At 43.1% G+C, this 50,920-nt stretch overlaps 1 protein-coding gene across 1 annotated transcript; it reads right to left on the reverse strand.

The window, feature by feature from the left end:
- Window positions 1–17,834: 17,834 nt before the first annotated feature.
- LOC308336255 (receptor activity-modifying protein 3) lies at window positions 17,835–41,765 on the reverse strand. Its single transcript, XM_080793565.1, has 3 exons — window positions 41,372–41,765; window positions 18,836–19,046; window positions 17,835–18,196 (listed from the first exon to the last, which is right to left on the reverse strand). Exons 1-3 carry the CDS (start codon window positions 41,439–41,441, stop codon window positions 17,941–17,943), a joined length of 537 nt encoding a protein of 178 aa, XP_080649691.1. The 5' UTR covers window positions 41,442–41,765; the 3' UTR covers window positions 17,835–17,940.
- Between the last annotated feature and the right edge of the window lie 9,155 nt (window positions 41,766–50,920).

Raw genomic sequence — 50,920 nt, forward strand, 5'->3', positions numbered from 1 at the left:
TGGGATCTGATTTAGATCAGGTTGTTGTATTCAGACTGAGGTCACATTCACACCAGAATTGCTGTGATTAAAACGAATCCTGCTGCGCATTTTCAGAAAGTGCACTTCGTTTGGCAGGTGTGAAGGCTCATTCGAATCCTAATGCGTATCAAAGAACCACATTTTACAAAAACGGGCGTTTCGCTTCGCTTCCAATCGCACTTTCGGTGCAGGTGTGAATGCAATCCGCAGTAAATAAAGGAAATGAAGCAAACAATGTGGCGGGTGAGGAGCTGAACACAGTTGGAGACGGAGAAGGCATATTTTACGCAGCGCAAAGATGTCCCGTTACCGTGGATACTAGACGTGGTCGAATGAGGAGACTGAAGCCCTGATCGAAATGAGGACGAGTACATTAATCAATTGCTTAAGAAAACACATAAAAACACTGCAGTGTATTATAGCCTACAGAATATTCTGTCTGTCTGTGCCGTAAACATGGAGTGCTGTCACTGTGTGGGGACTGGGGAGCAGGGACTTTCATCTCGATAAACTTGTAAACATTTTGCGCTGCTGACAGTCTGTTATATCAGTGTGCTCAGCGCTCTGCCTCCATGCCCAAAAGTGCGTGGCGTGGCTGCATGTGTATAGTGAGAGAGCGAGAGAGCTGGGGGGGGTCCAGTCCCAGACGGCACGACACATGCATGTTATGAGTATAATTTTATCACCATAGATTTCACTGTGTTGTAGGCTGTGTTGTAGGCTAGGTTTATGAATGGAACACATTGATAAATGTGTTGCGTTTCCAATTGCTACGGATGACAGTGTGAAGGCAAACCGCAGCAAATTAAATATGCAAGAATCCCAAAATCTCCGCCCATACGCATGAGTCTACCGAAGTATTAGGTGAGAATGTGACCTGAGACTGAAAAAGAATAGAAAGACATTGAACACTTAACTGCTCCCGATGTGCAGGTTGGTTGGTATACCTTGCATGGTTTCCTCCACCATCGGTTCATGAATGGGTGATTTTGATTTGATTTGATTAGATTAGAGACTAGTTAAGTTATAATCTCTAATTTTGTATTTTGTCTCTAAAAATGGATTGTATCTAGAATAGCTTTATTCATCCATCCATGGCTGTGTTCTTTGTTTTATTCTTACCTTCTTTGATGGAGCTATTTTATCTATCACGTTAAGAAACTTACTTTGAAAATGTGCCCCTGCAAGGTCGGCATCTAAATGTGGGACCAGTCCGTTCTCTTGGGCAGTTCTAAGAAACTATCTTTTGTCTATCTATTTTTTGTGAAACTATTTTTGTGAAACTACTTTTGTACATCTACATGTAACGGTTTTGTGGCTGTTTATTGTAGACCTCCTGTCTTTCCTAGTACAATACTTAATGAAATAATCACTTAATCCACACACAATTACACACCATAAATTTAGCTTTTTATCAGAAACCATTATTAAATCTATTATATTTTGACTATGTGCCGTGATTCTAGTGGGTTCTGTTATTATTACTGAGTAAGACTATTTGATTGCAAAAGGTTTTTCAGTGCATTGTAATGCTGCCCCTTTTCATTTGAAATGTCGACTTATGTCACCCATTCAAATTATGTCTTTATTGAAGATATCCAGATTGTTGGCCAAAACGTTTTCCAAGGATTCCAGAAAGCGACTCTGATCCGGGGGTCTGTACAGTACAGAGCCCCTATCAAAATAGGCTTGCTTTTGGTAGGGAGAATATCTAACCAAACTGCTTCGATTTCATCAACATTTAATTCGTTTCTAACATTACATTTTAAATCCGACCTTACATAATATACAAACTATTCTATTTCTGTCCCTACGGATTATTACATAATTATCAATTTCTACTTCAGAGTCTCTAATGGATGAATCCAACCATGTTTCACATTTTAGGATGTAGACTATGCACTTTTCGGTGCAGACAGTGTAGGCCCTTACATGAGAGAACCTGTGTTGCCAGCGGTGGCCGAACGGTTTGCGGAGCGTTTTTGATCTCGGAAAGTCGCTAGTTCGTATCCCCGGACCGGCACGTTAAAAATACCACCGCTGAAGTGCCCTTGGACAAGGCATTGAACCCCTAACATGAAATGTTCTATGAGCAGGGCCTGGCTGTAAACAAGTTCTTGAGCTTAGTCCAGTTACCCTGGGTAAACATAGTACCTTTCCTTTCCTTAGTCCAGTTACCCTGGGTAAACATAGTACCTTTCCTTTCCTTTTCAGAATCCTGAGACACTGGCTGAGGGCCCCCCGGAGATCCAGGGGAGATGTAGCTGCTATGGTTAATGCAGACTCCCACCGATTTAGAGGGTTTGAAGGTATAACACCTGTGGTGAACGAAGGCTTCAAGTTCAAGGTAACTGTTATTACATTAAAATTGTTCACCCCCTTCGGTCGCGAAACATGTCGAGGCCGGCGCGCCGTGGCGGGATTTCTAACATCAATATTGCTATTTTTCTTAATAAGAACTGGACTGTCACTAGTTTACCCCTGTTACTGGGGTTGAAACTGTAGCTATGAATGTAGCACTGGAAGGAGACACTAAACTGAGAACAAAGGGGTTGTAACTATGGTGGTGGAGCATATTGCTTATAGAGGGTATGCGCGTGACATCATCATCAAACCCGGAAGTTATGCAGGAATGCCTATACTGAGTGGCAAAAAACAACTTTCTGGCCTTGACAGCCCATGTCCGGTTGCATTAAACAACGTTAAACAATGTTAAACTCACTTTGCATGTTGCTCTGCCACTCGATTTGCCACTCGATGTGCCATTCACTTTAAGCATGCGCATACCCGTCTAGGCTATAGGTAGTCAACCTGTCCTTGAACATGAAAAATGAGAGGCAAAATTGGCAGTGAATGTGAAGTACATGGTCCTGTGATGTAAAGCGCTCTGGATAAAAACTGTACATATAAATGCAGTCCATGCATCATATCGTTATCTGCAACACAAACAATAATTTTAAACTTTAACCCTGTGTTGTGTGTGATAGCATTCCTGTTGAAGGTTATGGGAAAAATAACACAGGAAACGTACAGGTTGATGAATGTAGTGTCATTGGGAGTAAAGCGCCTTGGATATAGGCGCTATATAAATGCACCATCCTATATTTCTATTGGTTTGTCCTTCGTAATCCCGTAAAATGTCTGCCCATAAATGTCCTGCGGGACATTTAATTTTTGGCATTAAAAATAGGAAGAGGAATGAAAAAATTATAATAATTTTGAAAATGACAAGCAAATCTAACCCTGGAGATTGACATGCCAAATGGTAGTATACAAAAGATACACGTGTATATATGGCTTCACATGATGTCCAGTTAAATGGAAGTCACAATGGCATGCTCTGTTTCCAAAAGTATTTTTTGGCTGGGTGACAAGGTTCAAAGTCTCTGGACCACAATGGAAACAAGCCCTTATAGGGCTTTTTGTGTCATCATTTTAGTGCCATTGCATAATCGTATACCACCACTGTACTGTTTGCGAACTCTAACCTGAGCAGATAAACAAGACTACAAGCTTCACCACACTACTAAACCCACATTGTGTCACACCATCACTAAACTGTAAACCCAGGTATATTTTACCTAGGGATATGTTCCGATCTTCGTTTCCGATCTGATCCCAATACCATCATTTCTGTGTTAGAAGACACCGATACCAGGGTTGTGATCTAGTGTTTTGTTTATAGCTATCTCTAGCTATATGTCTCGTGTTATGTTCATAGCAGACTCCTCACTCAAATGTGCACTTGCAGTTTGGGGCAACTCCAAAGCAAACTCCACATGCCCCAATATTTTATTTACCTGCCATGATGTCAAGTTTGTCAACCCCTTACCCCTGTGTCGGATCGGTGGTCGGGTACCCGATATGACACATAAGGGCCGATACTTTTCCGATACCGATACAGCATTGCGACATATATTCCATAAAATATTTTAAAGTACAGCAATACATGTGAATTTGAGGTACTCTTCTTAACAAATTCAACATGTATGAGTATGGTATTATACACTATAAACCCTGGTGAAATTTGATTGAACTCCTGCCTGTAGAAAAGAACCAGGGATATGTGTGCAAGGAAACAAACCCATACCTTCTCTATATGATGTCACTGAGCATCCTGAAGGCATGGAAGGACCCATCCACCTCAGACTTAATGAATTGCATTTTTATAGCACTTTTCCAAGTGCTCAAAGCGCTTTACAATGGTTCATTCATTCATACATTGGGAGGTGAAGCGGCGAACAGTCGACGCCAGCGTCCTCACTTCCCACCCCCAATCCAACCCTTGATGCTGAGTGTCAAGCAGGGAGGCACTGGGTCCCATTATTTAGAGTCTTTGGTATGACCAGGCCGGGGATCGAACCCCGACCTCCCAGTCTCAGGGCGGACACTCTAACCACAAGGCCACTGAGCTGGTAACTTCAGACTTCAGCAACATTATGCAAACCGCACGAGCATGTCCTTGTCCGGGTGAAAATGTGTATTCTAGGATTCTAGATTGTTAATTTGTTATACTGCTGAGTGCAATATCGTGTTTTGCCACACGAGGGCAGCATTTAACCACACATTGCAGATAGTGGTTGCCTTTTACAGTGGTCCATAAGATCCTCATCCAGGTCTGTGACAGACAGAGCCCATATTGGAGACAGGAACTGTGCAGCTGCAGCAAGCAGATAATGTATTGGCCCTTTCATCTTTGTGCGTGTGCGTGCGTGCGTGCGTGTGCGAAGTTCACTATAGGAGCCTCTAATTGCCATAAAGAAAGATAACACAAAACCAAAATGAGTTGCTGCAAAGTCTTGCTGTGTGTGTGTGTGTGTGTGTGTGTGTGTGTGTGTGTGTGTGTGTGTGTGTGTGTGTGTGTGTGTGTGTGTGTGTGTGTGTGTGTGTGTGTGTGTGTGTGTGTGTGTGTGTGTGTGTGTGTGTGTGTGTGTGTGTGTGTGTGTGTGTGTGTGTGTGTGTGTGTGTGTGTGTGTGTGTGTGTGCACGCATTATCGTACAACAACAGCTGTGGGCACGGCTTCATTTCAGGCGGGTGGTGCTAAGGTGATAACCAGGAATACTTAATTAACTGGCGGGTGTGGCCACATATACAAATATAATTGTAACACTTTCTGTACACTTTTGAAAAGAAAAGTCTTCCTAGTATTGTTTTTTTTTGGGGGGGAGGGGTGTCATGGTGCTCCATCTTTAAAGGATACGTTTTTACAGTTTGCTGTGTCATTCTAACCTGACTCCGCCATGAAGACACGTTTTTTTTCTTCCATTTTCAGCAACGCCCTGCACATAGAGACACACAGACAGACACACACATTAAAACCCGGGAGCTGACCAGTATACAACCACAGTCTTATACTGTTGGCCACTAAGCGGCTCCACTGGAGCAGTTGGGGGTTCAGTGCCTTGCTCAAGGGCACTTCAGCGGTGTTGGGTATGAGTGATGAGCAAGCACTTCCCGACCCAGATTTTTCCTGCCCGTCCGGGGAATCGAACCCGCAGCCTTTCGGCAACAAGGGCGCTCCTCTAACCCTTATAGGCCACCGCTGCCCCAAAAGGTGCCATTTAGGTGCCTTTTTTTCCTAGCTACTTGGCAGGTGATTGGAAGATCCCGCCCGTATAGCTGCCGCTGACTGACAGCTGGAGCTTGCCTCTAACTCAGGGGGCTGCCATGGGGGGCAAACGTTAGTCCGACGTACCAATAGTCCGACATACGTGGCTGGTTAAGACACCACCCGTGGCTTCCGCTTGCGGTTAGGGTTTGGGCGGGGTAGGGTGCCGGGACTATATTGCGCGTCGGACTGTACTACGTCGGACCAAAGATATGCACCCATGGCTGCCCGTACTGTGTTCATGCCCATGCCTGAGGCAGATTCAAATGTTGAGACCTGGGCAAGAGCATGCATTTCCCTGACGGTACTAATTGTGAAATCCATGGAAGCGGGGGTGGGGGATCCGTAGGGGTTCATTGTTCCGTGAGCTTGGCCAGCGATGCAGAGACAGGATGCAAGCCAGTGGTCAAGCCAAACAAGCTTTGTCTGTATGTATGTGTATAAACAGCTAAATCTCCACTGGCCCCAAATGCCCAAACACTTGATAAAAGACAAACATCCTTCCCACGAGGGCCGTGATGACATTCATGACAATGACGAGAATCTCCGCGGACTTAAATGAAGCCCGGTTATCTATCTACTGTATCTGTCTGTCTTTCCGTCCCTCTGTCCATCCGTCGATGCAGTGGCGTACATAGACATCTTGAGGGGCAGGTGCTCAAGTGAAGGGGGGGGGGGGGGGATGGCACCTTGTGCGGCACATGGAACCGCCGGGCTGTCTTAATTGTGTGTGAGAATTATAGATTTTGGGCCATAAATAATACTGTATATTAGACCGTTTTAATCCAGAATTGATCGTCAGATTTGTCACATACTGTACAAAAATACAAACGTTCAGCTGTCTGGAGGGGAAAAAGGGAAGGTGCTTTATCTGTGCACGTCTCTGCGTAATTATCTATGTGACATAAATGTTTCTCATACAGGAGGACTTGCGTCGTGTAAGTTTAGACCAATGGAAACCAGTGTTGGATACGGTCATGTAAATATTGTGGATATAGAGTGATATATTGCCATGGGACTCACTTTGTGTAAGCTGTGTGTTGGACAATGACCCAGGCTTATTGCTGCCTTACATGTTGGGATAATGAATGACCTATAAGTATCTCTCTGCCTGTTGTGGTTCGTGATTAGGACTTGCCTCGCCTGTATTTACATGAATGCCCATGTGTATTTGACTTACATTATGCCTTGATAGCCACATTAACCCTTCTGTCCCTGTTCATGGCAAATTGTATTTTAGCCGATCTACATGCACTACAAGCTCATGCATCACGACTGATGCGACACATTGTGAGATCGTTAGGCTCTTATCTCTTTCAGCAAAAACGATATAGGACTGCCCCACTGCCAACAAAATAATAGGTTGATAATAAGATGTAATACAATTCTGCACATACTGTCATATTTACAGTATAGCCAATAGTTCAACATGCTTATGATACGGGGAGATAACATTTACAAAAAGTAAGTAAGCCTACTGCAAATTGAGAATTTGTTGTTAAGGACTGGAGCCTGTATATGCTCGATATGATTAGTCTACTAGGAAAAGTGCAAAAGCTGTGCACGTGTCTATTGTGTCGTGTGTTGTGTGCCTGTATGTATTCTCCGCTCCCTCCATTAGCTCTGAGTTGCTGCCGAGTACAAAACGTCATGCTCGTGTGACGTCAGTGGCGCACTGCTCTTATCCTATCTCATCGTATCTCATAAATCATCATCACATCATCACAGTCGCAATGTGACATTCCGTTCTCAGCCAATCAGCTGAGCACATTCCGTGCTCATACAGACACACATACACACACACATTTAAAAAATCACACTTGTGTCAAGTGATGGGTGGCCGGTAGTGTTTGTTTAAGGTGCTATAAACAAACATTACAAGTCCATAGACTTGGGTGCAAGAGCTGGGCCGTAATTCATTGCGCCAAGTGGGCCGAGTGTAAGTCCGATTATGTGGGTCATAACTGGGCAGGACCAATTTGACTATAGTTTTGGTGTAGGCTGCTGCTATTTTGAGAGCTTTGATTGTGACCGGAGGTCGCATGCAGTTAACTATAATATGAAACCTTGCGTTTTTGACACCTCAACTCAAATCCCCGTCACTCACCCCAGGCAGGCCCCCAGGTCTTCGTGACATCAGCCGGCCTGGTCACCCCAGGCAGGTGCCCAGGTCATTGTGACAACACGTGACATCAGCCCCCATATATAGGTGCCCACAGGCCATTTAGATGTATTGGTCAAAGTTCATCCCATGCCAAAGCGACCTCACTCGCCCAGCAGTCTGACGTCACCCACGCCCCCACACACCCTCACTTTAGGAGACTGCAGACGAGTGGCGCCGTCGTCTGGCCAGAACTAGAGTTCAAACTAGAGTTCTCAACGGGCTCGAAAATTTCGCCTCCGGCCCTACCTGGGCCCTCATCAAACCCTGTACATTCAATACACTGCCCACGCTGCCACCCTTAGATCTCCATATATGGAGCTGACCTGTTCTGACATTCCATAATATCTTGATCGGACCTCATCACACCCTGTACACTCAAGATACGCTCCACATATGGCCAGTGCAAGAGCCTTCTCGCCCCTGTACTTCTCGCCCTCAGGCGTCTTACTGGTATGTATATATATGCCTATCGGTTCGTAAGGGAGTGGTTGCACCACTCAAAAAATAGTGATGGCAGCGGGATTCGATCCCAGGAGTTGTGGGTTAAAGGGTCTTAATGACTAGCGAGGCACGCCACCAAGCTGGCTGCTGAAATGGCGTTTTCTGGCTGTATTAGAATGTGAGACTGGCCGAATGCCCTAATACTTCCCTCCTAGTGGGCAAGGACTGTCTAAAGAGGACGAGAAGCCAAGACCGTATACGGTGGACTCCATGTTGCTCCCTGGAAGGAAAGAAACATGCGCAAACATTGAGACCAGGAAGTTGTACGTGCACAAATTTGGGCATGTATACAACTTCCTGGTCTCAACTGCGCATGTTTCTTTCCTTCCAGGGAGCAACATGGCGTCCACCGTACGTACGGTCTTCGCTTCTCGTCCTCTTTGGATAGTCCTTGCTAGTAGGAGGGGGGGGGGGGGGGGCAATCAAAGGCAGGCGGGGGCGGGTCTTTACACAAGTGTATACCATTTCCTTGATTCATGCTGCAAACTGTAATTGTTCACATGTCAGTGGGTGATGGGATAAGGGCGCGATGAGAAATGAATCCTGCCCTGGAAACGGTTAGCCTATGAGGATGGACGCTATACTTTGTTTATTCTACTGCCTGTTTATACATGTTTCCACTCTTATTTCCTGTTCTCATTATTGAGATGGGGGTCCACATTCCACGGGGGTTAAAAGTGAAACGCTATGGGGTGTGAGCGGGAGGTCCTCTTTTTATTACAACTTTGTCAATGTCCCGGAGTCTGAAGTATTTTAGCTAAATAAAACAAAGTCCAGGAAGTGTTGCTTGATCTTTAATTATTATTGACTGAATCCATTTGTCTGATTAACCACCAGGCCGAAGGCATGGGGAGAGAGTATGTTTTGCACTCAGTCCGTCCGTGTGTCCGTCCGTCCGTGTGTCCGTCCGTCCGTGTGTCCGTCTGTGAACAGCTAATCTCCGGCACCGTTAACCCGGTCGAGGCCACATTTTGCACACACTCTCCCTGGATGCCAACGATGAACCTCTGCCCCAAAATGTCCAGAACGGCCTCTCATAGCGCCACCAGGAGGCCGCTTTGTGCAAAACAAGTTTTTGGACAGCACACCTACAGATTTTGTCCAAACAGCACACAAATTGCTACACAGTCCCTCTAGAGCCATTCAACGAAACGCGTCTTTCAGATTTCTCAGACTCCATCCTGATTGGCTAAGATTGGCTTCCAAAGTTCGCAGGAGTGCTCAGTTTCAAACAAAATGCTGCAAATCATGAACACATCGTGTGATTTCCGTGAAATTGCGCACGCACATTCCCACTAGGCCGAGGAAGAAATGCCACGTGAACATTTTCAACTCAGCCTCATGGTGGCGCTATAACTGGCCTAAAAGTGTTTTTACCTCCAACTGCACTGATTTGTGGATAACTTTGTATGCCAACTCCCTAGAGGCCAAGTTGCCTGGAATGTTTCACATCTGCTCTTTATAGCGCCACCAGGAGGCTGACATTATGTAAAACACATTTTCTAACTCCTTCAGATGTTATCCAAATTTCACGCAAATCGGTACACATGCTCTCCACAGTCATGTGATCAAGACGGGTTTGTTTGATTTCTCATAGTCCACCTTCATTGCCTGCGATTGGCTTCTAAACTTAGTAGCCCGCTTTGTACCCGTTTTGTACAAATCGCCACAACTACTCAACGCAGCGTACGATTGCGGTGAAACTGTGCATGCATATTCCCACTATAGGCTGAGGAAGAAATGGCACTTGACAGTTTTCAAATCGGCCTCATGATGGCGCTACAACAGGCCAAGCCCCCCCCCCCCCACACACACACACACACACACACACACACACAAAACATGATTATATAATCCTAAACATTTTGCAAAACATCACACACACTCCTATCCAACTCGTGGAGACCTGTGCCGAGACGAGGGCACGAGGGCACTTTTTCTAGTTTTAGGCCTATACTGTCAATCAGCAGACTGTACATTTTGTTAATTACGTATTGGTTAAAATAAAGTTTTAAGCTTATTCATTAAAATAATAAAGTTTAGGGATTGTGGCTTACAAGTGGCGTTGGTATAAGCGCTGTGTGCACACATAGCCTACATGGACCTGTTGCTCTGATGTTGGGTGGGAGTGTTTTTTGGGCCATAAATAAAGCTTTGCACAAAGGGAAGTACCGTCCACACACACAGCTGGTGATGTCACACGTTATCCTGTTTAGACACAATTCAGCTGGACTAAGCAGTGCATTGTGGGACGTTTCGCACAGTTGGCAGGAGGAGTGGAAGGCGGTATAGTTCTCAAACATATTATTTAGTATTATCTATTTATTTTACCTCGGTCTCCTCAGTACCTCAGCCCTTTCCCTTCAGGTTTCTTCTGAATGTTTTTTAATTGCTATATGTATATAGGCTAACTAGCAGTGGTGTAAATTAACTAAGTATACCCAAGTACTGCACTTAAGTACAATAAGAGTTGTATTATTTTGTATAGCCTACTTTATTTGAGTCATTCCAATTTACAATACTTTTAGTCCACTACATCTCAGATCCAACTGTTACTCCACTATACATTCATTTGAAAACTTTGGTTTACTAGTTACTACTAGTTAGATTTTTATTATTGCCGGTATTATACCAATCACACATTAACAAGTTTAGCACTACATCTCCGGCCATTTGAAAATTACAAATGAGTGTATGGAACCAAATGGACCCTTAACGGGTCAATTTGGTTCCATTTGTGTACACTCTCAGAGTTACACACCCGTATGGGGCCATTTGGAACCCACTTAAAGGTAGAATAAGTGAATTTCACTCAAAAAACCTTAGGTTTCGTTTTTGGCTGTGGGACCTAAGCCTTCGTCCAATCAGGATAGAGAGTCAAAAACGAAACCTAAGGTTTTTTGACCCCCAGGGGTTAACTGGGGACAGGGAGGAACTCCTTATATGGTCAGCACACTCTATAGTAGAGAGGATTATCACAACAAAACAAAAAAATAAGTGATATTTGAATTAAGTGAAATCACTGACTCTACCTTTAACAAGTTTAGCACTACATCTCCGGCCATTTGAAAATTACAAATGAGTGTATGGAACCAAATGGACCCTTAACGGGTCAATTTGGTTCCATTTGTGTACACTCAGAGTTACACACCCGTATGGGGCCATTTGGAACCCACTTAAGGACGCTTTGAGACCCACTGGTGTATAGCAGATAAGAGTAATAACTAGAAAAAGTGCCCTTCTTGTGTGTTTGTGGCATTACAATTCTCAACACATGAAGTAGACGGTCGTCCTGTGAGAAAGGCGGCCTGGCAGAAGCCCAGGACCCTTGTGGAAATGTCACGCCACCCGCTTTTCTCATCTCTCTCTGTCTGTCTGTCTGTCTCTCCCTCCCTCATGGCCTTCTTTCAAAATGTGCTGCTCTCGCTCTGTTTGGCACAGACAGACAGTGAGTGAAGACGAAGACGGTAGAGAGGGAGTGAGTAAGGAGTTGAGGGGGAAAAGAGACATGGAAGACCGAGGGGCAGGTGGGTGGTTATGTATGATTGAAGTGAGCTCAGCTGTGCACATACGTGTGTGTGTGTGTGTGTGTGTGTGTGTGTGTGTGTGTGTGTGTGTGTGTGTGTGTGTGTGTGTGTGCGCGTCTTCCTCAGCCTAGTGGGAATGTGCCTGCACAATTTAATTTCACGGAAATCACACAATGTGTTCATGATTTGAGGCATGAAAAATCTGAAAGACCCGTTTCGTTGAATGGCTCTAGAGAGACTGTGTACCAATTTGCGTAATGTTTGGACAAAATGTGTAGGTGTGCTGTCCAAAACAATGTTTTGCACAAAGCGGCCTCCTGGTGGCGCTATAAGAGGCCAATGTGACAACCTTTGAGGCAGAGGTTCAGCTGTGGCATTCAGTGTGTGCAGAGTGTGTGTTGTATGAGGGGGTGGGGGGCAGTCGAAACACAGCCGAAAGCCGTACAACACAAATGTTGTGACTTCCATTGGAAATGCATTGGGGCAAGATGTATCACACCCTTTGTATACATCCAGCATGCATCAATGTTGTATGCTAGATCGAAAGGTGTGAGTCGGGCCTAAGGCCTCACTCACACCTTTAGATCTAGCATACAACATTGATGCATGCTAGATGTGAGCAAGATGTAAGTGTCAAAGTGGGTAAAAGTAGGCCTATATTGGAAATTGAAAATACTCAATTAAAGTAGGAAATATACCTCAAAATTGTACTCGAGTACTGTACTCGAGTGAATGTCCTTTACTGAGATGCGTGGTCTCTGCCTGATGGCCTTTTTCGTCGACGTACTGTAGCAGTTGCTGCACAGTTAATTTAGGTTTTGTTTGTTTTGTCTTATCTTTCTGTTGATTTATGGCAATAAGAGGCTCAGTGAACTCGACACACACACACACACACGCACGCGCGCAGTGTCCCCTTTTCCCACAGTGAAGGCACATGACCCAAACAGGACATCCTCCCAGGACTGCACACTCAGTCCGTCCGCCCCCCCCCACTCCTCCCACTGCCCTTCCAGATGATCTACAGTTCCAGATCTACAAGCTCACAAACAACACGTCGTCCGCTTTTGTACACCGGCTGTTTTCCTCAAGCAACCTAGTGTAAAATCAGCCATTATACGAAACCATCAAGACTCGCCAAAGTTTACATTTTGGTCGTCAAAACCAACTGTCGTTTTAGTTGACTAAAACTAAGACTATATTCTTTTTCAGATGACTAAAATTATGACTAAAACTAAATTGCATTTTAGTCAAAAGGCAATGACTGTCAAGATCAACACATTGCACGCATTATAAAAGATAACGTGTTAACGTGTTAACATACATGACACGACGATAGTGCTAAGACATTAACGAAGAAAATATGTTTTAGATATTGTTTTGGCTTTTATTGACAGGTTGAAAGTAGACTGACCAGAAATGGGAGATGGGGGGGGGATGGGGGAGACACGCATAGCAAAGACCACCGGGATCGGGAGTCGAACCCGCGGCACGCCGTCAGGCTGGCTCAGCAGCTTATAGATGCCCAGACGGTTGAGCTAACCGCCCGCGGGCCGCAACACACATTTGTAATGTGTATAGTTGGGGTTCCTGCCTCATCCTTCGTCAAGGATGCGACAATGCGACGCATTGTGAGTTTTTGATCGGCTATTTTCAAATGGCTAAAAAATGTATGAGGTGGAACTGGATTATGTATGTTTTGTAATAATAATCAAAATCGACAAAGTAGCTATAGTGACTAAAGTTTTCAAATAAATGTAGTGGCGTATAAAACTACATATTTGCCTCTGAAATGAGTAAAAGTATTGGAAATTGGAAATGCTCAAGTACAAATGACTCACCACTGGTCATTGTTATATGCATTCTCTCCTTGGGATAATGTCCTATGAGATGTTTTATTTTGTTAACGCGTTTTGTTTGTATTGTTTGCGTTTGTATTCCTTCCCCAAGGACCACCATGGAAACATGCCTTTGGGCTTTTTTTGTGCTTTTATCATTTTTAACACCATTCTGACCTGAGATCAGATTCTAAAAATGTCTATTACATCCTGGCAGTTTCATTATATTAACCCATTCTGACCTGAGATCAGATTCTAAAAATGTCTATTACATCCTGGCAGTTTCATTATATTAACCCATTCTGACCTGAGATCAGATTCTAAAAAAATTCAAAAATAGCTAAAGCATACATGGCTGCTATAACACCAAAATGGGTTCCCGTTCAGAATGGGTTAAATCATTTTCAATATTAAAGCGTTTCAAATCAATTCCATCTGGAAAAAAAGGATTAAATGAAATTGTTCCCACTGGTGGTGGAAAGTGCATTTACTTAAAGTACTGTATTTAAGTTCAATTCTGAGGCATTTGTACTTTGAGTATAGTTCCAATTACTACACACATGTTTTGTGACAGCTTTAGTTACTATAGTCACATTCTAAATTGTGATTATTACAAAACGTACAGTAACCACTTCAGCCCCATATACATTTCCGCCATTTGAAAATATTCGCGTACATTTGAACACTTGAAATGATCGAGACATTCTGCCTATTGAGTACTTTTACTTTTTGTACTCTAAGTAGGCCTACATTTTGATACCAATACCTTCGAATACATTTTGAATCCCGGACTTTCACATGTAACTTTAAACTATTTCTAGGTTTTCTACATTGCGGTATTGATACTTTTACTTAAATACATATTGTGCGTACTTTTTCCCCCCAACACTGACTGTTCCTCATTTTGCTAGGGACCCCCGGGAACCCCCTCAGGGAACCCCGGTGGTCCCCAGACACTGCTTTGGCTTAGTTCAGTCAGGCTTGTGTGACTCACTGGGAAATGCTATTTTGAGCCATGCAGGGAAACGGTAGCTTCCATTTGAAGCCACTGGAACCCCGCCTCCCCCCCTTGGTGTTTTTAGCATTAGGTTATATACTTTGTGTATATATATATATATATATATATATATATATATATATATATATATGAAAACCTGAAAAAAGAAAAGTGTGTGTGTGTGTGTGTGTGTGTGTGCGCATTTCCCTGAATTCTTCTATAAACTCTGGGAAAAGCTACGATATCCTTCCTGCCTTGCTGTGGCGGAGAGACGTCGAATGCTATGATACTGCGTTAGCCATTGTCCTCTCTTGTTTGTGTTCCCCCCCCCCCCCCCCCCCCGAAAAAAAAACCTGTTGTCTTCAAAACCATCTCAACCACTTCATGGGCCGTTTCTTATGACATGAATAATGGTTTGCTTGTTTGTTTGTTTGTGGAAGAGAAACATGAAAACATGTTCAATAGTACAGTGCATACAGATTCTGATGTCTAAAAAGTGGGGAAAAAAGTACTCACATTTGTACTTGGGTAAAAGGATCAATAACGCACTTCTGAAATACTGTTACAAGTAAATGTCCATAATTCCAAAATTACTAAAGTAAAAAAGAAAAAGTGGCATCAAAATGTTTTTTTTTCCCGCCAAAGGTTCCCCTATTTTGGCAGGATGCTTATGATGACATGTATAGGGATGTTGTTTACTGGCATGCACAATGAGGTGAAACATTTATCTTACACTTAATCATTTATTTACATTCAACATTTATTTCAAAGAGGCACACAGTCTTGAACATACATAAGTATATACTAACCAATAACTACACTGCTAACTCAAGGTGATTCGGTGGCTCTACCCTCCTGTGGTTATCAAATCTTTTAAGAATGAACAATTCCAAGGAAGACAGTTAGAAATCTAAATATATCAATTGCACTCAAGTCAGTGAAAAAAAGCCTTCCTTTGTTAGTAATCAAACAAAGGAAATACATTTTGTTATGGGAGGAAAAATGAGCTGGACTTATTTTTATTCACAAGGTGTGACCATATAAATTATAACACAATTTAAATAGTAAACACGTCCCAACTGCCACGTTCCATTTAGCGTTGTTACAGTATATTCTGCAATAGTTTGATTGAACTATACGAACACAGTAGATGGCACAGGACAAGAAGATCACACAGTCAAGACTCAATTTGGCCCAAGATTAATAGTACGGAAATTCTACTGAGAATCCTCAGTAAATACAGTTTGCTTTGCTTAACCCATTCTGACCGGCACCCATTTTGGTGTTGGCATCATGTTATGCTTTAGCTATTGAAAAATAGCAGATCTACAAGCTCATAGCGCGCCACCGAGTGGCGCGCTATGAGCTTGTAGGTCTGCTATTTTTGAAAAATCGAAGAACGAATGACATTTTTAGAATCTGATCTCAGGTCAGAATGGGTCAATCAGACCAGTGTGTGTCCAGTGGAAACCTCGTATGAATCTGATCTCAGGTCAGAATGGGTTAAGTGTCTTACAAGTTGTGCTAAAGGAGCTCCTCGACTTCAGCTTGTTGAGGAAACTATAAACTCTCAGAATATCTTGACTTCAGTCCCGGACGCCTCAGTGTAGATTTTTTGTTTTAGTTAAATATACATCCTGTCCAGTGAAATTACACAATTCACTTCTACAATGCACGTTTTCTTCTTCTTCTACAAACAATGTTCGAGTGCGATAAGAAGTGCTATAAACGCCACATTCAAGAAACAAATGGGTCGTGTGTCTCCACAAATCAAGAATCCTTCCACTTTTTCGTGACACTTGGGAGGAGGGGTCCTTAATTTGGCCCTGCATGTGCTACGTACGCCCATCAAGGTTGTTAGGATCCCAACGACGTGTGTGGCCCGGCTCCAAGACGCTTGTCGGCTGTTGAGGCATAATGCAGTTAACCCATTCTGACCTGGCACCCATTTTGGTGTTAGCATCATGTTATGCTTTAGCTATTGAAAAATAGCAGATCTACAAGCTCATAGCGCGCCACCGAGTGGCGCGCTACGAGCTTGTAGGTCTGCTATTTTTGAAAAATGGAAGAGCGACTGACATTTTTAGAATCTGATCTCAGGTCAGAATGGGTTCATCAGACCAGTGTGTGTCCAGTGGAAACCTCGTATGAATCTGATCTCAGGTCAGAATGGGTTAAAAGCCCTCCATGTCTGCTCCGTACGTGATTCACAGCCTCATCAGGGGATCATCTAACGCAGCCTGTAATGTTCTTGTCCATCACAGTCTCCCCTCCCCCATGTCAGGGAAAAACAAACGAAAGGCGCTCCGCGGTTCCATTAGAAGCAGTGTAATTGTTTTAGTACAGACGTGCCCATGAACTCCAGCTCCTCAAGCTTTCCTGGTCTTTTTCCTGAAAGGTTTTATTCGCCGATTATAGCCTTTGCTAATTGTCCTGCTTTTCTACTGAAAAGAAGTGTCCAACAGAGGAATTCAGTGAATCTGAATAGAATTCACCCCTTTTGTGGTAAATGGTGCATTTATATAGCGCCTTTATCCAAGGCTGCTTTACATAGTGCATTACATTCACCCATGATTCACACACACATTCGTACACCGATTACGGCGGAATCCATGCACGGTACCAACCAGCACATCGGGAGCAATGTGGGGTTCAGTGTCTTGCCCAAGGACACTTCGACATGTTAGACGGGAGGAGCTGGGATTCGAACCGCCGACCCATGGGTCATTGCATGACCTGCTCTACCTCCTGAGCCACAGTCGCCCGTCAAGTCCCCTTTGTCAAGTCCCCCCCGTGGTTGTGCCCCCTCTTCGCACCCATTGGTTCCTGTTTCGTGGTTGGGACAAAAACTCCTCTCTCTCCATCCACTACCATTGAAATAACATGTTTTTCAGTTGCTTCACATTGACATATCTTGACATCTCTTCTTGGTGTCAGTAAAAAAGGAACGTCACAGGTGCAGCATGGTGACTGGGCATAATTATCATGTTTGTTTTTAGTTTTTTTTCCATTCCAAAAAAATATGTTTTAGCAAATTCAACCAGGCAGAAAGAGCCTGCTGGTTAAGTCAGTTAGGGACCAATCAGAAGGCCGACACAAAGGGTGAATTGACATTATGTCCTAATTGGCAAATGTCCCCCTTTCTCACTGACAATGTTCTGTTTGTTGCCAACGAACGGCAGCACATGTGAAGTTCGCAAACGGATGTAGCGGGGAGGGGGGGGGTTGGGGGTTGAAGATCGACGGACAGGACAGGACAGGTCGAGCCCCCTCTCTCATCTCTTCTTCAGCCCATGACGTCGCCCCTCTTGCTGCACCAGACCACCAGGGCGATCATGGCCAGCGTGAGGAAGACGGGCACGAGGATGAGCGTGGCGAGCATGTCGTCGGGCGGGTCCACCCACGCGGCGCGCTCCACCGTGCAGTTGGCGAAGAAGTGCTTGTGGACGAGGATGATGTTGCTCTCCACCAGCGGGTTGGGCCAGTAGCAGTTGATGTCCCTGGACTTGTCCTCCGTGCACTTGGTGAACAGGTGGTATTCACTGGAGAGTAATGGAGAGAGAGAGAGAGACAGAGATTCAGCACTCAAATGTTTCAATTCATCAGAGTAATAGAGAGAGAGAGAGACAGAGATTCAGCACTCAAATGTTATCAATTCCTCAAAACATTTAGAGACGTACAAACGGACACTTCTATATAGTCAAAGAACGGAACAGGATTTCATCATAAAGGAGGTAAAAAGGGAAAAGAAACTTATACAGTGAGGGGAAAAAGGTGGGGGGGGGGGTGGCGGTGGCAGTGTGCCTGTAATGTTTGCACGATTAGATGGATATCTCATAGATGGCTGGCAGAGACTGTAGGAGTAGGAGGGAGACAATGTGGTCTGAATTTCAACTGTGATTTTGCAGAGATACTGTGCCAACATTCTCTCTGGAGAAGAGACACGCACGCGCGCACACGCACACGCACACACACTCACTGTTAAGTATCTATACTTGTGAGCACACTTAAAAAGCCATTGGAAACGGTAGAAAACAGCCAAACAATGGCCGGGAAAAATTTCAGATCTATAGAGTTCTAGTGCTGCGACACATTGTCGCACTGCAACACGTTGTGAGCTTGTAGATCGGCTATGGAATGTGTGTCGTCATCAACAAAATATTAAATTAAGACTTCCTTACCTAATGAAATATGTGAGGTTGCACCAGTGCCTCGAGTCTATGTGAGCCATGTTCCTCTTGAAGCCTTCCCCGCAGACCTCCATCTCCCACAGCAGCTGAGACTCGTTGCACTTGAGCGCCGTTCTGGGGACCCCTGCAGGCCGGACCCCCGGCGGGCTACTGGCGGGGACCCCCGGCTCACCGCTGGGCTCCAGACCCAGCGAGTACGTGGCTATAAAGGAGACGGAGACAGAATGTGACTCAACGGAAAAATAGTATACGCGGGTGCGTTGGGAAATACGAAAACAATGGCGGAGGAAGTCAGTAAAAGCTTGTTTGGTACTCAATCTATTTACAATTTTACTATGCACTATCAGACTCCCAGACAGAGTGAACAAAATGGTCCCATGTGTGATATCTCATTCTCAACGGTGGATGTATAGAAGAATCAGTCCAGTAGTTCAAGGTCACTGTAGTTGTATTACTTCTTAGAGGGACCACATCCCGTTTGGTACTGCTTCCATGCCTTTCAACAGGCCTATAGTTCGCTTTTGAAAACCTCTTCATGTTCACTGAGCACTTAATTCCTGTAGTGTCCGTTTTTAGTTACATCCCACTTCAACCTCAGGATGTTCAGCCAATCCTCTCTCTAGCAAAGTGGGCCCTCCTTTTACCACCACCAGTGTCTACAATGTCTTCACCTGCCCCGCATAATTGACAGTCAACCTCTGCCTCCCCCCAATTACCTTGATGGGCTCTCCATTGTAACCCTTCAGCTTGAGTGTGGATGGTTTCATTTGGGGAAGTTTAATTCTCCTCCCACAGCTCCTCAAATAGTTTTTATTTTTTTATTTGACGGGGACAAATGGGCCAGAGTTAGCCAAAGCTAAATTTCATCTGTATAGTCCCTGGGCAGGCTCTTAAAAAATGAATGATGAAAGGAAAACGGAGTGTGTAGTGTGCCAGCACACAACACCATGCGTTGATGACATGTGTGCATATGTGCAAGCACCCAATTTCTCATTCATTGCACTGACTCTGCAGCCTGTATCAATCTCAAAAGTCAGTTTCGGTTTTATTCACTTCCACCTTGTGTATATACGGCTCTCCATCCTGGGTGGTTTTCATGCAGTATAGTATAGTATACACTTCCTCTGTATCTGAATCCTCTTCCACGTCATCTCTCTCCTGCACGCGCCCCCCTCTTGGCCTCTTCTACAAAAATAAGAGTTGCTGTCACGCGTGCCAAGCTGTCATTCTCTTATCGTACTTGTATTATTTCCCACCACGGAGTAACCTCGCGTATAGCAGACTATATCCAGCATGTATCCTCCACCTCGGAGGAAAGTCTGGTGCGGCCGGCAGGCCAATCGGAGGCAGGCAGGGCGTTGCCATGTCGGTGTCTGTAGGCCAATCGGAGGCAGGCGGGGCGTTACCATGTCTATGCTCGGACGTAGAAAAGATTCACGCCGTTTACATACATACTTTCTCCTAGTATAATCATAGTACCTGATGATCATGTTTTTGGGGGGGCACGGCATAACCTCTTTAAGTAGATTTTGATACTAATAGCCTACTTTTGTTTGGTTTTTACTAAAGTACATTTTGAATTTCCGGACTTTTACTTGTAATAGTACTACCGTATAAATACTTTGCAGTATTGATACTGTTACATAAGTAAAACATGTGTGGGTATACTTTTTCCACCACTTTTGTGGTGGAAAAAACACTGTTATCTGTTATGCTATTAAAAACAAAAAAACACTGTTATCGCACATCACGCTGAGATGACCCGAAGTGCTGCTAAAAAGACATATACAGGAAAGAGAGTGTGCCCCAAAGGGAAAATAAAAGCGACAGCGATATACAAAGAGAGAGAGCGCAGCTAGGCTGACCCTCTCTGTAGGGCTATTTAAAGATGGAAGCCCCTGTCCCTGAACCCAGCCAGACTGCAACTATAACTATATGGAAGGATGAAATAAACTCTACGCCATGTCAGCCAAACATCCGGTCCCTTGTAGTATGCATCTATTCCTGGCACCCGCCAGCAGGGTTAAAACCGTGAGGACATTTTGCCCAAATTAGGAACATAATGTGAAACATACTCGGGTCCACATTTCCCAGAAGTAGACGCATTTCAGTCGGAAGGACTTGGATTATATTATTCATCAACCCATTTAAGACTGAGGCCGATTAAAAAAAAAAAAAACGCCTTCTAAATCCTGACCTAAGTTTTCGAAAAACGTATTCAAAGGGTTCACCTGTGTGAACATTTATTGTATAGTTAGTTACTGTACTCTACAGTGCTCTGTTCTGTACTGTAGTGTACTGTGCGGGGGGGTCCCCGGAACATCCAGACCCCCAGGAACGCGCCCGGCGTGCGGGACCCACGTCCGAAACGGTCGAGAAATGACAGAGTTGACCATGTGGGGGTCCCCGGAACATCCATAGCCCCAGGAACGGCTTTGCTTCCCCCAGAAGCAAAGACTTAAGTTAAAAATGTTCGCTCTGAAAGAATATATATTCAAAGATTCGCGACACATTAACCCTAACCCATTTTTCAAAAAATAGTCCAGTATGATTGCATTAAACAACGTTAAGCAATGTTAAACTCACTCACTCACTTTGCCACTCGATTTGCCATTCACTTTATGCATGCGCAAACTCTCTATTATGGCAGTGAGTGGTAGCAAGCAGAATGAGAATGCAGTAACCAGGGAGGTTTAGATCGCTTCAGTCTGACCTGAAACGAGGATAAAACATATCCCCACCGGCCACTAATTCTTTTTATGTTTTTTAACTAGAGTGGGGATATCAAAGGCCCAAACATTAATGTCTCTGAGGGGGGATATCAAAGGCCCTCTGCGTAAATGAATGTTCTGCTTTAGCATACAACCCTGTGGCACAAAAGTAGTGAAAATTGCCGATCTACACAGGCAAAGCAAAAGCAAAGTTACTATATTTACCCATGGGCATTGTTAGTTTGAAGAGCTGCTATTTTCACTTTGCTGCTTACAGTGTTACAGTGAAAAATGTTCGTCGACTACCTTTTTTCACTGACAAAAACTACATGGAAACGAAAAGAAAAAAAAAGACTGAGACTAAATATGTTGACCATTTCGTCAACAGATGAAAACTAGACTAAAATGTTAGGAAGGGACTAGTGGACAAGAGATCCAGTATAAGTAAAAGACAAGTCATTTTACACTTGGTCGCAGTGCGACGCGTTGTGAGCGTGTAGATCTTCTATTTTCAGCAAGTATATACAATCAGCCATTATGACGGCATCAAGGCCCACCAAAACACATTTTAGTCGACTAAATCACCTGTAGATTTAGTCAACTAAAATAACTAAAAGTATGACATTTAGTCGACTAAAACTGGACTAACACTAATACATTCCAGGTGACTAAAATGTGACTAAAACTAAGTGAAAACTATTCAAGAGACTATGACTAAAACTAAACTACACTGTTCTCTCTGTGCTCCATTTATGTGATTATTTACTAATAGTAATTGTTCATTACTACTTACTACTTCATATTGACTGCTTATTCCGTGTCACATCAAACTGGGTGTCCTTGAAATTCAAAAGGTTGAGAATGCTTGCAGTATAACAAAATCACACCAAAATCACAACTATACTTGTATTGTGGTAGTTACTGTAATGTACTCTGTACAGTTTTATTGTTAGTTATACTTGTATTGTTATAGTTAACAGTATAGTGCTCACTGCTCAGTGTGAATGGGCCTGTAGGCTGCTTAGCAGTGCCACTGTAGGTCACCCAGTGGTATTACAGCTGTTCATACCCCAAACAGACAGACAGACAGACACATAGGGACACACAAAGCCAGTCATTAGTGTGCACCACTCAAAAAAGCAAGAGGGTTACTTGGCAAACAAAAGCAGGAAGAGAGAGTTTAGGCAGAGCAGGGGAGAGCTATGATGGAGAGAGACACACACACACACACACATACACACACACACACACACACACACACACACACACACACACACACACAGAAATGTCTCAGAGGCATGTCTTGAGGCATGTCTTGAAAGGCTTTGGCTAGGTGGGGGGTCACAACGGGGGCTTTCCAGAGACAAAAGGAGGTTTTCTGTACACGTTACAACTGGAGCGTAAACGCAACAGCCAGTCTTCAGCATGCAGGGAGGCAGCTAGCCATCTGTTGTTGGCTTTAGAGCTGTTCGTGTTGCCCAAAAACAGGAGGACCAATGAGTATGAGGAAAACAAAATTGTGTAAAAGTGTCCACTGTGAGCTGCTTTGAACGTGAATGAACGCGCACACACACACACACACACACACACAACACTGTATAATACAAATTAAGATTTTCTTAAATGTTTTAGTTACCCCTATTGGCCTGAATATAAGACTTTTGCTCGGTGGTGAGTACGTGTCTCTATTGGCTCAAGTTCGCTTGAGACGGCCCCCTCCCTCCGTCTGACCACTAAACATGGCAGCCGGATGACAAAGCAAATTTAATAATGATGTGACTACTTCCAACCCGTCCTTACAGTGTCAATTGATAATTTTGGAAACAATGTGTCCATAGCAGGCGGTGTTGATTTTGACAGCAAATTTTGATTTAGTTAAGTCATAGTCTTTTGAGTAAAATGTCATTTAGATTTAGTCATATTTTTGTCATCAGAAATGTCAGTGTTAGTTCTGTTTTAGTTTTCAGAATGCAACCTAGCATACAACTGGATCTCTTCTCCACAATGTCCCTCCCTAACATGTTAGTCTAGTTTTCATTTGTTGACAAATGTGTCAATATATTTAGTAGTTTAGTCATAGCTTAGTTTTGAATTTGTATTTAAACAGACATTTTTCGTCTTTGTTTTAGTGTAGGAAATCAACAGTGCTAGCAGGCAGTGATTCTCATGTTCATGTCAGGGACACCCCCCCATTTATACGGACCTCCATATGAGAAGATGTTTGTTTTTGGATTAGATTTTGAACAGAATTCTGGCAGCTGTCTAAACTGCACGCGGAGAGTGTGAAACCTAACCTCTAGGAATCCGAATAGTCATTCTTAAACATCCCATGTGTCATTGGTCTAACTTCTAGCTATAGTGAAATAATATTACAATTAACCAGTTGGAAGTTAATTGGTCTAGAATTTTCCAGAAAGTTACACAGAATTATAACGTTGCTATCATTCACTGTCTGCCTACAGTATATGTTCTCAATGTGATATCGGTACAACTTGTCATACTGATTGTATAGTTCTTTCAAAGATGTGACAAAATAGCGTAAATAGCCAGTGTCGTGTAATTTCATCACCTTGTTTACACTGACTAATTAAATCTACTAGAGACGAAAAAGGCTGAGCAAACTGCAGTCAAAAGCACCGAACGATCAGTTGAAGAAAACCAGGCAGAGAGGTGAAACCGGAGTGTAGAGTTGACCATTTATTGCAACAAAAGGCAAGCCATGAAAGACAGAACGCTTTGCCTTAGACCCTGAGCGTGGAGCCCAGGGCCCTATGTACTGACCGCTGCTGCGGCCAGCCAAGACTCCCTAACATTGTATTTACAGACATTATATACAGAGTCACATCAAACAGTTGGGTTCTAGGTGTGATAGAGATATCTAACATAGAAATAGCAGATGCATACAGAGTGATGTCTGCAAGTGGCAGCTCTCGTTGAGACAATAGTATGCTACATTTCCTATCACACCTAGCAGAGCCATGCAGGTACTTGACTATGCGTGATTGCTTTTCAAACTTGCAGACAGACCAGACTCCAACAATTGGTTCACAGACATGTACGATATAGTATGAATTATTGATTCCTGGATACATACGACACCAGTCTGCAAGCTCACAACGGCTTGTAAATCAGCTCACCTGTGGCTCCCGGCATGCATGGCAGGTTAAAACTAACCCGTGGCTCCCGGCATGAGTGGCAGGTTAAAACGTATTTTGCCGGGGATTCTTTCAGAACAAAGGCACTAGAGTGCCAAGCAGATTTTACTCTGAAATGCCCCGCCTTCCATTTCCCCCCCCAAAACCGTGAGGTATAATGTTCCATTACTATCTTGTTAATAAAGTCTGATCTCTCTTAGAAGCGTTTTATTTTTAATATTATTATAATTTGACACACTCAAGAGCTAAATTATTGTGTGGAGAACATCTTATTCAACGACAAGAGCAGAGCAGCTGCTAAGTGCTTTACAGGAATTAAAATCATCACGTAATGATGGGTTTTCTGTGTACTACTTTGTGGAATAAGACCTTGTCATTTTTAACAAGTGTTCAGAATTGCAGCAGCTTTTTTTAATTTTAGTTAGTTTTATTTTTTCCTTTCCTTTCCTTTCCTTTCCTTTCCTTTTCTTTTCCAAGAACTGTGATTAATGAGCACAACTTCTCACTCGACGGGAAGTACAAGACCGGGGTTATTATTTAAAAATCGGTTAACTAAAACCTACTAAATGACATGATCTACAGTATGATTGACAAAACAACCAGCCCCTGTTGTCAAACATTTTCAACAACCATCAAAAAAACTGCAATAACAAGCTCACCCTTGTGGTGTTATTTAATCCGTCACACCCTGCACATTGTCTGAAAGCTTTGGGATGTGAGATTTCCTACCAGCTCACAACACGTCGCGTCGCCAGTGTTGTTTTCGGGACTAAAAATAAGGCGAAAAATGTTCGTCGACTACCTTTTTAATTGAAACGGGGCATTCTGCATACAGTATTCCAGTACTTTAGCTCCTTTTGGTACTTTTAGTACATTTTGTATAATAAAATGGAATGAAATACACCTGTCCATCTGCTCGGTACAAGAGAACAAATGTTTCTGTCACTGCAGACCTCCTTCAGGCATCTATAGTGACCGACAAGCTGCCTGTTCTCTTGTACACAGACTCTTCTCCCTTCTGGCTCCAAAACTATGGAATGCACTTCCCATTGCAATCAGAACTGCAGACTCACTCCAAATCATTATCCTCCGCCGTAGTCTGAAAACAAAAGTTCAGACTCCATCTTATAGCCCTTGTAGCACTTGCTGTGGCACTTTCCCTAGCCTCGACGACCTTACAGGCGTATGCAAAGACTCAACTTATGTCATTTAAATTGCATTTTTATGTAGACATAGCACCCCGTAGTGCAGGGGTAGGCAACCTTAGGCACCAGTGCCAACATTGGCACAAAGGAGGGTGATCACTGGCACACTGGCAAGTGTGTGAGAGAGTATTTCTGGTTTTAAATAAACTATTAAAAAAAATGCAGTCAAAAAAATGAAGTCCCTCACATTTTTGTATAAATTACATCCTGCATTCTACATTCATTAAAACTGAACTCTGTTATTGCCTTGACTCTAATGATCATTATAACGTGAAAGAAAATATTAAAAAAAATAGGAGAAACTTCATATCTGTGGACAAGCAAAATATGTTGGAATTTTAAAATTAATTAATGTTGATATGGCACACTGACTATCTAGAAAATAAAAACATGGCACTTCATTTAAAAAAGGTCGCAGACCCCTGCCGTAGTGTACTGTATACGCATAGTTATAGAGATCCCACTAAGCCGCTAGTCTACAGTAGGTGTGCAAAAGCTTTTCTCTGCAAGTACATTAAATGCAGAATTAATATTGGACCTTGGCATGAGAAGGATTGAAAAAGCATAATAATAAAAAAAAAAAGCATAATAGTTACATTATTGCATCTTTAAGAGATAGACACCAGCTTGCTGGTGGGTGTGTTCTGTTGACAGCTCCTTATCGTCCTACCCCCAAGCTAAGTGCTTTACAGGAATTAAAATCACGTAATGATGGGTTTTCTGTGTACTACTTTGCGGAATAAGACCTTGCCATTTTTAACGACTGTTCAGAATTGCAGCAGCTTTTTTATTTATTTTACTTTAGTTTATACTTTCTTTTCTGATGAGCACAACTTCTCACTCGACCGGGGTTATTATTTATGAATCGGTTAACTAAAACCTACTAAATAACATCTACAGTGTGATTGACAAAACATTTTAGCTAAATGAAATACAAAAGAGGCTTTACAAAACCAGTGTTGTTTTCAGCGACTAAGACGAAGAATGTTCGACTACCTTTTTCCACTGACAAACTAAATGGAAACTTAAATGAAAACTAAGCTATGATGACTAAAACTAAGACTAAATATGCTGAACTAGACTTAAATGTTATTAAGGGACTAGTGGACATGCTGAAAAATAGCAGATCTACAAGCTCACAGTGCGACGCGTTGTGAGCTTGTAGATCTGCCATTTTCAGCAAGTGTAAAAACAGTCATTACGGCGGCATCAAGGCCCGCCAAAATACATTTTAGTCGACTAAATCAACTGTAGATTTAGTCGACTTAAATCTTATGGTATTTAGTCAACTAAAACAAGACTAACACTAGGTGACTAAAATGTGACTAAGACTAAATTAAAACTATTCAAGAAACTATGACTAAAATTAAAATCTAAATGTACTGCCACTGCGCATTGCGATGCATTGTGCGCTTGTAGATCTCGGGCTTGTTTTCATATAGACCTGGTTGCTCAGTTCTTTCACACTGATGACGGTACTACAGGATCTTAATTGAAGTGAGCAAATTGTTAGCAAGAAGAGGAGATGTAGTCCGCACACTGATTTGTACCTGACATCGAAGACATCGAAACGTATTGTCATCCTTTACATAAATACAAATTTCCTTGGGAGCTACAAATCAGTGTGCGGACTTTTCTCCTTTTCCTGTACGTATCTTTTTGTTCAGCACCTGAACGTTTTTTTTAGAGATGTGCGTATACTTTCTTTTTGATTATGTCTCAAATGGTGAGAAAAGCTGCAGATCGATGCCTTAAATGTATTCTTGTTTTCAGCCTGTTACTGGAAGTGGAATGACCTCTGTCCTCTCGCTGTTCCTTTTTCCCCTCAATCAGCCTGCTCAGACTGATTACGAGGGTCCGTAGGCGTAGCACTTGCCATAGCCTATATGCAAATTAAGGCTCAATTTATGTAATTTAGATTGTATGTAGACATGCCACTCCGCATAGTTTAATTATATAGATTTTCCATTGTTAGACGGATGTTAGGTTTTTAGCTTACGTATGATTCTTGATGACTCTTTTCATGTATTTGATGTATTACCAGTGTTCTTGCTTGCTTAACTGTAAATCGCTCTGGATTAAGAGCAAATGCTAAATGCCTAAATTGTAAATTTAGTCATTCCAACTCAACGCCTTGTGGACCCCTGTAGTGTGATTTGATTAGATTTGTATTTGGCACATTATTAAAACGATACAATAAAACATACATACAAACATGAGGGAAAAAGTGCCAGGTTGAGGCTAGAAGCCCAAAGGGTTTATACGAGGCCTCTACCTATATGTAAGATATAAATAATACCATTTACTGTAGAACCTGATTGTCAACAAGGAATAGAGAATGTGGGGGGTGAAGATGTGTAGCCTGTCTAGTGTTGTTTGTGTATTTGAGAATTAGTTTGAAAGTAATTACTTTCAAACAAATTCTCAAATATGACACACCCTCCCTTCTCTCTCTCTCTCTCTCTCTCTCTCTCTCTCTCTGCTCAATATGAATGATGTCATCGTAACGATGGGGTGGGGGAGGTGTGGTTGTCTGACGGGAGGCCCACTGTACGTCTCTGTGCAGACCCCATATCGCGTAGAAACGGGCCAGTGACCGACACTATACCGTAACGCAGGTTTTTCCGTTAAATTCATTAGCGAGAGAACATGAAACGACATCATTAATCAGGATTACTTTGATTTGGACAAAGACAATGGTCACCCTAGTGTTTCCACACAATCCACATGACTCCCAGCTATACCACTCTTCTCCCTTCTGGCTCCCAAACAATGGAAATAGCTCCCCATTGCAATTAATGGACCTATAGCTAAAGACCTCGGCCTCTCCCACTTATATTAGACACTCCCACTTGGACACTTTCCAGCCGGGCTCATTCATTCCAATGTAAATATCATGGATTTTAACACATTAAATACTGGTTCAATTTTTTTGAACCAAACCTTCAAAATCTCTTCCAAATCCGTCAACAAGGCCTTCCATATGCACATATCCATATGCACCGACGACACCATTTCATACTGTACCGCTGACTCCACTGTACTGGCCATTGAAAAGCTATACAACTCTCATTTAACTCATTACAAAGCTCTTTTAGCAACCTTAAACTAACACTTAAGCCCCATTCACATTGAAGAAGCAGAAGCTAGCTTCTGCTTCTTCAATGTGAATGGGGCTTAAATGACAATAAAACTAAATTCATGGTCTTCAAAAAACATAGACTATTCCAATCTTCATGTCACCACCACCAATGGCTCAAAGAAGAGTCTCAGAATATAAATATCTTGGTATATGGCTGGACGATAAATGTAATTTAAAATACCACATATACCGTAGATAATCTGGTTAAATTAACTGTCTGAAAATTGGCTTCCTATATATGCCCTATAGAAATAAAGCAAATTTCCCCATGATCTGTAGGAAAAGGATTATTGAAGCTATACATTTCTATCTGTACTGGAGTATGGAGACATAATCTATCGCCATGCAGCTGCCTCCCCACTCAAGCCGCTGGAATCATCAGTTTAACCACTCAGCTCTGAGGTTTATTACTGGTGACAGCTACGACACTCATCACTGTACCCTAGCCCATTCTGACCTGGCACCCATTTTGGTGTTAGCATCATGTTATGCTTTAGCTATTGAAAAATAGCAGATCTACAAGCTCATAGCGCGCCACCGAGTGGCGCGCTACGAGCTTGTAGGTCTGCTATTTTTTTTAATCGAAGAAAGACTGACATTTTTAGAATCTGATCTCAGGTCAGAATGGGTTAATCAGACCAGTGTGTGTCCAGTGGAAACCTCGTATGAATCTGATCTCAGGTCAGAATGGGCTAGTATGATCATGTGGGCTGGTCTTCTCTGACAGAAAGACGCAATAATCACTGGCACCTCTTCATAATATAAAGCCCCCGTCGGGAAATTATACCATCATATCTTTCATCCATGTTACATCAGAAACCTAGTAGTCGCATTGTAACTCGCTCCAGTAATTGGCTATATATGCCTTCTGGTCCCTTTTTCCAACTCTGAACTTGGAAAGGCTGCTTTCAGCATCGGTGCACCGGATTCTTGGAATCTCTTGCAACATGAACTTAAACTTAATACCCTGGCATCAATATTGGTCATTTTAGGAATTTACTCAATAACCGTCCATCACCTATATGTTGCTGTTTTAACTGATTGCTGAATATATAATTGTTATAACGGTTTGTTGTAACTAATTGTTGTTGTATTACTGTTTTTTTATTGTTTGTATGTAATCTCGGCATCATTGTAAATTAGGTTTTCCCTCAATGGTCTCTCTCCGAGAATTGGTTGAATGAATGAACTGGAATAATATGTGCGTGGCATTTCTTTTTTTTAAACGGTGTTTTATCATATAGGAAAACTATTGGTGGAGAGGTTTGTCTAACCCATGTTATGCTTAGCTGTGATTGGACCATAGCAGTTTGGGGAGGGGCTTTAGTTTAGTAATCTGAAGACTCGCCCAGTGCCGTCTCCAGGGAATAATCAGCCTTCAGTTTTTCAAAGAGGGCACTCTATTTTTCAAGGTCACCACCCATAGTAGGGTATATATCGACACATATCGACAGGAAGCACGCGCACATCTCCAGAAATTATACAGGTGCTGGTCAAAAAATACGTGCAATGAAAAAGGAATGGATGTCCGCACACTGAATTGTAGCTCCCAGGAAAATTCTTTATTTGTACAACGTTTCGACCTCTGTGGGTCTTCGTCAGGTATGAGTGTACAACATCAAGAGGCGAATTATATACAGCATATATGGGCAGGTCTACAAGGAACAAGCTCTGTTGCAATGATGAAAATCAAGCTAGACACGCCCACCACATCTAAAAGGATGAGGCTGCAATCAGCATGTATAGGCATGTCAAGCTATAAGGACTCTGTATTGTGGAGAACCAGTGGTCAAGGAGCAGGCGGAACAGGGGATTGCAGCAGTTTCAAACTGCTTTTTATTTGTTTAGCAGCAAAGTATACAGGATGCATGCAGGAGAAACCCCACGTAGGTTCAGCATAAATTATATTCCATATAAAATATCACAGTTTCACAGGCGTCGTCGCCAGCCTGGAGAAGGATGAGAACAGAAGATTAGATTTCAACTCGGGTTTGTACAGTCTCTGATAGCTCGCTCCTCACTGGAGGGCTGTGGTTTTAATAACGATAAGGTGTGACGGCGCTGCCTTGCTTCGTGACGTCATCGGTCTTTATCTTTAACTGTGGTGGGTCTTCTCCCCTATAGCGGGTTCCAGCTCCGAGAGAGCACTAGCCGTCAAGCCGATCCGGCGTATATAATGAGCGCCTGTTTGCCAGACAGGACTCAATGCGTTATCAAGAATTATAGGTTTCTTTCCGACCTTGTTCTGGGTAGATTCCTTGTCGCTGTCACTGTGGCGGGGTTGCCATCCTCCCACAGCGCGATACGCGGACTTGGAACTCCCGTCTCTATATTTTAGTCATACAGTCCGATTGTCTCTGTCCCTCGGACATTCCCTGGACCGTTCCTAAGAGCCTGTGATGAGAGGAGGGTGACAGTTAAGACATGCAGAGCTATTCACATGAATGTGTGTTCGGTGGAAGTGTGTGTGTCGTCTTACCCCCCGACGGTGTGTCGCGCGTGCCTCCGTGAGCGTATGTGTGTGAACCAGCCGCTGTCAGACGTAGACTGAGTCTTCCTTTTTATACGACGGGTGTGGCCGCTTGCTGATTTGGGTGCGGTCGATCCATCAGCTCAAGCTGGCGGAGGAGGAGATTCGGGACGTATACATTCCCTATCACGCGGCCGAGGGCGTTCCTATAACGGCCCGAGGCTTCTTCTGTCTGACAGCGTGTCTGGTTGCCCTGGCAACGCACTTACCATCGCGTGGGGTGTCGCTCTCGAGACCCCACAATATATATATATATATATATATATATATAAATATATTTGGCTCTAAGGCCAACTTTTTAGAACCCAAAAGTATAAAGGTGCAGACATAGTTAAAGGTAAGCTGCAAACCAAATAAAAACATTGCATGGTTAAAAAATACTGCCCACAGGATGAGACCAAAATAATTCCCGTCTCCAGGGAATAATCAGCCTTCAGCTTTTCAAAGAGGGCACTCAATTTTTCGACAGGATTGTGGGCATATTTTGAGGAGAGAGAGAGAGAGAGACACTCTGTGTGTGTGTGTGTGTGTGTGTGTGTGTGTGTGTGTGTGGGGGGGGGGGGTGTGGGGCGCGGGGGGCTATCAATCTATCTCTGAACGAATTAAATAATATTGTTTAGGATAAATGTAGGAAAAATGCCGTTTTCTTTCCCATTCCCTCGATCTGACCGCCTGATGTTGCACTTATATACTGAGCAACTCTGCACCATTGTGAGATGTCAGTTTGCAAGTTTCTCGTTTGTTGAACTCTCTCTCTGGCGTTTAAAAAAAGAACGCACACGGATAGTCGCTGACTGTAAACAAACCAGAAATGCCATCGAAGATATGGCAGCCGCTATACCACGTGACACATAATGTTAACGCCCCCTCCGAAAGATTTTGGTAGGCCCTATATACATGCTGATTGCAGCCTCCTCCTTTTAGATGTGGTGGGCGTGTCTAGCTTGATTTTCATCATTGCAACAGAGCTTGTTCCTTGTAGACCTGCCCATATGCTGTTGTATATAATACGCCTCTTGATGTTGTACACTCATACCTGACGAAGACCCACAGAGGTCGAAACGTTGTACCAATAAAGAATTTCCCTGGGAGCTAGAATTCAGTGTGCGGACATCCCTTCCTTTTTCACCACCCATAGTAGCAAGCAAATGTCCACATATACAATAAACAACAACACAAAAGCCTTCACCACCAGCCTATACTTGTAGCTACATGTATTAGGCTCCAATTATCCATCAAGAGAACAAATAACAAAAGATAGTAGACTACAGAACAAACCAACACTGGAAACACTATTGCATGCTCCAACAACAAAGCGATCAAATACAATTATGTTGAGCATCTCCACGGCGGGAGGAAGGGGAAGGAGAAAAAAAAGACTGCTATGCACTACCATTCACCAACAACAAATATAGTTGAGCATTCATTTATAGGCTTTAGTGTCTTTTTATGTTGCCATCTCCACGCCGGGAGGAAAAGGAGAAAAGGCTATATGCACCAACCAACAACAACAACAAATATAGTTGAGCATTAATGTATTAAGCCCCTATATAGTGTCAACCCTGACAGAGATTAACAATAACAGCAACAAATTATGCTAATGGATTTTTTGCTAGTGCATAATGATCAACTCAGTGCCTCCCCTCACACTCCGAAAGAACTGCAGAGAAATCCCACTCGCATAACGTGGGGGGGACTATTTCCAACGGCTATTGTGAACAGAAAACCTGAAATATTGATGATGGGGATGATTTTGGCTTTCAGGGCTATATACAGTAGGCCTGCAATGGTCTCTCTTGTTGTGGAAGTCTGTAGGAAAACTATCTAAACAAAGGCCAGGACAGGAAACCACTGCTTCATGTCGTTATAGAAGGCATTGCACCGTGGGAATCGTTCAAAACAAAAGCAACACAAATACATTGTTTAATGAAAATATCTGTTTTGTGCCGTGTCACAGCATATTTTATAACGCGTCTTCTCTTCCTTTTTCCGGTTGCCCATTGTGCTATTCAGAGGTATAGGGGTGAGGCCCACCCTTACAATAATAGTTGTAGAAATGTTCATTTGTTTACCAAAACGTCATATTTTTTTTTACAGTCTATGGTCATGACAAGGAGGCGACAGTTTTCTGCCCCACAAAGAGAGGGACTTTCGCCCTAGTTTTAGACGGCAGCAACGGAGGGCACAACTCGGACAAATGCCATTGAAACTGTGAGGCGACAGCGCTAGCTACCGACTGCGCCACGGCACTCCCGTATTACTTTGTATTGCACAGTGCGCTCAGTGCGCTATATCCGAACGCACCCATATACAACATGTAGCATAATTGCGAACGCAGTGAGCACTTACTATGAGACCTAGCAGATCATGTCTGTCTGTCTGTGTGTGTGTCTGTCTGTCTGTGTGTCTGTCCCGCTATCCAAATATGGAGTGTGTTGCATCAGCAATCACTCAGCTCCATATATGGGCACAAAAGGGGCCAGGTCCACTCAGCTCGATATATGGGCACAAAAGGGGCACCATATAAGGAGTCCCCAAAGCAGCTATACGTCCAAAACCCAAATATGTACGAGCTGCGTTCGCTTCCCGCGTTTGCACGTCTTACTCGTACATTCCAGTGACTCCACTATGCCACAGACAACATACTGTCATGGCAGCCATGGTGGCACAATTATGCACAGTTAAATATTGTTCATGGTATATTTGATGGATATGTCAACCCATAAATCTATGCACATTTAAGTTACTGACCATGCATAACTTATTATAATACTAATTATTCACAGATGCAGGCTTCAAGCTAATGCAAATAATTAGTCGGTATACAAGGGAAGCGAAAGTGGTTTGGGGTCAAGGCGAAGAACGTCTCCACTTCACATTACTTTAAAGTCTCATCACTGATTCACCTGCAGACGTAGACGTGCATAGACTTCCAGAGCAGCCATATAGGCTGAAGAGATCCCTGGGTCCACTCTGCTACCACTATTCAGGGCACCCAATTTCATTCTCGTGAATGACATACTTTCACATTTGGAAGAAGATTAAAGTTACAGTCACCCCTAAACTCATTCCATTTCTAAAGAGAAGACGTGCTACTCCAGAAATCCAGCGATAATTCATAGAAATGTCTCAAACTATAACCAAACCTGAAGGGAATAACAATTGGGTGCTATTTCATTGCATAATATGTTGTTCAGTGTGGATTTGATTTACCCATATGGCACAAACACTATTTTGAGCAAATGTATTTCAAGGTAATTATTGCATGAAAACAAAACCTGGCAAAACTCCCTAAGCAATGCTGAAAAATGTAATTAGAAGTTAGAACACACCCCCAAAGGTCATTATGTGTTTGTTTGCCATGCTCTTATAAAAGTATGTGTTGTTAAATCACCTTGAAAATGAATTAAATCCGCACTTCCAGTCGAGTAAGAGTCTTTATTAATAAAGATAGCACACGCCTGAAACTATATAAAACTGTCTGAGTAGAGCGTGCCTTTTCCCCTTGAAGATAATTGTTATATCACCCTTTAACCACCTTTTTAGATACATAAAAATGAGATATATGTGCTTACAGCCATAAAGAATATGAAATACTACCCCCCCCCCCCCCCCCCCCCCCCCCCCATCAGGCACTACCACCCCCCCTCAGGCAGTGCAACATAAAACATCAACCTTCCAAAAAGGATCATAAATAGATGTGTAGCCTATATGGCCCTCATTTATCAACTCTTGACGCAATTTTACTGCAATTTTCTGCATTTACCATTTCTGCAAAACCTTGAATTTGTGCCAGGACAAAAAGGCGTAGGCGTAGGCTTTGTCCTCAGCTGTTTTTCTGTCGTACACAAGCGGAGCAGCATTGTTTGACATGCTGTCACAGGCATCTAAACATGTGTTTTCACTCCTAAAATGTATAAAACTAATAATATATGTGGAAAAAATACATTTTGTAAAGGCATGTCATATGAACTTTGTATATGTGTGCAAGCAATTAAAATCGGGCAATTAAAAACAATGTTGCAAGTTAGATGCTTAAGCCATTTAAACAGTGTTTTGCATGAGTGCCCCCCCCCTACTAGAATAGTTAACTCCCATGACATGGATGGAGAGGCATTTGCAGTGCTGCAGCTATAGTCAAGTCTACCAACCAACGGGTAGGCTATAGTGCAATCTACAGCCATGTCTTTTACATATCTCGTCGTTTTAAGGATAAACCCGACGTGTCGCTCGAATGCCAAAATATGTGCCGTGCCGGCGTGCCAGCACAATTGCAGGGGACCGCATCGGAGATAGGTATAGGCTAACCCAGCCATGTGCATGCCAGCCCACCAGTGCCACATGAGGCTGGTTTAGGCTGCACATTCATATTGACAGTTGACAGCCCAGCCACTGCAGCGACTATAGCGAGGTAATCTAAATAGATTAGCACATCCCCGGCCGATAGGTGTGTGAACGGTTTGGGGGACCATTTAAAACAAAGGATGCATGCTGTGGTTTACTAACCAGAAATGTGCATGCACAAGGCTCGAAGTTAAACTGGGCCAGCTCTAAACTGACTGGGCCACGGCCCATGACCCATTGGGCCGAGTGTGTGTGTGTGTGTGGGTGAGGCGGGCAGCAAGCAAGGCGAGAGGAGAAACATACAGGGTAGGCCTACAGCTTTATTTAATTCATGCAGGTTTTCTTCTTTATTTATTTAAGATACAAAGTTGGGTTTGCAAGTTGTGTGTGTGTGTGTGTGTGTGGGGGGGGGGGTGAGGCGGGCAGCAACAGGTCCTCAGCCGTCGCCAACTGCCCCCCAACTTAATTGTAAATATAGTTGCTACTGCCAACGCCCACCCAGGGACTAGCAAATCTATTTCTGGCGCCAATATATTTACTGTGCATTGTCCCCGTCGATAAACAAAATAATAATCAACTTCTCCCTCCCTCGGCTGACTGGAGGCGCCCCCATGGGTACTGGGCCAAGTGTCTCGAATTTGCCCCGAGATTGAACCGGTGACCTCCCACTCGCACCCGCGGTTGGCCGGGTCCATCCATGGTCAGACCTCCCGGTCGATGTCCGAGGACCTGGACACCGGCCCCACAATCCATCCATGCCAAGTACATCCAGCGCTGTTCTGGATTCCCATACCCATTATAGGTCACTTTAGCGTTTTGACCACATTAAACCATGCATTATTTTATATACTTTATACCTAAAAATAGCTTGTCGATTTGCTATTTTTGAAAAATCGGGAAAATGTGTGCATACCGGTATATCTTTGATATATATTCTTTCCCAGTGAAAGTTTTAAACTCTATTTGCATCTGAGGGGTCCCTGGAACAAAATATTTTCAGATGGGTGTCCGCGGCCAAATAGAGTTTGCACACCACTGATACGTTTTTGTACAATCTGGTCTCGGGTCCACTTGTACCACTTGTGTTCACATAGACTGGAGATTTATTCCCATGCATGCCCAGCCGCGCAGAATACTAATTTACCTGACCCAGTTTGTGCATTCCAGAGGGTTCACTGATGATGACTGCCACACGAGATGTTGTCTGTAGTCAAAATTTAAGCTTATAATGCTGTATCCGTCCACCATCACTTGATCATATTTAACATATTAGTTAAAAAAAATTAAAGCCATCGTGCTTAACATATAACATCAATAATTAATTAATAATAAAATATAAACCAACCACAAAATGGTAAATCTTTTTAGTCAAGGAGGCAGTTCTCATAGAAAGATATAATTATAGGCCTATATACAGTATATTTTTTTGGGGGGGGGGATCAAAAACAAGCCACCACGAAGCACCCGATTAGATTTCTTCGCTTTCTTTGTTCTCTTCCTGCTTTGTTTTTGTTTGTTTATTTAACTCTGGGTTTGCTCACTTTGCTGACCCAGTCAATCGTAGCCTAACGTGGCCAACTAACGTGGTGGGCGGAGAACAATAGCCGTCGCTGTTGTTCAACTCGTGCCCTTGTGTCGACCCCAGTCGGACACACACACATACTGTATAGCTCTGGAGCACGCCAATGGTTTAATGGTTTAACTTCCGGGGCCGCTTCCCTATATACTTCCTCCACAGGTGTTACCGATGATACTAATTAAGGCTCTGTTCATAGGCGGCGGGTGCGTTTTACCTTTGGGTAGGCTATAGAATTGCGTTGGGGGGGGACTCTCGCGGCCGAGCGGAGCGAGGCCGCCGCCGCGGATTTATTTATTTCCCAGATGGTCTAAAAATGAGTTATTTAGCATACTTTTACCAATGAATTAGCCTATACACAGACAACGACTTTTGGACGTCTTTTTCTCAAGTCTCGAGTCAGTCAGTGTAGATTACCCGGCGACTCCCGGAGGGGCAGCAACACCGCCGGGCCGGCGGTGTTGCTGCCCCTCCGGGAGTCGCGGCTCATGGCTCTTAGACGGCACAGAGACAGCAGTCACTCCGCTGAACGTGTCAGTGTTGCTGCAGTGGTGTGAACTGTGAACCGTGCGGGCACTGAGTTCTGACAGCCGACTCACAGCTTCTTCTTCTGAATTAGGCTACTTTATCTTTGCCTTGAAAAAGACATTTTGCGTTTTGCTGTTTCCCAAAACAAACCAGCGCGCGCTACTCTTTGCTGCCTACAAAGCGACTGGAAGGACGAGGTTTACAGACATACCAATAGTAGGCTAGTCAATCATATGCTGATTAGGCCAGTTGCTGTATAGTGTATAGCCTATATCCGATCAGCGATCACCAGGGGGCAGCGACAACACACACACAAACACAATAGCCTTCTATAATGCTGCGCACATATATTATATATATTTAAAAAAATACCCAGCATAATTTTTGGGAAGGCTAAGCCTTCCCTAGCCTTATGCACCCGCCGCCTATGGCTCTGTTCCATTTAGTGTAGAGTTGTTATCTTTACCACCTTGTTTCAACGTGTTACGCGTTACTGTCTTGGGTGTGTTCACGGCACGCTGCCTGTCATCAGCACAACAAGCTGCAGCTGTAGACTATTTTGTCACGTTCCGTCGCGCTAATGAAACACTTGGGGATTATTGTGTCATGTCAGCAGTCGGCGCTATCGGAAGATTCTGATAGCCAGCAGGCTGCAGCCCTGCACGTCCTAACAGATTGATTGAAAGTGAAACATGCAAATTGATGTCAAACATACATACAGATTGAATGAATATTTATGTATATCAGATCGCATCACATAACATTGCATCGCCGCTGCCGACCCCCCCCTCACCCCCGCATCTGCATCCGCCAATTAACCCCCGCATTCGAATAACGTGTTCCTTCCACGCGCTATACGTCCAACCAGGGAAACTCCCCCCTGTCAGGTGTAAAGGAGCGACGACTTGGACACTCATGCATGAAGGAAGCATCTGTCTGAGCAGTCACAACACGTTCTTGCTGGTGTACCATAATTCAACCTGACCACCAATGAGCTCAATCTGTCACGGACGGTATAGCATGGCACTTATACATTCCACTTATGATAGTAAGACAATAAAGACATGTTCTTTCATTTCCTTTCAGCTTTTCCCTTCAGGGGTCGTCAAAGCGAATCATCTGCCTCCATCTTACACTGTCTTCTGCCTCCTCCTCTTCTCTCTCACACCAACTCACAACCCTTTTTCACTACATCTACAAATCTTCTCTTTGGTCTTCCTCTAGCCCTCCTGTGGGGCAGTTCCAACCTCAACATCCTACTACCGATATACTCACTATGAGAGAGGGAGAGAGAGAGAGAGAGAGAGAGAGAGAGAATCCCTCCTCTGTACATGTTCAAACCATTTCAGTCTAGCCTCTGGCTTCATCTCCAGAACATCTCACATGCAATGTCCCTCTGATGCAGGCCTACTCGTTCCTGAACCTGTATCCATCCTTGTTACTCACAGAGAGAACCTCAACATTTATTCTCTGCTACCTTCAGCATGTAAAGTAAATAAATACATAAATAAATCGAATCGGGAGTGAGTGAGAACCCAACAAAGATAATGTGTCGGCATCAATTTTAGAGTGTTTTAACTTCTAATTCCATTTTTGGTCTGCGGTCTTTTCTTTCTTTCTTCTCTTCAACCCCTCCGAGGGCCCTAAATCAAAAGTAAAAAAAATCAAAAGATGCAAAAACACAATCAAGACCGTCACTTTTTGTCCCGTGAATGAACCGTTATCGTCGACTAAAACTATGACGAAAGATGTTCGTCGACTATACTTTTTCACTGACAAAAACGAAATAAAAACCAAGCCATGATGACTAAAACTATGACTAAATATACTGACAATTCGGTCAACAAATAAAAACTATAGACAAAAAATGTACACTTGGTTGCATGCAGAAATGTGCTGCCAAAAACAACACTGGCTGGATATACAATGTGTGAGTCTCCTCCCACCGAGAAGACACTGTTGACGACCAGAGACATTAGCTGGGGTTCCTGTGAAATGGGTGACCAATGGATATGGTCTCGGTGGAAGCAACAGTGGTGCCTATTTGAAATAGTCTTGCAAGGGGCCCTGCAATCCGGGCCTGCCTATAGCCAGTGGTTCGTAAACGTATTAGCTCAAGACCAGTGACGGATTGTTTTTCCATGTGTTTTTGTCATCTTTTTGTATACACGGGTTTAATGTTTGTCAACGTTTGTTTAGTAAACGCATTGACAATGAGGGGGAAATTTACGTCAATGTTTGTGTTGTTTTTTATATCACCATCACATCACCATTAATCAACATGAGTTAGACTTTAATATATATAGCGCTCCTCATTTCACACGGGTGTGATTTTTTTTACTTACATTTAACAAAATCAATGACCAATGAAGGGCCCCAGGAGCCCTTTTCCGGGGTGTCAAACATAGTGCCACGAGGTCCAACTTCCCCGAAGGGCCCCTGAGAGCCAAGAGCCCCTGGGCCATGGCCCCACTGGCCCAATTACTATAATTTGTCCCTGCTCGAGACCGAGAAATGTAACGTTTAGTCCGGGACCCAAGTGAAAATAGCAGTTATATATAGGCCTACAATCTCACAATGCGTTGCTTTGCGCGTTGTGAGCTTGTAGATCGGCTATTTTCACAAGCCTACTTTTCTTTTCTTTAAAAAAAAAATGAAAATGTTTGCTTTTTTTTGGTAGGCTACTGTTCTTTTGAAAATGTTAATAATACTAATAATTAAATGGGCTATACTAAATGTAGGAAACAAAAAAGGGACCTATATAAAAGTGTGTCTGCGACCCACAAATGGGTCCCGACCGAATGTTTGAAACGATGGTCTATACTTATACCGTGGTTCGGTGGTCCGCGGGGACCACCAGGCCAGGTGTTATCCTTGAGGGGGTTCCCCACTCAGCAAAATTAGGAACAGTTTAGTTATCACCTTAAGCCTATAGGCTATAGTAGAAAATCAGCAATATGCTATTTATAATTATAATATGCAAGAAAATCTGCAAACACCCTGTCAGGCTGCCTGCATGCCTGGCACAGTGGCACGCATACAAACCCTTTCAGATGCGGATCTGTGGCCAAAAACATCAATCTAAATCTAATTAATATCTGGCGTTCCTCCTTGACATGAAAATGTTATAGTGAATGGCTGTCCTATATGAGAGACTCGTTCGGTTCGCAATCTTATGAGCACTGCAGGCGACACCGTTATACTGAACTGATGCGTATTGAATTCAGAGAGAGCATAATTTGTATAATGTTAGTAGTACATTTGGGGGAATTGTCCCTTTGCAGTCGTTGTAGGCCTACAGCAATAGAAAACATTATTAGGCTTTAATAGACTCACCCAGAATTCCAACAAGGAGAACTTTGAATCCTCCGGAGCATATATCCATCACGTTGGAAGAACCCCCCATACATACGCCGCTGCCTGCTCGAGTAGCCTATTAGTGGTGGTGGGACCTCCTTCAATGAGACCGCAGCAGCAGCGCTGTTCGCGGGTGTTTGTGGCGAACCATAATAATTATAAGAGTCTAAATGAAATCCCAAATATGTATGAACTCTCTCCCCTCCTCCCTATAGCTGGGGTTAATACGCACAATGGTGTAAAACAATAAAGTAGCCTAAAATATAAACGAAGATCCAATACTATTCTATTCCTGACCTGACTGTTCTTGGCTCTGCTACTCTCTTGTTTTGCGGACAGACTGAGAGATAATTAAAGTGGTGACGGTCTACTACTCGGCACCTTGTCTTCAATGTCCTGCATCCTCTGTCGGATGGGTGGGCGTGTGTATGTGCGTGTGCGTGTGCGTGTGCGTGTGCGTGTGTGTGTGTGTGTGTGTGTGTGTGTGTGTGCGTGTGTGTGTTGGGGTTGGGGGGGTGACGTAAGGACTAATTAAAGTCACTAGTGTTCTTGTGATGACGTGAAGCTATAAATCTTCTCTCATTAGTTTTTCACCCGGTGGTCCGCGGAGGTATTGCAGGTGGTCCCTGCATGCCATATTCAGATTTTTTTTTGCATGCATGCATCATGTGATCTGAATAATAATATTTTGAGAGATGAGTCGACTTGAGGTGTCCAGTAGGTGCAGGGAAAACCTACTTTTGTAATAGTTGACAAAAAAACATTGTGGTTCTTGCCAAATGATACCCCCGCTCTTAGCCTATATACAGGCCTACTGGTAAAATGCTCTGATTTCCCCCCCACATTTTAGGAATGTAGCCAGTGGTGTGATAAGAGTAACAATAAGGAATAGGCTACATCTTTACCCATGGAATGATGCATGATGAACCCCCGCCACTATTGTGTCATTACAGTGTTGTTTTCGTCGACTAATAGCCTATACTATGACGAAAAATGTTCGTCGACTACTTTTTTTCAGTGACAAAAACTACATAAAAACGAAATAAAAACTATAAGCCATGATGACTAAAACTATGACTAAATATATTGACAATTTCGTCAACAAATAAAAACTATAGACTAAAACTAGACTAACACTAAAACATTCCGGCTGACTAAAATGTGATTGAAACTAATTGAAAACTATATTGAAGAGACTATGGGCTGTATTTTGCGTGTCTTAAGTACCAGGTCTTATTACCTAACTTGAGTAAACTAAAGACCTGGAGGCGTGGCCACTCAGAATAGCCAAATGGCATTGATCACGCCTCCAGGTCTTTAGTTTACTCAAGTTAGGTAATAAGACCTGGTACTTAAGACACGCAAAATACAGCCCTATGACTAAAACTAAAACACTGGTAGTGTGTCTGACTATGATGGATCATGGACCCACACGACACATGGTACCAAACCCCCTGGGTCAAAATCCCAATCCAAATGGGTTGGGAGTCTTCATGGGACCCATTTTTTTCTGTGTCACGATCGAGGAGCTAAATGCCAAATGTATTTATTTATTTTAAGTTTCCTACAATTTATTTATTTATTTCATAAGATTCGGGGGAAAAAATTATAATCCCAGAAAAAAGTTGAGAAAATAAATAAAATAGTTGAGAAAATAAATAAAATATAAAGAATCATACATTTTCAAAAAATAAAAACAATGTGTCGCACCCTACACACATTGTGGATTTGTAGATTGTTGTAGAAAATTGGCTATTACACAATTTTTCAATGGGGCATAGCCTAATGGCCTACAATGGAAAAATTTAAAAATTTAAAATCTATGATTGTAAGTTTGGGTTGCATATAGATGTTTATTTTGGGTGTTGGGCTGAAAGGTTTGGGAGCTGTCTAAATTAGGGTGTCACATTATCATTCATTTCAGTAATTGTTTTTTTCTTTATAGCAATTTATAGCTTTTTTCCTTTTCCTTTTTTCTTTACAAAAGTTGTAATTCTGTTTGGTGATTCTTTTCATTTTATGTTCCAAATATAATTATCTAGGTCCTTTTTGGTCTATTTGCGGCTATGTTACTGGTCCTTTTGTGAAAGAAAGAAAGAAAGAAAGTTTATTTTTTATGCCTTAGTTATAGTTATCACGACTGTTAAATTCTATGAAAACATTGGGATATAATATTTGGGGGTAAAATGTCTGCACTTGCTGGAAGGCTCGATAGATGGCAGCAATGTGCACAAGTACAGTAGAGTTATTTACATCCCATTCATTATCAAGTAGGCTACCGTACACATGATAGTTGTAGGAGCCATTAGAAGAGAGGCATTATTTGTATTATTATTATTACCAGTATTATTTTTGACCACCTGGTGGCGGGCTTGAGGGGCACAGCTTGTAGAAGGTGACCACTTATAAAGGTGACACAGGGGCACTAGGCAGGAACTAGACACAGGGTATGGTGGGAGCACACCGTTCTTACAGAATGTAATGGCAATCCTTCCCTTCAGATTTTGTTGCCCATTACTTCACTTCAGGTGGTGGAAGTGATCATACGCAGCAGTGCACACAGAAATATGAATGATGGATGTCCAGTCGTAATAATAATAATAGTCATGCAGCCAGCAGACAAAATAACAGGATAATCTCTATATTGGTATGTTCATCTCAACTGCACAACTCTTCAATAAATACAGCAAAACTGAGCTCTATACGACTGGACATCCATCTTTCATGTTTCTGTGTGCACTGCTGCGTACGATCACTTCCACCACCTGTGAAGTAACGGGCAACAAAATCTGAAGGGAAGGATTGCCATTACAATAGTCTTATCACGTTCTTATACAGAATATGAAATATGTATTATGTCCGTCTACCCACTACAGAAACACACACACACAATACACTTTATGTTTTTCAAAACAAAGTTAGTGATAGAATACTACTATACTATTCATGACCCCTCTGTGCACTACAGATGTAATTATTGGGAATTCACTGGGATTCTCTGTAGGCCTACAGTATAGTAGCCTACCTTTGAAGGTATAGGCAGTATATAGTATGTAGAACCAGACAGTGGCCTTGTGGTTATAGAGGGTAACGGGTACCCTCGCCCCTTTTCCATCTCGCCCCACTACTCTACCTAGCTGTAAATAACAAGCATAATTAATGTTTGTGATTATTTAAAAGGTATTATCATATTAATTTAACGTTTTTAAGTTCACTCTGTATATCCACGGGCATAATAGCATGATGATGCCATTACAAAACATGGGCTACATGGAAGAAATGTGATTAATACAACGAAATTAACTGCTAGAAGGTTCTGTGACATGTTGTTCTTTCTAAATTTTACAGAGTATAGAGATCGACTGCTATGCAATCAAATAAATCTGTAAACAAGATAATTTCAGATTTCAGAGAGGGAGGGAAATACTAAATTAACTGTTAACTACATTAAAAAAAACTCTTATTCGGTTAGAGTGTCCGTCTTGAAACTGGGAGGTTGGGGTTCGATCCCCAGCCGGGTCATACTAAAGACTGGAAAAATGGGACCCAGTGCCTCCCTGCTTGGCACTCAGCATCAAAGGGTTGGATTGGGTGGTCAAATCAACAAATTAAATGATTCCAGAGCGCGGGCACGGCTGCAGCTCACCGCTCCTTGGCTGCGGCTCACCGCTTCAAGAGATGGGTCAAATGCGGAGAACAAATTTCACTGCGGTAACGTGTGTGACAAATCGTACGACTTTGACTTTGACTTTGATATGTGAACCTGTTGCGCAGTCTGTGATGACACTGATTGGATATTCGTTTGACCCATGCACCCCCACCTCTGACTCTCATTTTTGTACCGAATAAACCTTAGGTTCACAGAACAATTACCAGACCAATAAGAGATGCAGTTCACTCAGAGAGTGGGCTGGATCCAGGCAATATATTCTCTGCATGCGCTGTCATTAGCATTCTCCTGATGTCAGTATGTGTGGATGGTACTGCCGGGGCACCGCAACAGTAAGAAGTCGGTATCAGCCAAAACGTGGTTTGAGTCTATCCCAGTTTCAATCTATATTGTGGCTGTAATTAGCATGGAGGCCGGGGCGGCGGTGCCTCAGGGGTAGTAGAGTGGCTGGATGGTAACCGCAAGGTCGCCAGCTCGAACCCGGGCTCCCCCAGAGTTAGTGTCGAAGTGTCCTTGAGCAAGACACTGAATTCTTATTGCTCCTGATGTGCTGGTTGGTGCCTTGCATGGTGGTTTCCACTGCCATCGGTGTATGAATGAATGTGTGAATGTAATGCACAACCTCTGTAAAGCGCCTTGGATAAAGGCACTATATAAATGCACCATTTACCATTTATTGTGGGTTGAGCCTTCCTAGTCACGTGACGCCCCCAATCACCCATATTCAGGACAGCTGAGACGCCTTGCTGCTGACTGAATAAAAGTGAGCCGCACCCAGCCTTCGCCTGGTGGTGTGTTGATGTTGTAGGTGCAGCAAGATAATGTCATTTACGGTATGCAGCATACTATACATGATCTCCATGTGTCTAAATGCAAAAGTGTTCCTTAATCTTGCAGGCATCTGTTGTAATCTCTAAACTGGACCCTCGTCTGGTTCTGGCAGACTGGTAGTGTGTGCAGGCTGGGTGGTGTGATAATCCGGTTGAATTATTATTTTGGTACGGCGACTGTGGCGGCGGGCCCGGGAGAACAAATAACGAGACACGAGGCAGTATCACGCTAAAGGCTAAAGGTTCACAAAGTTTATTACACAAACGGGAACATACAGTATAGTGCTGGATCATAATGACGTGACAACAAGATACAAGACATAGAAACGTGACATGATGATGACTAATGCAGCAGGGCTGACCTTGCTGGCGCTGAGATGTCTCTCGTAGCCTATCCATAAAGTATGCAACAGTACAGTAGCAGTAGGTACACAGACTAAGATGTACATGGGCAACTCATAATATAACAGCATCTGACAGTGGGAATCCTCAAGGCTATAGCTGCTTTGTTTTCCCCCTGCACCTGTATAATTTAGCTTGCCTATAATCTAATGTGGAGCTGCTGTTTGTTCAGTGTGCTTGCTGCCCCATAGACCAGCTAGCAGTGCACTAGCATGTCTGAAGTAAAATCAGACCGAAGTAGCATGTGCTTAGATTCATATTTAGAAAATGTTTCAGATGTCACACATTTCTGAGGTGATGGAATGGTGACGGGTGATGATGGTCATGGAAGGGGAACCTTCTGAAAGCTTCATGGGCCAAAGATAATCAACTTCAAAATCTAAAAGAAACTGTCAAAATGACCTCTCAGACATGCTAGTGCTCTAGTCTAGTGCATGTATGTGGAATTCTTGAACCTGAGGTAAACGGCTGCTTTTAGTATAATATTTTTGTTTTAAACTGTAATGATCATTGTCTATTGTTAATATTGTCATTATGTTTCCTTAGGAGGAGCTCCGACTGTGCCTCTGCTGTTTGTTGTCCTTCTTCTCTTTTGATTACCGGTAAGTTGATTGTTTATTATTTATGGTGCAAACCAACATTTGTGGCTAAAGTAATTAGGCTGCTATATCTTACAGTTACAGTAGGTCAGTGTGCCATAGTCCTACAGGAGGTTGGTCGTGTGTATTTCAACCATATTTGTTGTGCTTTACAGTGAGTCTGCATGTAGTGTGAGTGTGACGTGCGCTCGCCTGGTGGAGGTGAAACTATTAGACACATGTGCGTGCGTGCGTGCGTGTGTGCGCCTGTGTGTGTGTGGGGCTAATATTACAGAGCTACAGTGACTGACATTTTAACCTTGCTTCTGATCCATTTTGTTGTCACTCCCTTTTAAATGTGGCGGATGTATTTAATTTAATATATTTCTAACCTCCTTTCAAAATCTACAATATTTGGACCTGAGATGTAGTGGAGTAGTAAAAAAAAAATGGAAATACTCCAGTAAAGTAAAAAATACTTGAGTACAGTACTTGAGTGAATGTACTTAGTTAGGCTACTTTACAGTTTACACCACAGTTTCTGACTAACAAAGTATTCAATCAATCTTTGGTGGGCAATGCAATGTTATACGTGTTAGAGGCCACCAGATGGCAGTACCGGCCTGCTATAACACATTTTGCTTTGGAAGGGGGGGAAAAAGCTTTAGATTAGACACTCATGTGCTTGCTGCCTTGAAGTGTAGGCCTATTACTTTAGGACAGTGAGTGGACTTAAAATGTTCTCATAAACCATGGCATCAACTAAATGAAACAAGGATGTACCTTAGCCAGATTGTGCAAGCTCCAGAAAATATATAGAGGCAAGATGAGGCAGATTGTAAACCTAGGCTACTTATAGAGGTGGCCATTGTAAAATGGGCTCCATCTTTTACACCAGTGATTCTAAAAACAATGCTGAGGTGGGTTTCTTTTTCATCCATATACTTTACGTGATTATTGCAGTACATATAACTACAAAAAGTGATGAATTATTTATGTTTATGTATTTTCTGTATCATCACTTATTTCCCATTAACAGAAGCGAGGTCTATACCTAAAAAAAAAACCCAAAACAAAATCAGCTTGGAGATCAGCTATTTCATCGATATGAATACAGGTGTGGCCTTCAGAATGTGACTCGCCTATTGTTGCGAAGACTTTTGCAATACAAATATGCCCATTGCTTATAGTCAGCCCCTGGATTAGCTTACATCTTAGGCCCGGTCCGGCCCTAAAATGTCGGGTCGGGCCTGGTCGGATTCGGGCATTTGAGTTTGAGAACTCGGTGGCCGAGGTCCATGAGGCTGATCTTCCTAACCCATTCTGTACGGGAACCCGTTTTGGTGTTCGCATTATGTTATGCTTTAGCTATTTAAAAATAGCAGATCTACAAGCTCATAGCGCGCCACCGAGTGGCGCGCTACGAGCTTGTAGGTCTGCTATTTTAAAAAAAATCGAAGAACGACTGACATTTAAAAAAATCTGATCTCAGGTCAGAATGTGTTAATCAGACCAGTGTGTGTCCAGTCGAAACCTCGTATGAATCTGATCTCAGGTCAGAATGGGCTAATGCATCCTCGGGCTGCATTGGGGGGTCATATATTACTCTGGGATATGAAGCGGCGTGCAGTGGCGTGCGCCGGCTGCCAAGCTCATTTTGGGGAGTGTTATAGCGCAGGCAGTGGTTCCCAAAGTGGGGTCCGGTGTCCCCCAAGGGGTCCTTGAGGGAGTTCCAGGGGGTCCCCAGCAAAATGATAGTTTGGAACCAAATGGACCCCTTATGGGTCTGTAATTCTGAGGGTGTACAAATGGAACCTATAAGTAAAATGAACATTGCTTTTACAATATAAATTGGGGGTTCCCAGAGATAGAAACGCCATTAAATGGGGGCCTGTAGACTCATTCATATGTCAAACTCGGGGTCCTTGAATCACTGCTAGAGCCATACAAATCTTCTCTTATAGGGGGGTCCCTGGCGGCATATCTTTTCTAATGGGGGTCCGGCGGCGGGTTAATTAGTGTCAATTTGGCAGGTCCTTGACGGGGCAGTTTGCAGGGAACCCACTGGCCCGGCCTAATGCATCCTCGGGCTGCATTGAGGGGGGGGGGGTCATATATTACTCTGAGATATGAAGCGGCGTGCGCGGCGCTGGCGGATGCCAAGCTCATTTGGGGAGTGTAGCGAAACGATGAGGCGGTGTTCTCCGTCGCTCATACCGTCTATACAGTACGTGCTGCCGAGATGCAGTGTCAGACCAATCTCCATCGGAAAGATGCACACGCCTGCAATGCAGGATAGAGCTATATAGATGGCAGCTCGTTGGGCGAGTCGTCCGACACTTAACGGGAATTAGACGCTGCATTTTTTCTTTTTTCGTCCACAGTTTTGCTGTGTTTTTTTTTTTAAGTAAAAGCCCAGAATCAAAATTGAGTATATAAGTATTTGCATTGATGGACTTTCTAGACGGGAACCCCTTTTGGTGTTTTTTAACTATAAGCATTATGTTATACTTTAGCTATTGAAAAATAGCAGATCTACAAGCTGCTACAACCTGCTACGAGCTTGTAGATCTGCTATTTTTTGCAAATACGGCACAAATCTTTGAATATATATTCTTTCAGAAGACTTTATTTCGACGTCAGGCCTAAATGGGTAAAAGTAAACAAAAGTATAAAGTAATCATTGTCATTGTGCAGAATGTACCATTTTAAAGTTTTCAAATATAGGCTATAAAAATCCTTTGCATCGCGACACATTGTGAGCTTGTAGAGCTATATATATTGTGATGGCTGTAGGGCCGGCCGGTATTGTATATTGTATAGCTTCAGGGCCGTCCGGTATAATACAGTATAGGCCTAAAGGCCACAACATAGGCAATGGCCTATAGGGCGGCAGATTGCCTATAGGACGGCAGTTATAGAAGAGGTGGCACAAACGTATAGCCTCGGTACCAAGGGTTTTACGTTTGAGGAGCTGGACTTATTGATTAAGATAACAATGTATGGATCTATGGTGTGTGTACAAAGAAGCTAACGCTAACACCAAAGTCCTACTCCTTGTAGCGGTGCCGGCACATGGGAGGAAACTGTTTCAGGCGGTTAAAGGGACACTTCACCCTTTTAAAAAAATATATATATGTTAATGACGTTTAGAAGCTTTAGAACACTTTCCTGGGGGTCTTTATGTGTGTAATATGTGGTTTTAGATATTTTAGATTGTAGCAGTGAGCCTGTTGTCTCTGATGTCATGGACACTGGGCTCACTTCCTTCCTGGACTACATGTTGTCTCACAGTAAGACAGCTCTCCCCCCTATCCACAAGGAGGAGCAGCAGTGCCGTGAGTGCACCAAAGAATTATGGGAATTGTAGTCCAGGAAGGTAGTGAGACCAGTGTCCATGACATCAGAGACAACAGGCTCACTGCTACAATCTAAAATATCGAAAACCACATATTACACACATAAATACCCCCAGGAAAGTGATCTAAAGCTTCTAAACGTCATTAACATATATATTTTTTGTGTCCCTTTAAGCCTTCATCAGGGAATGGTGAAGGCTTAACCGCCGAAACGTTGGATTCATTTGTGTCTTATACCTGCTGTCCTAATAAAATATTGGCACTCTAGCTATTGTCGTGTTCGGCCGGCCACCCTCTTGTTTTTTTTCAAGATTTCCTCTATGGATCCATGGTATATGGACATCATTGCTGGTTCGTTTTGTGTTCCGTTCTGTGAAAAGAAACTTGCACGAGTCGGGAAGGGTGCATGGCCCTTTGGGATACGGCATAGGGCGCTAATTCCCTAAGGGGCCGCCGCTGAGTGTGTTTCTACATTGCCGTATTGCATACTTGATACTTAATTACATGAAAAAAGTGTTTTTTCCACCCCTGCATTATGGTTCCACAGTGATAAAAGCACAGGCCCTTTAATCCAAACTAACTGAACCCACGCACAAACCCTAAAGCAGGGATTTCCGAAGTGTGGTGTGCGTGGCGTGGTGTGCACCCCTCGGGGTCCCTTTTAACCCATTCTGACCTGAGATCAGATT

This window comes from Protomyctophum bolini (assembly GCF_963924005.1).
Source record: "Protomyctophum bolini genome assembly, chromosome: 21".
NCBI classification, from domain to species: Eukaryota; Metazoa; Chordata; class Actinopteri; order Myctophiformes; family Myctophidae; genus Protomyctophum; species Protomyctophum bolini.

Excerpts from the sequence above, each read along its gene's own strand:
- LOC308336255 (XM_080793565.1), bottom strand. The coding sequence starts at position 41,441 with ATGGGGGGTTCTTCCAACGTGATGGATATATGCTCCGGAGGATTCAAA. Across the intron at positions 19,047-41,371 it reads TCTCCTTGTTGGAATTCTGG|CCACGTACTCGCTGGGTCTG; the intron begins GTGAGTCTATTA and ends TCTCCTTTATAG. Across the intron at positions 18,197-18,835 it reads AACCTCACATATTTCATTAG|TGAATACCACCTGTTCACCA; the intron begins GTAAGGAAGTCT and ends ATTACTCTCCAG.